Raw genomic sequence first — 72,089 nt, 5'->3', positions numbered from 1 at the left:
GTGTTTGTATACAGCGGAATATCTGCATGTCTTTGCCCTAGTCAATATGTATCCTGTTTCTATGCCTTCCTTCTATATGTAGTCAGCTTTTTTGGAAACCAGGTGTCACATTCACCTGTATTTAATAGAAGTGTGGGCCATTCGTGCTTCTATGACTTTGAAGTAGGTTGTCTGGGTCTTATAGTTGATGACGGGTATCTCCCTTTCCTGATCCGGACTACTAGTGGATCTGGTATTGAAATCCCTCTGTGTGTTATATTCGCAGGCTGTAATATTGTTTTTTCCCCGTGTGAATTGCTCGGACCGGGCCCTTTAAAATGCCGCCTAAGTACCGTAAATCAGGAGGGATGGCTTCGCCGAAAGGTGGTCAGGGGGGAAGCCCCCAGGCTCGCTTAGACAAATTTTTTAAGTTCCCTCCACCTAAAATTAGGGGAGGTACACAAAGATCTGTTCTACAGGTTGAGCAGGGAGTGGTGAATACGGACCGGCCAGAGCTAGGCACTATAAAGGCTAGCATGTCCCAGAGCAAAGGTTTTGAGAGTATTAATAAAAAACTTTCTGATATATTGGAAGTAGTAAATGTCACTAACACCTCCGTCACAGAGAGGGCCTTGTCCCTCTCAGCAGTACAAGGTGATATCGCGATAATTAGAGATGAGATGGCTAAACTAAGAGTGAAGGTGAAGGAACTGGAATCTACCGTGGATTTTGCCACTTCAGAGACCAGTCTATTGAAAAAGAGATTGAAGAGGTAAATACAGACCCCTCCTGGCTTAGAGGGAAACTGATAGATTTGGAGGATAGGTCCCGTAGATATAACTTGCGACTAGTAGGTTTTCCAGAAGGGACAGAACAGGATAACCCTGCAAATTTTATCCAAAAATGATTGGTTGATAATCTAGGGCCAGATCATGATGCATCTACTTTCTGTGTGGAAAGGGCCCACAGGATCCCTTCCAAAAAGCGTCCTCCAGGGGCTCCTTCTAGGGCAATCCTGACGAAACTAGTTTGCTCAAAAGACCTGGATTGGGTACGTAAAAGAGAAGTATTAGAGACATACTTTGATGGTAATTTGATATCAATATATCCAGATTTCTCACGAGAGACCCAAATTAAAAGATCCTTTTTGGATGTTAAAAAAAGATTAGCTGCAGCTAATATTAAGTATTCAATGATGTACCCAGCCAAATTGAGGGTGGTACATAATGATTTGGTCCGTTTTTTCTCCACACAGGCGGATGCTGTTCAATGGCTGGACACGGTGGGTTTATAAAGAAAATATGGTTGTGGGAAGGAGGGAGGTTAGGGGGAAAAGTGGTTTGGGGGGAGGTTTGGTGGATTGGAAGAGGTTGATGGGTAATGTGTCTTTCCTTATCAACCATGGAGGGGGTATTTTGGGGGTGGGCATAAGGGAGGGATTGGCTGTCGTCACTCGCTTTATAGCTTTATGTGTCTCTCTCCTAGATGGGGGATCAGGATTATCAGTTATTTACTGTTTATATCAGGTAATATTATATTCTGGAATCTGAGAGGGTTGGGAGACAGGGTGAAGAGGACAGTGGTGTTTGATCAGGTGGATCGTCATTTGCCGGCAATTGTATTGTTAGAAACCCATGCAACAGTGGACAGGCTCTATACATTGAAAAGAAAATGGGCTTCTTTTGAATATCATGCTTACTTCTCCTCTTATGCAAGAGGGGTTAGTGTCTATATTCACGGTGGGATGGAATTTCTACCGGTGGATAAAGAAGGGAGATTTGTCTTCTTGCATGGGTATTGGAAAGGGCAGGAGATTATAATGGCGTTCATCTATATTCCTCCACCATTTAAATCAACAGTTTTTTCTCTATTATCTAAATATCTTGCCACAAAAATTCCCTGTCCGTTACTAGTAGCCGGAGATTTTAATTCTGTACTTGATCCTGGGTTGGATCGTTTTTCTACCTCTTCTGGGCAAGGTCGGACTGGATGTACTTTGAGCTCTGTTTGCCAGGAGCTGGCGCTCGTCGATATCTGGCGTCACCTCTATGGCAACAAGATAATTTACTCTTGCTTTAGACAGTCCTATGGGTCAATGTCCCATATTGATCTGGCTTTTGCAAGTCGTGATTTGTGTCACCAAATTGTGAAAATGAAGTACGAACCTCATGGAATATCAGATCATTCTCCAGTCCTGATCTCGCTCAGAGGGGTGGATTCTCTAGCCCCAGGCAGAATCTTTAAATTGAATTCACAATGGATGTGATAGGAGAGCAGGGTCAGATAGACCATGAAATACAGGAATTCTGGGGCTTCGATGTAGGCTCGACACATATCCACTATGTGTGGGATGCACTGAAGGCCCATATAAGGGGCATATATTTTTCTAAAATTAACCGGTATAGATCTGAACTTTGTCAAAGGGAACAACAGTTGACAGAGACAATTAGGAGAGTACAGGGTGTATTGAATGTTCACCATAATGAGCAAAACATAACCCAGTTAAAAGACGCCAATGCACAGTTCAAGATACTTTTATATAGTAAAGCTCAACATAAGCTTCTCTTCCAGGTAAGTTCTTGGCACGGTTAGTTGCTAATCAGAGAGAGGCTACTAGTATTAGTAGTAGTAAGTGAGATCAGGAATTCAAAAGGTAATAGGGTGAGATCCTCAGAGTTGATCAGGGAGGAATTTGTGAAATACTACTCTTTGCTCTATCAGTCTGATATTATGCTTAGACGGGATGATATGGAGCAATATCTACAACAACTAGGACTTCCCCAGCTAGAACTACAGGATAGGTAAATGTTGAATCGCCCTATTGACTTGGAGGAGTTGCGATCGATTCTTCCACTACTGAAATATAATTAATCCCCTGGCCCTAAAGGATTGCCATTTGAACTCTATAGGTACCATGCTAAATCGCTCCTTCCAATTCTTTTGCGGGTCTTGAATGAATCCTGTGTATCCGGCGCTTTGCCCCATCATTTATAGAGGCAGTGATTACCTTGGTGCTAAAAAAGGATAAAGATATATGCGATATGGGATCATATAGACCCATATCGCTCTTAAATACAGATTACAAGATCTTTGCCAAAATATTGGCTAATCGCCTGAAAAGGGTCATAGCCTCTCTGGTACATATCAATCAGACGGGATTCATTCCGGGCCGACAAATACAGAGTCTCTATAGGGTGTATTTGAACCTTTCGGTTGGGGTTAGTATAGACCACTCTATCCTGTCTTTAGAAGGCGTTTGACAGGATGGAGTGGTCTTTTTTGTAGTCTACTATGTCTCATTTTGGATTGGGGACTGTATTTATAGAGATGGCTCAAATGCTATATGAACAGCCGTTAGCGTGTATAAATATCAATGGTATTTGTTCCTCCCTCATTATGATGCGGCGTGGGATGAGACAGGGATGCCCTCTCTCTCCCCTTCTTTTTGACCTATTTATTGAACCATTGGCTTGTAAGATCCGTTTAGATAACAGTATAGACGGCTTTGGGGTGGCAGGAGTGAGCGATAAAATAAGCCTCTATGCCGATGATGTTATTTTGTTTCTGGACCGGGGATGGTAAATCCTCCCTTATGTGATGCCAGTAATAGAGGACTATTTGATTAATTGGTCCAATACATCGCTCCTCCCGCTTAACCGCTAGGCCGTAGATGAGGGGAGTAGAGTAAGGGTCCTTGCTCCGAATGACACCCTGGACTATTTGGGGATTAAGATTGGTTTTCCTATAAAGAGGATTTATGAGCTTAATTTAGCTCCGGTCTTGAACAAAGTAAAGTCTAAAATATGCGCTTGGCAGAAACTGATGCTGGCACAGACGGATAGAATAGCGCTGGTCAAGATGATTATCCTTCCTATTATGATGTACCCGATGTGTGCTTCCCCAGTTTGGATCGATGATATATTTTTTTATAAACTGGAGACTCTTATTAATGATCTAATATGGGGAAGGAAGAGGGTGAGAATAAAACAAAAATATCTATGGTTGTCGGAATTAGATGCTGGGCTATCATTCCCATTCTTTCAGGGATATTATTTATGTGCACAGGTTCTGCGGTGCTGTAGATTTACTGATAGTTTTTTAGCACAATATTTGTTGCAGGTCTTGGGAAAACCAATAGAGAATATTTTTACATGTTTGGAGTCTGGTTTTTTGGGGGTGAGGAAGTCCCTATTGATTCCTTAATCCCTACAAATGGTTTGGAATAAGCTTAAGAGGATTTTGAAAGTCTCCTACTCTTTTGCTTTCACCCCTTTGTGGGATAACAGGAACTTGACGGAATTCTTTAAAATCACTGATTTTGATTATTGGTCACGCAGGGGGGTGGTTAATGTGTGTCATCTTTTCGTATGTGGACACTTTAAATCTTTCTCTGATTATAATTTTACTGATAATACATTATTAGATGTGTTTATGTATTCACGTTTAAAACACGCCTATGAGGCCTCTAGGAATAAAGGTTATATTTGTCCACGGGGGAATGTATTTTTTGGTAAGGCTACTTTCACACTTGCGCTTGATCGGATCCGTTCTGAACGGATCCGATCATATTAATGCAGACGGAGGCTCCGTTCAGTACGGATCCGTCTGCATTAATAACTTTAAAAAATTTCGCAAGTGCGCAAGTGCGCAAGTAGCCTGCGCGGATCCGTTCAGACTTTCAATGTAAAGTCAATGGGGGACGGATCCGCTTGAAGATTGAGCCATATGGTGACATCTTCAAGCGGATCCGTTCCCATTGACTTACATTGTAAGTCTGAACGGATCCGCACGCCTCCGCACGGCCAGGCGGAAACCCGAACGCTGCAAGCAGCGTTCAGCTGTCCGCCTGTCCGTGCGGAGGCGAGCGGAGCGGAGGCTGAACGCCGCCAGACTGATGCAGTCTGAGTGGATCCGCATCCATTCAGACTGCATCAGGGCTGGACGGAGGCGTTCGGGTCCGCTCGTGAGCTCCTTCAAACGGAGCTCACGAGCGGACCGACGAACGCTAGTGTGAAAGTAGCCTTATTGTTATGCTCAGATAGATGAGAAGGTTAAGATAGCTAGCTATATAGTAAATTTCGAACAGCATTAGTACTGTAACTCTATATAAAATATCAAATAAATAGAAGCAAGAGTTGCATTACTCACCATTACAATGGTCTAGTATTTATAGAAATCTAAGAAAGGCTACATTTTCTAATGCCCATAGATTAATCCAATTTAAGATCCTCCATCGGTTGTACTATACGCCAAAAACCCAAGCAAAATATTCCCAAAATAAAGGCCGAGACTGCTGCTGCCAGAAATGTGGGTATGTGAACGCGGATTTCAGGCATTTACTCTGGGAATGTAGGAAAATAAAAAGGTATTGGGAACAAGTTTTTAAAGCCCTACTAAAGGAGTCCTCCTCAAGGTATAGCCCTGGGATGGTGACAGTGCTGCTGGGAGATTATGCTTTAGATATGGAAGTCCCGGCCCGGGTCAGACAGACCTTGATGAGGGGTTTGATGGTGGCAAAAGTTATCTTAGTTAGACATTGGGGTTCTGTTTCCCCACCCTCATTAAATGAATGGATTCTCTACCTTCGAAAAATTAAAGTTTATGAGGAGCTACTAGTGAAACTGTGTCGGTTTTTATTAGAGTTGAAGTGACGACAGCCAATGGGGGGGGGGGGGGGGAGATATGGGTGCTTATAGTTGTATTATATGTAGTAAGTATGAATTTACAGTCCTATTTATAATCTTTGTAGGATTTTGCTATTCGTTATAGGATAGCTGACTATCATTGTATAGTGGCTACCCTGTATTGGCAGTTTTTTCTATTATAATATGTGTTGTTTTGTATCATGATGAAAACAAAATAAAATGAAAAAAAAAAAGAGATATTGAAAAAGCAAAGGACGACAAGGACATCAAAAATCTGTAAACAATTCCAAAACATTTCAAGCTATTCCACAAAACCAATCCCAATCTACTACGTTTAAAAACCGGCAAAACTAGAAAGTAGGTGGATTTTCAGGTTGGGTACTCTAGCACCAAAGGATAAATTACATCAACAAAGAATATCCATCGCTGGAAGACTAGAAAAGACGATAACAGGAGGAAAAAACTAAAAAAAAAATTCTGAGCCAAAATATTTACACCCCCCTTAATATTTATTTTCTTTCTTATATATAATTCACTATCACAGTATGAAGATTCACCTTTTTTTATTAATTAATATTATGATTAGAATGAATTGCAGTTTGTAGATTATTTATTGAGCACAATAGCACTTTATTACTGTATGAACTTTTTTTTTTCCCGATCACTTAGCACTTTATTAGCACTAAATTGATTATCAATGTTTGGGGCTTATATGCACATTATTTCATGCCCTAATTGTGGCGCTCAGTAATTAGTTTTAGTAAGTATATTATCAATAAGACATGTCCAGCTTCCATTAGCCTTTTAAAGGTGAGCACTTCCATTGTTCCTCATGGAGTTGCGGTGTCGGCGACATCAATCCGCGTATAGTTACGTTGGATTGCCCTCTTTGACACCGGTCTCAGGGGAAGAGCGGAAGTGACTTATATTGGGCGGGACAGGTTCTATCATGCGCCGAAATGTTGCCATTACAATTAGAGATCACAAGATACCCCATGTGGAATGGGAGTGGTCTGCCTCGCTTTAAAAACTAGATGCAGGTACTCTGTAAAAAACCCTCCTCCTGGTGAACCAAAAAGTGCAAAACGCACGTTGAGAAAGTACGCCATATGCACAACAGCACTTTGGTATGTAACCCAAATGAATACCTGATTGCCATTCATCTAAATAGCTCCTTTTGATAAATATGTTCTAACACTTTATGGAGTGTCTGAACACTCCATAGATTATTATAGACGCACCTTGCACTTTTATACGGGATGTAGATAAGCACTTTATTTGTGATCATCCCATTATGCTCTCGCCCTTTTAGGGTCTTTGATTTTTATTTAGTGTTTGGGCTCATGTTTATATTGCAGCAGCACAATACAGGGATTGTCCACATAGGACTCTATTTTATGTGATTATATGCATGCAGTATTTATTTTATAGTGTTATCTTACGTGAGACAGTCCGTTTCCAATTTTGGCATTAATCATGTATAAGGGACTCTTCATTATTTGGTATTGATATGTGACGTGGCTTTTTGATTCCCTATTAGCAGTATATTATTTATTATGTATTTTAATCAAGTTTAATAAAATTGGATGTATTATTAAAGGAACTTAATTTACTCTTGTTTTTTGATAGTATCAGTGCATAAACAGTGTTTTCTAAATATTTGGTCAGTTAGAGAACTATATCACTATTATTAGTCTAAATGAAGACAAGACTGTCAATACCAGCACCAACAGACGCGATTCTCCGCATACCTGCCAGCATCTGGTAGCCAGGGAAACAGTCTGATTTCCCATGTCAGATGTCGTCAGGCGTGCCATGTGACCAGGCAGTGTATCATGTGACCAGGAAGTGAGGGGTATTTATACAGGCAATTTGCTGGTCACAGATTGCATGTGAATGGTTCTATATACCTTTCCAGCACTTTGGATTGTAGATTGTTCTGACCTCCTGGCTTCTGACTTTGGCTACTCCTTTTGACCTTTATTCTTGGATTGTTATTTGGTATTTCTGCCTCTCCTAGTTTGACCCTGGCTTGGTTCTTGGACTCGGTTCTGCCTGACATATTTGGACTTTGACTTACCACCTGTTTATGACCTTGGCTTGGTATTGTTTAGTGATCTGTTTCATTGTTCTTGATTTTGATCTGTAAGTAGGCAGGGACAGAGGTGTGGGTAGAATTTAGAGTTCACTTGGTACCCTTTTGACAAAAACAACTGTGGCTGTTTTTGTGCTTGTAATTATAATTTTTTTTTTATCATGAGTGGTTAGTTTCTTTTATATAACATCCAATAGAGATGGTCTGGCATCGGTATAAGATCCAACTTGTACTTGAAAATGAGTAAAACCACAGCAATACAAAATGACGAAAACAAGACTCCTAGAAAAACTGCTGACGCATTTCGGACAATCACCCATCCTAAGGGGCCTTTTACATAGGACGAAAATCAGCAAAATAATCGCTAATGGATTAGGAGTGGTCGTTAGCGATTATATGCTGGTCTAAAGGTGCCACAGAAACACTTGTTTATTGGATAATAGATCACTTATGTGGACACAAAAACTTTTTTTGCCCACAGCAGATCGTGCTGTCTAAACAGCATCTGCTGCCGGCAAACAAGTCAGTATGGGGAAAAGCGATGGCATTAGTTATTGATATCAACAGAATATATAAGTGTTGTGTCCTTTTGAGTCTCTTGTAAATATAGAGGCATTGTATATCTGAAAGTATAGTGATATACAGCGGCTCACCCACCTATTTTCCAAGGACCCAGTGCTCACTCCACAGATTCACCCAAATCCGATTAAAAAGTGCAAAATGAAATCATTGTTGGAGGGCACTCAATTACCTGACAACATCAGACAGGGTGTCAATAAACCCATTTAATAATCATAAAATATTCGCTAAAAATATTCACATAAAAAAATCGCATGAAAATATTCACATGAAAATGTTCACATAAAATAATCATATGAAAAAAATTGCATGAAAATAAAATAAAATAATCACATGAAAAAGTTATTAACACTAAGAACTGTGTACACACTAATCGCATTGAAGTATATTGTGTTCGATCCTATTGAAAAGGCAGGTATTGACTGCAATATCAATGGTGATCACAGGCGGCAATATTATACAAAGAGACTGAACATTGATATTGCAGTCAATACCTGCCTTTTCAATAGGATCGAACACAATATACCCCAATGCGATTAGATGTGTACACAGTTCTTAGAGTGTTAATAACTTTTTCATGTGATTATTTTATGTGAACATTTTCATGTGAATATTTTCATGCGATTTTTTTATGTGAATATTTTTTGTGAATATTTTATGATTGCTATTTATGACACTATTAAAGTCCTGGTTGCCATAGTAGTAGTGGGGAGCGGGGGAGCGGTATACTTACAGTCCGTGCGGCTCCCGGGGCGCTCCAGAATGACGTCAGAGCGCCCCATGCGCATGGATGACGTGCCATCTGATCACGTCATCCATGCGCGTGGGGCGCCCAGACGTCACTCTGGAGCGCCCTGGGAGCCGCATGGACGGTAAGTATACTGCTCCCCCACTCCCCACTACACTTTACCATGGCTGCTAGGACTTTAGCGTCCCGGCAGCCATGGTAACCATTCACAAAAAGCTAAACGTCGGATCCGGCAATGCGCCGAAACGACGTTTAGGTTAAGGCCGGATCCGGATCAATGCCTTTCAATGGGCATTAATTCCGGATCCGGCCTTGCGGCAAGTCTTCAGGATTTTGGGCCGGAGCAAAAAGCGCAGCATGCTGCGGTATTTTCTCCGGCCAAAAAAACGTTCCGGTCCGGAACTGAAGACATCCTGATGCATCCTGAACGGATTTCTCTCCCTTCAGAATGCATTAGGATAAAACTGATCAGGATTCTTCCGGCATAGAGCCCCGACGACGGAACTCTATGCCGGAAGAAAAGAACGTAAGTGTGAAAGAGCCCTAAAATGGGTTTATTCACACCCTGTCGGATGTTGTCAGGTAATTGAGTGGCCTCCAACAATTATTTCATTTTGGTATTGTATATCTGTTGTAAAGTTATTGAGAATGTAACTTTGCCTAGAATTCAGATTGATCCAGGGTCTTCATTCTTTGAAAAGCCAGGTGTCAACACCTAGAAGCTACAATTGCTGATTTTGTAAGTTTGGAATTTTTTCTGATCATGAGAACATAAAAATGGCTTCATGCCATAGTAAAGGATTTCACATAATGAAAACTAACTGTGTTTCAAGGGTTGTGCAGGGGGTTTATATTGTCAATCTATCTTCAGGATGGGTCATCAATATCAGATCTGCAGAGTCCGGCTCTAGCACGCCTGGCCGATCAGCTGTTTGAAGAGGAGGTGGTATGAGCACTGCATTTATCTCGCTTGTAGAGATGGCTCAGAGTCATTACAGCTGCTTGTCCCATTCACTTGATATTTACACTGCATTGCCGCTGCTTGAGGTATTGCGCAGTGTAATCTTAAAGAGGAAGCAGAGCTTGCCACCTCTTTAAACAGCTGATCGGAGGGGGGGGGGGGTTGGGAGTCACACCCTTCCAATCTGATATTGATGACCCATGTTGGGGATAAGCTATCAATATAAACCCCCTGAACAACCCCTTTAACCAAGATTTTTAAGCAATAAGTGTCACCTCCCACAGTCATTTCCAGGTAAAAAGCTCTACTATGTAAGATATTGTAATAAGCTGATACAAATCATTCTTGAATTATTCAATAGGTTACTATAGCCACTAGACAATTATTTGGTGGCAGACAGACAAGTGATGAATCCCGGTAGCATGCGTCATTTCAACTTCAAGCAGGTACATTTCAGCCCCATCACCAACATTGCCTGCAGTAACATCTGCCATCTTGTTCATCTCCCATAAGCACAGTGGCTGCTGCAAGTCAGATTATTATGTTGCACAGGAGGTGTCTGACATGTTAATGAGACATATTAAGGAGACATTTTAATGCATTACAAGGAGATCTTCATGTCAGCGGCTACATTTCAAATCTATTTCAGCCTAAGGAAACAAACGTCAAATTGTCACTTTCAGGAAACGTCAAGAGAAGACGCACAGATTTCTGTTATCTTACTACTTACTTAAACCAATAATATCAAAAAGGGACTAAATTGAGGGATTGTTTGCAGATCATTCTATGATAAAAGCAGTAATTTGTAGATTAAAGCCACAAGAGTAGAGCATGACTGTCTTCTACGGAGTCCTAACAAATCTATATGGAAAACATTGGTTCCTTAAAACCAACAAGGTCACCACTGAGGAAGTGAATTCTACAGGTTTATATATTACCCTAGTATGATAGGAGCTTCTCATCTGAATCTGATGTAATTGGCAGAGATGTACAGATGTAGCGGTTCTAAACTTGAATGTGATATCATGTCTTACTGTGATATCACAGAACAAAAGCCATTGGGTTTATTCCATAACACAGATGTTAATGACAGTTTTCAGCTGTTCAATGATGAGCCTGATATATTATTTATTCCCTCCATACTGATTGTTAGGTTTCTTCTTAGGTACATTAATAGAGAGAAACCTGTCAATCAGTGGCTTGAGGTCAGGGAGAGCCACAACCTGCATATCAAGCAGATCAGTGGGCTCCTTACTAGCCACAAGCTGCCCCGTGTAACTATTCAAAAATGATTTGACATGCATTTATGAGTGACAACCAGCTGAAATCAGTGGATGTGTCACTATACTGTCATTCAGAGAGAGCAGCATAAGAGAACTTTTTAAAGTCTGATCCTAAATGTGTGAATCCATTCTTACTCAAATAATAATAATGATAATTTAACAAATGGAGATTTTTGGAGCCCATTTTGTTATAGGGGTTGGAGGCCTGATTAGAGAAGACATATCTGAATGATTGCCAGTAACATGAGTCTATAAACTGATCTGTAATCGGGGAAGCTTTACACAACGTGGAAGCTGGATTTTTCTAAATATACCCCATCCCTGAGCATTAATCATACATAATCATAAACCCTAGATCAGGTGATCCTATTGTCAAATAGCATTTTTATCCAATAAAAATCCCATCGGTATGTACTAGGTCCCATTCATATGTGTTTGCCAAAATAAACGAACAGGAAAAATCTTTTACTTCTGACATTTCTTTCCCCCGAAATGATGCATATTTATGGAGCTGGAAGTCAAAGAAAGTTCCCTGGAAAATACATAGGAAAGCATTCAGCTTCAATGATTGGAACTCAGAATGTTGTATCCTTTTGCATCCGCTAACATGACACCACCATCTATCAACAAGTGCATGAGACTGCAGCAGCATCTTGGCAAGGAGAACCTAAAATGAGAACATTGCTTTAAGGCTGGACAATTAGGTACACAATTGCCTGATTACTGGGTACATGATTGCACTCTGTGAAACTTTGTATTCTGCTAGAAGATAAATGATTTCCCTCTGCCTATTCTACAACATTGCATGTGATTAGACATATGCCCTGAATTAATGACAATCAAAAACAGCTGTTAGCATACGGTAATAAAGTAAAAGAAAAGGCATAGAATGATGGTGGTTGAAATTTTATATATTGCTAGGGATAACCAAATATGCACAAAATAACTCCATTTGGTTTGGGCCTAGATTGGGGTCAATAGATTTCCATTGCTGGCAGTGGTTTTAAAGCTACTCTATGAGTCTCCTCGAATGAAGTGATTAAATAAGACATCATCTATACAGGAGGAAGGAATCTGATAGATGCTTGGATGTTTGAAAATTTAGGAAGCACATGAAAAAAGGATGAAGATGAGATAATATGCAACATTTGATCATTTAAAGAGATAACTTGAAGGATTTCAAACCATGTGAACAATAGGATTAATATGCAGAATAAATACCATTCTGTGCTGCCACTTTTATCATTTTCCATGTCTATCTGTGGCGATTGGTCTATCTCCCACTATAAATCGTAGGTATATGAGGTGCTTGGACTTTCTCCTAAGTCAGTGGTGGCAAACTGTTTAGAGGCAAAGTGCCCAAACTGCAATCCAAAACCCACTTATTTTTCACAATTTAACCTGAATACTAAAATAGTACAGCCCTGATCAAAAGTTTAAGACCACTTGAAAAATGGCAAAAAATCATATTTAGCATGGCTGGATCATAACAAGGTTCCAAGTAGAGCTTCAACATGCAACAAGAAGAAATGGGAGTGAGACAAAACGTTTTTTGAGCATTCAATTTAATGAAAACAACAAATAAACTGAAACAGGCTGTTTCCACACCTCCCAAAAAAAACTAAACATACTACCCAAAACAGAAATCCAACTTCCAAACATGAACTCAGTAATGAGTAGCTCCGACGTTATTGTTTATCACTTCAAAAATTTGTTTTGGCATGCTTGGTGCAAGCGTTTCTGTGAGGTGAGTGGGAACATTTCTCCAAGTGGTGAAGACGGCTGCACGAAGGCCATCTACTGTCTGGAACTGTTGTCCATTTTTGTAAACTTCCCTTGCAATCCATCCCCAAAGGTTCTCAATTGGATTTAGATCAGGGGAACACGCAGGATGGGCCAAAAGAGTGATGTTATTCTCCTGGAAGAAGTCCCTTGTCCTGCGGGCATTGTGTACTGTAGCGTTGTCCTGTTGTAAAACTCGGTCGTTACCACACAGACGAGGGCCCTCAGTCATAAGGAATGCTCTCTGCAACATCTGGACATAGTCAGCGGCCGTTTGACGCCCCTGCACTTCCTGAAGCTCCATTGTTCCACTGAAGGAAAAAGCACCCCAGACCATTATGGCGCCCCCTCCACTGTGGCGCGTAGAAAACATCTCAGGTGGGATCTGCTTGTCATGCCAGTATCGCTGGAAACCATCAGGACCATCAAGGTAAATGTTTTTCTCATCAGAGAATAAAACTTTCTTCCACCTTTGAATGTCACATGTTTGGTGCTCCCTTGCAAAGTCCAAATGAGCAGTTCTGCGGCGTTCAAGGAGACAAGGTCTTTGAAGCTGTTTTTTGTTTTTGAAGCCTTTCAGTCTCAGATGCCGTCTGATGGTTATGGGGCTGCAGTCCGCACAAGTAAGAGCCTTCATTTTGGTCGAGGATCGCCCAGTGTCTTGACGGACAGCCAATTGGATCCTCCGGCTCAGTGCTGATTAATTTTTTGGGGGTCTTCCACTTTACTTTTTTGTTCCATAACCATCAGGATCATTTAAGAAATTCCATATGACTGTCTTACTGCGTCCCACCTCAGCAGCGATGGCGCACTGTGAGAGACCCTGCTTATGCAGTTCAACAACCCGACCATGTTCAAAAAGGGAGAGTTTTTTTGCCCTTGCCATCACAACGTGTGACTACCTGATGGAAAATGACAATGAATCCACATCTTTGCACAGATTTGGCCTTTTAAAGGCATGTGGTCCTAAAATTTGGATCAGCTGAAAAACAGCCTGTTTCAGTTTCATCGTTATTTTCAATTAATTGAATGCTCAAAAAATGTTTTTTCTCACTCTCATTTCTTCTTGTTAGATGTTGAAGCTCTACTTGGAACCTTGTTAAGATCCAACAATGTAAAATATGATTTTTTGCCATTTTTCAAGTGGTCTTAAACTTTTGATCAGGACTGTATATCTTCCATGTAGTATAATAACTTGCCTACATTCAATGTGCTCATATGCTGTTCATAGCGCGCCCTGCCCTGATGAATGGCAGGACAAGTCTAAGGCATATTGGTACACCATAGACTTTTTCCAGGGCGTGGGTGCCCACAGAGAGGGCTCTGAGTGCCAACTCTGGCCCCAGTGCCATAGTTTCGCCACCGTTTTCCTAAGTCATGTCTATGTTTGGAGCTAGGACGCTGCTTTATGTCAAGTCTGTTATAAAAATCAGTTTATTTTATTCATCAAATTATGAAGTGAATTTACCATAAATTTCTGGTCAATGTTGCGATCCTCTTGGAGCTTGTTTCCAGCCTCAGCAGAAGTGTTTGAGGGACATGCATAATTGAGCAGCTCTTCAGCCTTTTGCCGAGGATGTGAACAATGTACGGGGACCGGGAGGATTGAAACGTCCAGATATTTATGTGGAATTCTCCTACTTTAGGCTGGATAGAGAAATAAAAGAAATTGATTTTCATGTTCTAGAATTTGAGTGCTGTGGTTGTCCTTGAAGAAATTGTGGATATTTCCTACCACTGAAAACTTACCTAATATTACAAGAGTGTCAACCAGAAACCCTAGATTTTGTAGGGTTTTGCTCTGGTAGGCAGGGTAAGTGGACACAGTACAGAGGCAAGAACACAGTAGTAAAGCAAAAGTTCAGTGTTTATTCACACAAAAAGCAATAAAGCAAAAACAACACTGTGCAGAGTCCTGGTGTTAATTCAGACCACATAAAGTCCACAGCACAAACGTGTCACCTGACAAACTGTTTTGTCCATGGCAATCCACAGCAGGCTTTAGGGCGCCTGATTTTCAGTGTGTGGCTCTCCAGCACACTGCCAACTGGTAGGAACCCAAGACCACAGTGCTTCACAGCTCCACTATGAAAATGCAGGGTAATCCACACCCAGCTGTGACTGCCGGCTGGGTTTTTATTCCCAGCCCAAAACCTGGCCTGGAACGTGGGGAACAGCCACCCACCCTGCTCCCAATAAGAACCGGTCCAGATTGGCTTTACAGCCACAATAAGTAAAAACACTGTGTCAGCCAGCCTAGCTGCTACTGACACACTAAACTACCGATTCCTATCTCACCGAGGCCAGGAACCTCGGTGGCACATACCTTTTGTCAATGACGGACCCCTTCGCCTTCCTACATACCTCCCCCCTTTGTTCAACCCTGAGGGGGTGAACACACGCCAGACAGTGTACTCGGGACAGAGCATCTGTGTTTCCCTGTAATCGGCCTGCCCTGTGTTCTAATGTAAACTTAAAGTTTTGCAGAGACAAGAACCACCTGGTGACCCGAGCATTCCTCTCTTTGGCCTTTGGCTCATCCACTTGAGAGGGGAGTGGTTGGTCCCCAGACTGAACTTCATCCCCAACAGATAATTGCGGTAAGACTCGAGTGCCCACTTGATGGCCAGGCACTCTCTCTCCACTATACTGTACTGGGTCTCCGCTGGAGTGGGCTTATGGCTGAGGAATGCTCCTCCCCGTTGACTTCCTGAGACAGTACTGCACCGAGGCCTACTTCGAAGGCATCGGTCTGTACCACAAATTCCCTCTTGAAGTCGGGCGTCACAAAAACCGGGGACCCACACAGGGCTGACTTCAAAGCAGAAAAAGCCTCTTCCGCCTGGTCATTCCAGGGGACTATCACGGATTTCAGTCCCTTTAACAGCCCTGTCAATGGAGCCGCTAAAGTGGCAAAATGGGGGACAAACCTCATATAATAGTCCACCATTCCCAGGAACGACTTTACTTGTCTAGAGGTGGCAGGTCGGGGCCAATTCTGTATCGTCTCTATATTGTTTACTTGGGGTTTGATGACTCTGCGCCCAATGGCATACCCACGGTATTTAGTCTCCTCTAACCCTATTGCATATTTCTTTGGTTTAGCTGTTAGTCCCGCCTTTCAAAGGGAGTCCACTACAGTCTGTACTTTGGGCCAAAAGTCAGTGGGTTCGTCAGACACAACCCTTAGTTGGCATGGCCCAGAAGAAGGCCCTGTGCCCTCACCTGTCCTCAACCTGCCTCTGTCCTTTTCGGTTCCCTCAGCCAGAGAAGTATTATATGCTTTGGGCTCAGCTCCACTATACAGCGAGGACAAGCTACTAGAGGACAGTCAGCAGCTACTGGCCACTTAAGATGTGGAGGAGACACCCTCTGCTTTCGCCGGTAGGCGGGCAAGTAGTAATGAGGAAAGTAGCGTGGGAGGTGGTTTTGAAAGCGGTCAGGCTCCTGTCCCAGAGATCGTTGAGGAGGATATCAGTGAGGTGCAGACAGTACTCGATGATGATGATGTAGCTGATCGCACTTGGGAGCCGGGTGAATTAGGGGCTTCATCATCATTGGGAGAAGAGGGTGGCAGCTTGCTGGTGAAGCAACGAGCCAGCAAGTTGCTAGAGTGGCCAGGGGTCAGAAGGGTGGCAGCAGTGGGAGGTCGGGAGGCAAACGTGCCCGGGGTAGACCACCAGCTTCGCAGGAGCCTACCTGCCTGGAAAGTGTTCAGGGTTTCTTGAAAGCAGCAGCGGTAGCAGTCAGTCAGTGCGGAGTGTTGGGGGTAAAATCACCTACTCGGCGGTGTGGTGGTTTTTTGTTAAGCCGCCGGAGGAGGTGAACATGGTCATTTGGCGAATCTGTGGGTAGAAGTTGAAGCCATGGTGGCAATGTTGGCTCTGCACCACAGCTCTGTGTCAAGATATGCAGAGTCACCATAAAGTAGCCTGGAAGAACCATGGCTCCGATGTGGTGGTCTAGCCTGCCGCAGCAACCGCTGCATCACCCAGTGGCACACACCCGATTTCAGGCAGTCAAAGCTCCACCATCTCAACCGAAGGGAGCTCTCTGTCCTTCCCATCATCTGCTGGTCCTGATGCTCCTGCCTCTCCTTCTACTCCTCGTGAGTTATTCCATCAGCAATCTATCACTGAAGCGATTGCCAAGAGACAACAGTATGCGTGCACTCATCCAACGGCGCAGAAGCTGAATGTGCTCCTGGCCAAGTTGCTGGTGCTACAGTCCCTCCCTTTCCAAGTGGTGGACTCTGCTCCTTTCATAGAACTGATGGATTGTGCTGAGCCGAGGTGGAGAGTCCCAAGCTGTCATTTCTTTGACAAAAAGGCAGTACCAGGCCTGCACATGTATGTAGAACAGAAGTTGGGCTAGTCTTTGATCCGGTCAGTGTCTGCCAAAGTGCACGGCAGCGCCGACGTGTGGAGCTGCAACTACGGTCAGGGACAATACATGTCCTTTATGGCCCAATAGGTAAATGTGATTCCCGCACAGCCACACCAGCAACTTGGCCAGGTGACACCACTTCCGCCTCCAAGTTCTCACGCCGCTGGTCCTGCGACAATATCCGCCTCTGCCTCCTCATCCTCCAACGTGTCCTCAGCCTCCACTGCAGGGACAATTCACAGTGCCACTCCAGAATACCACATGTGCAGGGCACTGCATTGTCACTCTGTTCTGCAGCTCGTTTGCCTGGGCGAACTGAGTCACACAGGGAAGAAACTGCTCCGTGTCCTTCGTCAAGAAATTGAATCCTGGCTTTCTCCGCAACAACTGAAAAGCAAAACCATGGTGACAGGAAGAACATGGTGTCAGCGCTGCGTCAAAGAGGGCTGAGCCATGCGCCTTGCATGGCACACTTGTTCATTCTGGTTGTCAAGCAGTTACTGAAGTCTTCCACCCATTTGAAAGACATCCTAAAAATGGACAGAAAACTTTGCATGCACTTCAGCCACTCGTACACCGCAAAACACACTCTCCTTGATCTGCAGCGGCAGAATAGCGTACCCCAAAATCTGCTGATATGAGACATTTCCACCCTCCATATTTTGGACCAACTAAACGAACAGAGAAAGGCCATAAACAATTTCTTGATGATCCAAGCGGACAGGAGTACTCCCCTGTGTAACTTCAATGTCAGCCAGTGTCAGCTCATGCGTGACATCTGCCATCTGCTCAGGCACTTTGAATAGGCAAAGTTATTTGTCAGTCGCGAGGACTACGGGATAAATAATATTATTACACTGCTTCATGTCCTGGAACATATGCTGGTAAATCTGGATGGTCGGGGGACTGGAGACGTGGCACCTAGATCTCACAGCAACATCAGCTCTGTGGAGGCTGAACTGGAGGAGGAGGAGGACATTGAAGCACAAGCAATGTGTAGTGAAATAGGTGGTTTTTCTACACAGGTGACAGGAGAGGAGGAGCAGCAGCAGGCAAAATAGCTACAGGGCGATGAGGAAGACAAGGCAGAGGACCCAGACACACCGTGGCAATATGCAGTGGAGATGAAGGCAGGGATTCCCTCCGAGTCACATACACAAATGGCACAATGCATTCTCTCTTGCTTGCTCACAGTTCAGCAGAGGGATGACTTCTGGCTCTCCACCTTGTTGGACCCTCGCTACTGGTCCAAAATAGGCGCTTTTTTTACATCCACTGAGAGGGAGGACAAACTGAACTACTATAGAGACATCCTATGTAGTGAGTTGGCCGCTGCCTATTTGAGCCATCGTCCATCCTCTTGCATGGCCCTCTGCGCTGGCATTCCTCTGCTATGACTGCTGTGGCAAGGTGGGGGGTAGGAGCATTTACAGCTCCATCATCAGCAACTTGAGTCTAGAGTCGCTGATGAGCAGCTTTTTTCACCTGCCTAGTGAAGAAACTACTCAGCAGCAGCAGCTAGACCTGGGGCAGGACCTGAACCAGCAGGTGGTGGAATATTTGGACAGCACCTTGCCACCACTAATTCAAAATCTGCTGGACTACTGGGCAACCAACCTGGATTTGTGGCCGCAACTTGCAGAGTTTGCCCTGGAAAAGCTGCCCTGCCTGGCCAGTAGTGTGGCATCAGAGTGGGGGCTTAGTGCGTCGGGGGCGATAGTTACCCCAAGGAGAACTCTCCTGTCCACCCACCCATAAAGTTGAGAGACTGACCTTTGTCAAGATGAATCAGGCGTGGATGAGCCAGGATTTCCACACACCAATGCCTGATGCATCAGACTAGATCATCCATGGTGCCACACCAACACTTTGACAAAAGAGACCGGTTTCTTCTGGCTACCTGCTAATGCTGAGTACGAATATTCAAAAATCAAATTTTTATCGCGAATATCGGCAATATTTAGAATATAGTGCTATATATTCATAATGACGAATATTTGTGTGTTTTTTTTAACACAGTACACATCAGGTGATCATCCCTTTCTTTTTCTAGCTTGTGGGCCAATGAGAAGGCTTTGTCACAGCTAAGCAGCATGTCTAGCAACTAATATAAAAGTTGCCTGCCCCTTACTATACAAGTTGCACATATTGCGAAAAAATATGCGCATCATTAATTGCCCAAAATATGCAAGCGCAAATATATTGAAGCACTCTATCTGCATGTAAAGCTATTCTAATTTTCTGCCGTGTCAACCATTTTCTTCAGTCTCAGGAAACTTGAAAAATTTAGCATAAGTGACCCACGCCGGTATTTTGAGCGCATTATGCGAATAATACATTGCCAATTTTCGCAATCAAGAAAAAAATCGGGAATTCTCGAATTCATGAATATATGACAAATATTCTACAAGATATTTGCGAAATATAGCGAATTTGAATATTTCCCCTGCTGCTCATCACTACTACTTGTCTCAGCTACTATTCCGATGCTGCCACCCATCTGATGCCATACATCTGATGCCAAGTGCTCCTTCTTTCACCCACCATTTTCAGCTGGTACTGGTATTGCCACCCACCTCCCCACTCTGTCACCGGGTCACTCTGTGGTCTCCTGATGCTGCTGCCACATCCACACTATGTTACCTTGCCATTCTGTGGTCTCCTGATGCTGCTGACACCTCCACACTATGTCACCTTGCCACACTGTGATCTCCTGATGCTGCAGCCATCTCCACACTATGTCACCTTGCCACTCTGTGGTATCCTGCTGCCGTATCCACACTATGTCGCCTTGCCACTCTGTAGCCTCCTGATGCTGCTGCCATTTTAAACTATGTTACCTTTCCAGTCTGTGGCCTCCTCATGGTGCTGCCATCTCCGCACTATGTCACCTTGCTACTCTGTGGCCTCGTGATGCTGCCGCCACCTCCAAAAACGAACAAAAATTCAGCGAACCCGCTGAGTCCAATTTTTTAGAAATTCACTCATCTCTAATGGTGACGTCATCAAACTCGATGCAGGTCCTTTGGCAGGTTTTCCTTAATCAAGAGAGGAACGGACAGCCTTTCCTCAAGCAAGTGGATGAGGTGAGTATTATTATTTATTTTTTAACACCTGATTAACTCCTGAAAGGCTTAATGTGAATCACAGGCGATCAGTGTTGAATGCGGCTTCTCAAGGTTAAATGATGGGGAGGCGGTGTGTCATTGCACTTGCTCCAGACAATGGAAACTGATTCGTGATGAAGTCATTCAGAATTAATCAAATTTCTTGTCGATATTTGGCAAAGCAGCTAAATTGAATTTTTCAAAACTTCGATCATCTGTAGTTTTGAGGGTGAAACAAATCCTCTTTTCCTTGAAGCAAAATGGGGCTTCCTTTCTTTTGTGTGAAACAGAATTAACCCTTGTAGAGTACAGGATCTATGACAGGTCATACTGGGTCCTGAACTTGTTTTATATGCATATTTTATCTTTAGCGGCTCTACAAAAATCCAAATGATAAAAAATTGAATTCCAATAAAATTGCGATCTCAGAAATACAGAATAATGCACAGTAATCTGCCCAAGAATATTACAGGGCATGATCAAGCATTAAAAAGATGACGGTGGTATTGTGCACAAGTGGAAGCTAGATTAATTGAGTTGGGGGTCTCTATGGCATTATGTCCTTTACTTATGTGACATGGGAGCCTTCATAAAGCTCAAAGGTGTTATCTGGTATAATGGGAAATTTTTGACAACCCCTACAATGTCTTTAAAAAACTTCACAATATAATATGTTTCTGGAGCCATTCTCTACTTTGCTGTTTCAGTACTCTGGCTGCTGTTTCTAAACTGCTAAGAAAAACGATTGGCTGTAGAGGTCACTTGTCATATCCAGGCTTGTCACTGTCTGTATTCAAACCAGGGTGGCTTGGACTGGCCCAGAGGGAAACAGGGGAATTCCCCGGTGGGCACCAGAGAAAGGTGGGCCCCCAGTCCACCAGCACAGCATCTCAAATAATCTACATCAATATAAAAAACTGGTTAGACTATCCAGTTTATTATTATAGATGCATCGGAAGGTTAAGATGGCCTCTAGGGACAGAGGCGGGCCATTCAGTATCTTGTCTTCCCTGGGACCCACTTTTTGAAGTTGTTGCAGGGACCCCCATAATCAATCATTTTGTAGCGTCTTGTTGCTGTCTGCCTCTGTATGGGCAGGTAAAATTTTTATGTTGCTGTACAGAATGAGTTTTATTGGTGGGCCCTAGGCATCTCAGTCTGACACTGGGTGGGAGTACCAGACCAGCACCACAAAGAATGGTGCTGGAGGAATGGGTATAACATATTTTCTAATTTTAAGACATTGTATGAGTTGTCCGAGATTTTTCATTATTTCAGACCACCCCTTTAATCCCCCTACAAGTATGGCAATGTCAGCAATCAAGAGAGTGAGAAAACAACATATTTCTCCCCTAGAATTATAATCTTTTTTTATATAGCGCCAACATATTCCACAGACAAGTCAATAATTACAACAAGAGGCATGAGGACCCTGCTTGCAAGAGCTTACAATCTATGAGGAGATAAGGGTGACACAAAAGGTAGAAGTGCTTGTTTTGTACAATGGTCCAGCCATCTTGGGAGAATAAGGGAGCAGATATAAATCTGCATGAGCTGGTCAGCAGCCAATATATGAAGTGCTTCTGGGTGCAGTGGAGAGTTTGGTGGAGGATCTGGTTCAGGGAATGCTAAATGGGCTATATGGAGAGGCATTATACCAGGGGATGTGATAGGCCACCCTAAAAACATGTGCTTTTAGGGAGCACCTAAAACTGTGTATGTTGTGATTCAGCTTGATTACTTGGGGTAGGGCATTCCAGAGGTGCAGCTCGGGATTAAATGGATTAAAAGGCAAAGGAGTAGTGGTCCATCCACTAACAGGATCTGGGGAGTCTGTGGTTGAACCAACTATTGTGCCACATTGCTCTAAATTCCTAAATACATTGTAACATACATAGCACATAGTTTGTATGATTGAAATAGACATTAGTCTATCGGGTTCAGCCTGCTATCCTGCAAAGTTGATCCAGAGGAAGGCAAAAAGCCCTCATGAGGTAGGAGCCAATTTTCCTCATATTAGTGTAAAAAATGTCCTTCCCGACTCCAATCAGGATATCAGAATAACTTCCTGGATCAACGACCCCTCTCTAGTAACTATAACATGTAATATTATTAGAAAAATTTGTGGATAGCTCACCACCCTCCTCAGTCGGGTAAGGGTGCTCTAGTCGAAAAACTGCTCACTCAGTCAGTCTAGAAAATGAGAAATTGAATGGAAAAAACGGCTGGCACTCACTATGTGGTTCACATCAAACAACTAATTTATTTACCGCCAGTTCACAATGGAATAAAAGCAGCAATGAATACACTTTATAATATGCACAATACAGGTTAAAAAACGTTTGAAAAAACCCCTAAAAAAATATAAAATATAAAACAATAAAACTCTGTAAGACACTATTATATAGCTATAAAGATATTGCACAATAAGATGAATGTTGGATTCCGTGTGTCACAATACACCTTTGCCTAGTGGCAATTGATATCCAAGTCACTTATATTTGAGAACTTGTGTCTTTAAATATGAAACGCTGTCACGTCGATTCACTGTCCACTGTGGGTTAGTTCAATCAATCCAGAAGCTGCAATAGCTTAAAATATCAAATGCTGCTGGAGGGTGCCGTTCCCTCTTGTACAATTGAATATAGCAGTCCTTCTAATGTGGCTTTTAATACTTTTGCCTATAGAGGAATGTCGCTTACCCGTCTCAGGGGAATCTTCAGCAGTCGGATTCGGCCGCTTGTTACACCGCTCGCTTTCGGCGTCCTCGCTCTCTGGTATTAGTCACGTGGTATCCCAGAGGTATCGCGGGACTTGGAAACTGTGTTTCGATGTTCCTACGAGCGGTGTTACTTTGAATATGTAAAATGGAGCGCTCCACTTCTGAAAGGATAATTCAGATCTTATCGGTCAGATAAGATCTGAATTATCCTTTCAGAAGTGGAGCGCTCTATTTTACATATTCAAAGTAACACCGCTCGTAGGAACATCGAAACACAGTTTCCAAGTCCCGCGATACCTCTGGGATACCACGTGACTAATACCAGAGAGCGAGGACGCCGAAAGCGAGCGGTGTAACAAGCGGCCGAATCCGACTGCTGAAGATTCCCCTGAGACGGGTAAGCGACATTCCTCTATAGGCAAAAGTATTAAAAGCCACATTAGAAGGACTGCTATATTCAATTGTACAAGAGGGAACGGCACCCTCCAGCAGCATTTGATATTTTAAGCTATTGCAGCTTCTGGATTGATTGAACTAACCCACAGTGGACAGTGAATCGACGTGACAGCGTTTCATATTTAAAGACACAAGTTCTCAAATATAAGTGACTTGGATATCAATTGCCACTAGGCAAAGGAGTATTGTGACACACGGAATCCAACATTCATCTTATTGTGCAATATCTTTATAGCTATATAATAGTGTCTTACAGAGTTTTATTGTTTTATATTTTATATTTTTTTAGGGGTTTTTTCAAACGTTTTTTTAACCTGTATTGTGCATATTATAAAGTGTATTCATTGCTGCTTTTATTCCATTGTGAACTGGCGGTAAATAAATTAGTTGTTTGATGTGAACCACATAGTGAGTGCCAGCCGTTTTTTCCATTCAATGTAATATTATTACACTCTAGAAATACATCCAGACCCCACTTGAAGTCTTTTAGTGAATTCACCATCACCATCTCCTTTAGGCAGATAGTTCCATAGTCTCACTGCTCTTACTGTAAAGAATCCTCTTCTATGTCAATGGTGAAATCTTCTTTCCTCTTGACGTAGGAAGATTTTAAATAGACATTCTCTACAAACATTAGGGCACAATTACTATGGAAGTGCTCAGAATTCTGGCGCAAATTGCACCAAATTAGTTCCATTCATGCCATGCACCAGAAATCTAACTTGTTTTGGACAATCTGTGCACCTCACTGGACACTTTAACCAGCCTTTTTTTAACCCCAAAAAGGTAATGTATATTAGACGCTGTTTTGTTAACAGCATCTAATATACCTGCTACCTGGTCCTCTGGTGGTCCATTTTGCTTGGATCGACCACCAGAGGACACAGGCAGCTCTTTAAGTAGCACCAATCACCACACTACACTACACCCCCCCTGTCACTTATTAACCTATTAACTTATTAACCTCTTATCACCCCATATAGACTCCCTGATCACCCCCTGTCATTGATCACCCCCATGTAAGGCTCCATTCAGACGTCCGTATGTGTTTTGCGGATCCGCAGGTCCACGGACCCGCGTATCCGCAAAACACGGACACCGCAGATCCGCAAAACACAGACACCGGCAATGTGCTTTCCGTATTTTGTGGATGCGCACATTGCCAGAACTATATTGCCAGAATTGCAGACAAGAATTGGACATGTTCTATAGGCTCTACAAAAAACACAGTGGCACAAGTTAGCGGAAATTTTTATTTTTTATTTATTTTTTTTTTTATTTTTTTTCTTACAAAGTCTCATATTCCACTAACTTGTGACAAAAAATTTAATCTCACATGAACTCACTATACCCCTTACGGAATCCAAATGCGTAATTTTTTTTTTGACATTTATATTCTAGACTACTTCTCACGCTTTATGGCCCCTAAAATGCCAGGGCAGTATAAATACCCCACATGTGACCCCATTTTTGAAAGAAGACATCCCAAGGTATTTCGTGAGGTGCATGGCGAGTTCATGTAAAATTTTATTTTTTTGTCACAAGTTAGTGGAATATGAGACTTTGTAAGTGAAAAAAATATATATATCATTTTCCGCTAACTTGTGCCAAAAAAAATAAACTCGCCATGCCCCTCACGGAATACCTTGGGTGTCTTCTTTCCAAAATGGGGTCACTTGTGGGGTATTTATACTGCCCTGGTATTTTAGGGGCCCTAAACTGTGTATAAGAAATATCTCTGTAAATGACATCTTTTTAAATTTCTTTATACAAAGTTGTCAATTTACAGAGATATTTCTCTCACCCAGCATGGGTATATGTAAAAATATACCCCAAAACACATTGCCCTACTTCTCCTGAGTACAGCGATACCACATGTGTGACACTTTTTTGCAGCCTAGGTGCGTAAAGGGGCCCAAATTCCAATGAGTATTTTTAGGATTTCACAGGGCATTTTTACGCATTTGGATTCCAAACTACTTCTCACGCTTTAGGGCCCCTAAAATTCAAGGGCAGTGTAAATACCCCACATGTGACCCCATTTTGTAAAGAAGACACCCCAAGGTATTCCGTGAGGACTATGGTGAGTTCATGTAAAAAAAAAAAAAATCAAAGACATGTAGAACAATACATTTAGAGAAAAATTTATATAGAAATGTAGTTTTATTTGAAAAATTTTACAACAGAAAGTAAAAAATGTCTTTTTTTTGCAAAAATTTCAGTCAATTTCGATTAATATCAAAAAAAGTAAAAATGTCAGCAGCAAGGAAATACCACCAAATGAAAGCTCTATTAGTGAGAAGAAAAGGTGGTAAAATTCATTTGGGTGGTAAGTTGTATGACCGAGCAATAAACAGTGAAAGTAGTGTAGTGCAGAATTGTAAAAAGTGGTCTGGTCATTAAGGGGGTTTAAGCTAGGGGAGCTGAGGTGGTTAAAAAGGGGACATATAAAATGTATTATTGACGTTTGGAGAAAAATTCTGTTGTGAAGAATGTCTGCCCGGAGGTGGCATAAAGAAGAAAAAAATGTTTATCATGTCTATCAAACTGCACTAAATCTATCACACAGGGTATGAATTTGGCAAATCATCTGCCTGCCTGGTTTATGCTTATTTTAGACATTTTTGATGAATCTGCTCCACTTAGTAATTCTACGTCCTTGTTAAATAGGACACAACATCATAATTATAGAATTCCAAGACTTTGTTTAAATGTTTGATAGAGCTCATCAGCGGTGACAGGAAGCTTTATTGTCTGGAGGAAGAGAAAATGTGTGAGAGGGATGAAAAGCCGCCACAATCACATTAATTAATAGAACAACACGAGTTAGACAGGGGCTGTGGTTTTGAAGCAACTTGGATAAAGTCATATATATTGATCGGTGGGGCAATGTGGTTTTAATCACTTGTCTGATTCCTTTTCCATGAGGTCAGACGGTTTAAATCTGACAAGTTGCATGAGAGGGTGAAGTCATCAGTTACCTGGTTTCACTGAATGCAGAGATACAGGAAGATCAGCAGTTTTACAGGTCGGGGGGGGGGGTATTTTTTGTTACTGTACAAGAAGGGGAACAGGGTGGGAACGATGTTCATGCACTTTACAGAGAAGAGTTAATCAGTAAACCTCAGTTAAGCTGGTTTCACACATGGGATTGTTTTGGAATTTTTGAGGTGTTTTTACAATTTTTGGACTTCTTTTATTGCTAGTGTTTTTGGCAGTTTTTTTAAATAAAAAAAACAACAACTCCAAATGCTACATGGAAGTCTACGGGAAATATTTAAATTAGCACATACAATGTTTTCAATTTCTTTTTGTAGTGGCAGTTTTCCACCCTTTAGGTGTGTTTTTGGGGGGTAAAATAGCTTATTTTTTTATTGAATCATGCCCTGGGTCTTTTTTTTTTTTTTTCACCTTACGTGCCTTGTTTTTATTTCCCTCCTTGAGAAAATGCAACTGTGTGTTATGTCTTTTAATGACATGGTGTTTTTTTTTTCGTTTTTTTTTGTACCAATGCAAAACACTAGGTAGTAAAACACACTATATAGGCAAAAATACCTTAAAAAAAACTATAAAAATACCGACCAAGTTAGAGTAGGAAGGCCCTTCCCATCTGTAAAGCAGTAGCAGCAGTTCCCAGGCTTCACTACTTAGATCATAGTGGGGCATTACTGGGTCAACAGGGTAGAGTTTAATAGTATGATAGGGCAAAACTTAGCAGTGTCCCCAGAAATGTCAAATCTGTCCTGGCTACACTACCTAGCATCCAACAAAAAGAGAAAAGCATGGATCGCACATTCATATGCTATGCATTGATCTATCATTGCTTCTCAGTAATCAGCAGGAGACTACATAAGAGTTAATAAAATGTACTTCCCAAGAGCAGATAGAAAGGTGGACATTTGACATCTGTTCACATGGTGCTGTACTGCATGGTTGCTGTCGTTACTGTGATGCTGGGCCTGTGGGTTGGTGGGGCACAATGCCAAGGCGGCTTAGACTACTTTCACATCTTCTTTTTCCTTTCCAGTTTTGAGATCTATCATAGGATCTGAAAATCGGAGGAAAAAACTTCAGTTTTTTCCCCCATTCATTTTCAATGGGAACAAAACTGAACATGCTGGACACAAAACTGCTGCAAGAAGTGTTTCTGAGTGCGTCATGAGATACTGATCAAGAAGGATCCATCATGAAACACAATGTAAGGCCTCGACCGTTTGTATTTTGAGGTGCGCAAAAAACGGATCCGCAAAAAACACGGATGACGTCCGTGTGCATTCCATATTTTGCAGAACGGAACAGCTGGCCCCTAATAGAAGAGCACTATCCTTGTCCGTAATGTGGACAATAATAGGATGTGTTCTATTTTTTTGCAGAATGGAAATATGGACATACGGAAACGGAATGCACATGTAGTGACTTCCGTTTTTTTTTTGCGGACCCATTAAAATGAATGTATACGGGCCGCAAAAAAACACGAAAGAACACGGAAAGAAAATACGTGTGCATGAGGCTTAAGTTTGTGTGCATGAGGCCTAAGTCAATGCTGATAGATCCGTTTTTTTCAGAGACTAAAATAAATGGATCCGGCGCCCGATGACTTACAGTGGTTTTAGTGCCGGATCTGTCTTGTTCATTTTAGAGGTAATACAATCGGATCCATTCTGAATGGATGCAGATGGTTTTATTATGGACCAGATGCGTTTTTGCTGATCCCTGCCGGATCCAGCAAAGACACAGTAGCCTTAGTCTGACAGCAGGGGTTCTGTTGGACTGCTGGGTCATGCCACCTGCCGCTGCGCTGTTATGGCGATGGTGGTCATCATGTGGTGTCACACCAATTTAGAGTAGAGGCAACCTTGACGTGGTGAGTGAGCTTATGCATTTTGATCAAAATGTATACTAATGCCTCATGTACAGTATGTATATTACGGCTTTGTATACTACTAATTTAGCTAAGAAGCGATGTTAATTGTGCTGAGAAGCAATTATAGATCAATGTATCGCATGCGGGTGTGCGATCCATGCTGTTCTCTATTTTGGAATGTTAGTAATGCCTGTCTCTTTTCTATGGTATCAGCACTCCTCCTATTTGGCCCAGATGTTTTTAATTAGCAGGAGAAAGCACTAGGCTCCCTGCACACGAACGTTTGCACCCCGTGGTCATGATGCGGCCCGCAATGCACAAACACTGTCCGTGGGGCAGCCGCAGTGGATCGCGGACCCATTCACTTGAATAGGTCCACGATCCGGCCGTTCCGCAAAAAAATAGGACATGTTCTATCTTTTTGCAGAATGGAAGTACTGGAGGAAAACCCACGGAAGCACTCCATAGTGCTTCCGTAGGGTTCCGGTCCGTGCTTCCATTCCGTACCATTCCGCATCTCCGGATTTGCGGACCCATTCAAGTGAATGGGTCCGCATCCGTGATGTGGAATGCCCACGGAACGGCACCCGTGTATTGTGGATCTGCAAATGCGGTCCGCAATACGGCAACGGGAAGCACACGTTTGTGTGCAGGGGGCCTAAGGGTTATTAAACTACTACTTGGTGTCATTTTATCATTCTTGAGAGCACATGAAAAGGTGAACATTTGACATCTGTTCACATGGTCCAGTACTGCTCGGTTGCCGTTGTTGCTGTGATGCTGGGCCTGTGGGTTAGTAGGGCCCAGTGCCAAGGGGCCTTAGTCTGACAGCAGAGGGGCTGTTGGACCGCAGGATCGCACCACCTGCCAGCGCGGAGTTGCGGAGACGGCGGTCACCAAGTGGTTCAGCACCGTTAAGTAAGAGGAAGGGATCAGTATGATCACAAAACATGATTCCACCTATAACGTAATCTTTTAATTCACCATCAGATCGTTGCACCGACAGGAGTTCCCGATTTTTCTTCAATACGATAATCTAAGTATTTCCTATAGGTAGAGCCACTCTTTAATACGTTGACTGGAGGGTACTATGAGATGTGACGCTTGTTTCTTTTGGTAGAAGAAGGGTTAAGATTTGTGTGCCTTTTTAAAAAAAAATGATCACTTTTCCCTTGCCACCCTTCTCCAAGCCATTACTGCGATCATCCAAGCTTCTACAAGGTAAATACTTCTGGAAAATATGTGGAAATTTGCTTCAAATCAGTCCCTTTGTGCACGGCCACAAGAACATTCTAAAATGTTTGGACACTAATACCCGTTAATTTTCCTGGTTCTATAAATAAAAGCTGCCAGCCTATGTGGCCGCCTTGAAATGGTATTCTTCAGAGCCCAGCAGGGACTCTCATCCTTATTACCTCGGCAGGGGGCTAGACAGGCCCAAAACAGCAAGACAACGGAATCAAGACATTTTCTGTATCTAACAAAATGACTATGGTTTAAAAGGAAGTAGAAGGTTTGGAGAAATTGGATGGCTTTTGTGCTCAGCGTATTACCTTTGTTAAAAGAATTCAAATCATACCTAGAATTTATGTATATATGGAATATGTAATGTGTGTATACGGTATATATACTGTCAATATTCATATTTGTAAGTATGCAAATTCATTATGTCATGTCATGAAGAATTTCTGGAGAAAGTAGGAAGGGGGCAGTATCTTTATTTGATCTTTCTGATACAATTAGGCAGTCATTTGGACCATCATTTCCAAGATTAGATAACATCTTGCATTAGGCCACCGTTAAATAAACCACAGGCTTAGGCTACTTTCACACTAGCGTTCGGTATTCCGTTCGTGAGCTCCGTTTGAAGGAGCTCACGAGCGGACCCGAACGCAGCCGTCCAGCCCTGATGCAGTCTGAATGGAGGCGGATCCGCTCAGACTGCATCAGTCTGGCGGCGTTCAGCCTCCGCTCCGCTCGCCTCCGCACGGACAGGCGGACAGCTGAACGCTGCTTGCAGCGTTCGGGTGTCCGCCTGGCCGTGCGGAGGCGTGCGGATCCGTACGGATCCGTCCAGACTTTCAATGTAAGTCAATGGGGACGGATCCGTTTGAAGATGCCACAATGTGGCTCAATCTTCAAGCGGATCCGTCCCCCATTGACTTTACATTGAAAGTCTGGACGGATCCGTACTAGGCTATTTTCACACTTAGCTTTTTTTTGCTAAAATAATGCAGACGGATCCGTACTGAACGGAGCCTCCGTCTGCATTATTATGGGCGGATCCGTTCTGAACGGATCCGCCCGAACGCTAGTGTGAAAGTAGCCTTACTGTGTTCCCAGAATGAATAAACATTTGTCACAAGTCACCAGAAGAAAGCATGAATGAGATTTGTATTATTCGCCAGCATTGTCCAAACAGATGGGCTTATTATTTTTACACAAGCCATTAAATGATGCAAAAGCCAAAATACGAGTGATGAACATTTACAGTCAAATTGCTAACAGCTGGATTACTACACTCAGATGGTGCCACTACATATAGAGAGATGGAAGAGAAAATAACAATCACTTGTTGCCGTGGTTTAAATTAATGCATAATACTCATACTATCTATCTATCTATCTATCTATCTACTATCTATCTATTATCTATCTATTATCTATCTACTATCTATCTATCTACCTATCTATCTATTATCTATCTATCTATTATCTATCTATCTATCTATCTATCTACTATCTATCTATTATCTATCTATTATCTATCTACTATCTATCTATCTACCTATCTATCTATTATCTATCTATCTATTATCTATCTATCTATCTATCTATCTATCTACTATCTATCTATTATCTATCTACTATCTATCTATCTATCTATCTATCTATCTATCTACCTATCTATCTATTATCTATCTATCTATTATCTATCTATCTATCTATCTATCTATCTATCTATCTATTTATCTATCTATCTATTATCTATCTATCTACTATCTATATATCTATTATCTATCTATCTATCTATCTATCTATATATCTATTATCTATCTATCTGTCTACCTATCTATCTACTATCTATCTATCTATCTATATATCTATATATCTATCTATTTATCTATATATCTATCTACTATCTGTCTGTCTATCTATCTGTCTACTATCTATCTATCTATCTATCTATCTATCCATCTATCTATCCATCTATCTATACATCTATCTATCCATCCATCTATACATCTATCTATACATCCATCTATCCATCTATCTATACATCTATCTATACATCTATCTATCTATCTACTATCTGTCTATCTATCTGTCTGTCTGTCTGTATCTATCTATCTATTTATCTATCTATCTACTATCTGTCTGTCTGTCTATCTATCTATCTATCTATTTATCTATCTACTATCTGTCTGTCTGTCTATCTATCTGTCTGTCTGCCTGCCTGTCTGTCTGTCTATCTATCTACTACTATCTAGGATCCGCTTGTTTATCTGGCTCTGTTTGGATCATGTGACAAGGATCACATGACTCTAGAGTGGGTGGCCTCTATTGCGTAAGCATGCGCACATGTGGGAACCTTTGGATTAGGCCATCTTTGATGAGGTTTCCATTAAGTTCCCTTGCGCCTGAGATATCGCAAGATCTACTGTTCTCGCTCATGCGCAGTAACCGAATGTGGACGCCTCCGAGACCGCTATGCTCGGCGTGCGCAGTGTATCAGCTGATACAAAAACTGTGTGAGTTTTTAATACACGTCATGTATTGGGTACACCTGTATTTTTTAATCATCAATTATACCTTATTATGTATTGTCACTATATTTCATGTATTATTTACAAGGCACTGTCACTTTATTCCAATTATGTCATTTTCACATTGATGTGGATGAGTTTGTAATTTTTTTCTAATGTGATTTATCATGAATTTTGTTCACTTTTATAGTTATTTGGATTTTTTGTATCATGAATTGACACACCTATATATATTGTGGTTGTAACACATGTGCACATAGCTTGAGAAAGACCGCAACAAGTGGTTGAAACGTTGCTGCTACATGACACTGGGTGAATAAACCACACGTGTTTTTTTTATCTTAATGGTGTGCTGCTGGCTTCTTCCTTCTTATTGAATGGGACCGTGGTGCTGGTTCATATTGGCCTGATTTTGCACCCAACCAATAAGTGTGCTGCGTCTTCATCTTCCATTTTTTCATTTTTTTATCATCTATTTATCTATCTATCTATTAACTGTCTATCTATCTATCTATCTATCTATCTATCTATCTGTTATCTATCTATCTATTTACTGTCTATCTATCTATCTATCTATCTATCTATCTATCTATTTACTGTTTATCTATCTATCTATCTATTTACTATCTATCCATCTACTATCTACATATCTATCTACTATCTATCTTTCTATCTACTATCTATCTATCTATCTATCTATCTATCTATCTATCATCTATCTATCTATCTATCTATCTATCTATTTACTATCTATCTACTATATATCTATCCATCTACTATCTATATATCTATCTACTATCTATCTTTCTATCTATCTACTATCTATCTACTATATATCTATCCATCTATCTATATATCTACTATCTATCTATCATACATCATTTCTCTATTTATATCTCACTTCTATGTAACTATCTAATATCTATTTACCTTGCTAGCTATCTGTCTGTGTGTCTATTTCACATCTATCATATATATGTTTATCAATCTATCTGTCTATCCATCTACTACCTATCTATCTATCTATCTATCTATCTATCTATCTATCATAATGTATTTATTTCATCTATCTATATCTCTCTTCCATTTAGCTATCTAATATCGATCTATCCTAATCTATTTATCTACTGTACCTCTTTCATCTATCTATATCTCATATCTATCTATCTATCTATCTATCTATCTATCTCATATCTATCTATCTATCTATCTATCTATCTATCTATCTCATATCTATCTTTCTATCTATCTATCGATCTCATATCTATCTATCTATCTATCTATCTATCTCTATGCAGAATAAAGCTACCTTGCTATTGGGAGTATTTATTTTACAATCACATGGATTTAGATGAGAGATGAATGCATTCTGTGAGATACGCTGGAGTAATGAGGCTGCTGAGTGCACCATGTGGACAGTTCAATTGTAGTAATGGAAATCTATCCCATACCTATACACAGTAATGTGACATCCTTTCCATGTATCATGAGTAGTGATAGATCAGTCTAGTTCTCAGGGAAAGTTCTGTGTGTACCCTGGATGATGACTAGCAGCACACTACTGGATATCCTGGACACAACATACAAGACTGATAAGCTTCTGGCAAAACTCCACTCCACATTATATGTTGACAACCTAATAATCTAATTCACGTCAGCCTGTTATCGGTTTGTCAGGCTATTTGATATGCTTGCACTTACTCAGAGGAGCTGTAATTTTATCAGTAGACATGAGCAAAGAATAATACGCTCTATAATGTAAGAGGCTACTTATAGGGAGCTTCAGACCCCAAACCTGTTATCCTGCCAGTTCTGAGCATGTGTGCTTCATATTACAGTTTGAGATTTTCTCACTGCCCATTTAATGCAGGTCTTTTTTATGCATGATTTAAAGCCAATACCAGAAGTAGAGACAGGGACGGGGATGGGGTGGAGATATATTGGAAAGATTCTTCTTTGGATGCTGTCACACATAGTTTTTGGTATGCATTTTTCAGGAATTTTTGTGGTGTTCTTGGCCAAATAGTGTGTTTGAGCACAAGCATTTGTAATGGTGATTTATTTTTATAACTTGTATTTTTTTATATAGGAAAGAATGCACAATATGGAATTAATATGTTATTTAATAAATAGTAATTAAAATGCAACACACACTGATACTTATGGTTTTTAGGTTTTTTTTCAAGCGGGGAAAATACAGTGGATGTCTATGGAACTAAAATACCACAGGGAAAAAAACACCACAGTCAGACCATAAAAAAAATTCCATTGGCCAAAAAATGCACCTCAAATGTCCAAAAAAACACCACAAGAAAAAACATATGTTGTCTGCATTCCAACATCTGGAGGTGGTGCTTTGCCTAAAAATGGTACTCAAAACCCTAGTAAAAAAAAACACACCAAAAAAGCTAAAAGTTTAGAAACTTTAAAGAAAAGACTGCAAAAGATATTCATCAAAACTGGTGTAAAGGAAAACTGTCCTAGTTGCCCATAGCAACCAATCAGAATTCACTGTTCATTTTTCAGAGCTCCTTTGAAAAAATGAAAGACAGAATTGGATTGGTTGCTATGGGCAACTAAGCCATCTTTCCTTTGTCTCAGTGTGACACCAGACTAAAACAGTTCCCTAGCATTTTTTCTTAGGGCTCATTCATATGACCGTATTTTCTTTCCATGTCCGTTCCGTTTTTTTTGCGGACCATATGCAGAACCATTCATTTCAATGGGTCTGCAAAAAAAAACGGAAGTTATTCCGTGTGCTTTCCATTTCCGTACGTCCGTTCCGCAAAGAAATAGAACATTTTCTATTATAATCCACATTACAGACAAAAATAGCACTGCTCTATAAGGGTCCATTCACACGTCCGTAAGTGTTTTGCGGATCCGCGAATTGCGAATCCGCAAAACATGGATACTGGCAATGTGCATTCCGCAATTTGCGGACCGCACATCGCCGTCACTATAATAGAAAATGCCTAATCTTGTCCACAATTGCAGACAAGAATAGGACATGTTGTATTTTTTGGCAGAAGCGGAAGTGCGGATTCGCAATTGCGGATGCGGACAGCACATTCCAGCCCCATTGAAAATGAATAGGTCTGTAACTGTTCTGCAAAATTGCGGAATGGATGCGGACCCATTTTGCGGACGTGTGAATGGACCCTTAGGGGAAGGCTGTTCTGTTCCGCAAAATACTAAATGCACACGTACGTCATCCTTTTTTTTATGAATCTTTTTTTGTGGACTGCAAAATACATATGGTCGTGTGCATGAGCCCTTAAATTGCAGCATGCTCTGGATGTGGCACCTTTTCAGAAGTTGTTTCTATACGTTTTTTTATGTTGTTTAAAAAAAGAAAAACGCTAAGAAAAAAAACAGTAGCGCGGCAAGCAGCGGCAGCACCCTAAAATCAGTTTAATGTTGAGGCTTGCACTTTACTTTTTAATACAGATGCAGCAGAGCCTATATTGTCAATGTAGCAAAGCAGAGAAGCAAATTGAAGCAAATAATTATTATGGCATGAATGCATTATAATATATATATATATATATATATATATATATATATATATATAAACCTGAACTACAAATTCAGTTCTGTGTTATGACTAAATGGTAACATTGGAACAGACATGAATATTATTAAAATCTTACAGTAAATAATGTTCAGTTGTTTTAAGATAATTTCAGTGCATTTTTATTCTATATGATCATATAGTAGCTAAACATTTTAGAAGAATAATGTTTTAACAGTAATTTTGAAGATTACAGTGGGATAGGCTATCAAGGCTAGGCTTCACCCAAGTTTCTGATGAAATGCCCCAGTGATATCTTCAGATTATCCAATGTAAGTGAATAGGATTTCCTGATACTAACAAGGATCTTCATTAGGAAACGTGAAAAATAGACATTATGAGATGCAAGTTGTTAAATGACAATATCAGAGCTGGATTGTTAATGTTAGCAAGCAATAAATATAACCTTACCTACTAACACAGCAGAGGTTCTCGACTGGCAGGTAGCAAATTAACTGCATCTGGTGTCAAGAGCAGTTAATTAACATTTTCTTAGATGTATTCTGTCAGTTATGGATTAAAGAGAAGCATTTGTGTATCTTCCATGGGAGCACAGAGGAATGAGAAGGAGGTAGCTTGTTTTCTAGCTTCAACTAACCGCATGTAGACCAATTTTTACACAATATTGTTGTATGAGCTAAGTGTGCCTGTGTATCATGCAGAGAACCACTTTCCCCCATAGATCTGACATCTCACTTTTAGTGCCCGCTGCTTGCTCGCTGCTAGGTAGCAATGCAGACAGATGGATCAGCAGAGAGATAAACTGGAAAATACCATAGACATAGACTTAGACAAAGCAGACATTGACCTAGCCAAACCCAGCCACTGTACTCGGAGACCTCGAAAAACTGTTCTCTATCAGGCGGTTTCTTATGGCACCGATAAGATTTATCTTCCAGCACTGATTCTGAATTAGGAAGAAAGATGAAATAGCACAAGAGGGGCTAATGTGTTTTTTCAAGTGTACCAATCGGCCTAGTGCAATGTCAAAGCCTTGGGCTAAATTTGCAGGTGGTCGAGCATCTCCTTTTCAAAAGGTTAAACTACAAAGAGCACACAAGCTCTACTCCATGTGAATGAGAGAGCAGCACCCAGGGAGCCGGGCAACAATAAGAAAATAATGACATCAACCTGACCATGGTTAAGTACATAACATGCTGAAGGTTCACGGATGTGTGGCCCGGAACAATAAGGGGAGAGATAAAGAAGGCTGGTTGGCTAGATCCCAGCATTTATTATCCATGCTGTGAGACCAAGGGAAGGTATGATACAGGCTGCCATTTCAATTGATTACCGGTTAATCTCTCAATTTGTGGAAGAGAAAAACAAAATAATGTATACAAAGTTCTGTTAGCGGCCCTCCATCCCTCCTTTAATGCTTTCATGTTTTTTTCTTAATTAATACATTCTTTTGCTCTTGCGATCTCTTTGAGAAACCACCCACTGCTGATTGCCTACCACCAACATGAAAGAGAATGGGGCTAACTCTTTCCCCACCAGGGCAAAGCTAGCAACACATTGCAAAGCTCCAGTAATCTGAATACCAATTGACTATATAACACATATTAATGTGGTGTCAACAATGCCAATGAAGTTCCTCATATCTTAGTTGTGAAGACCTTTGTATCTTAGCTGAAGGGGGAGCCTAGCCTTGGGAAACCTCTTCCATTTTATACATGAGTATGCTCCTTGCTATTCTTAATAGTCAATAAGCAGTGAGCCTGTTCACCACGCAAGGAATTCCTTCAGTGTTTTCAGCCTCAAATCCACAATGAAATTCAGATGCATTGCAGCTAGATTTTTGTTGTGAATTTCAATTTTTGCCTTTACTTTTGTCAGTTTTGCCTTTACAACGCAAATCCACTGCCAATTTTTTACAAAGTGTACATTTTTGTGGAATTTTAGTACAAATTCAGACTGCTCAAAAAGTACATTATATGCAAAAATTACAAAATGAATTGTAAAATTTTTAAATTCAACTTTTTTTTTACAAAATTCTTATTCTTAGAAACCTGAATTTTGTGTGATTCGATTAGAGAGAGTTGACGTGAAGAGAGATAAATTTTCAAGCAATTAGAGCCCTTACAATTCTGGTCAAATCTATTCGAATCCGAATTGAAATGTGCTGACTGTATGTAAACCCAACTCTCATGATTAGAGATGAGCAAATTTTTTAAAAATTCGATTCGGTGGGTTCTCTGAATCTTTAGAAAAAAAATTGTTCAATTGCGTTAAAAAAATGGCAATTTCCTTGCTGCAGAGAGCCTTTATAGTGGTGTAGAACACTAAGCCTTGCGGTAACAAGCATAGAGAGCCTGCTGTAGTAGTGAAATAATACAGTAAGTCAGTACGAAATGCTGATGACAAATGTCGCTCTTAGAATCACTGCACACTTCACTTATTTGGGCAGTCATGGGGCCAAAACTGACAAAATAACTCAAGTATGAACTCAGCCTTACAGGTCGATGTTAGCACCAAGAAGAAGCACACTCCTTTTAATCCATCATTAGCTGATTCCACATAGATGTTTACAGAACCTGTTCTATTAAACGCTTATACAAGTAGAGCCCCCCAACAAAGTGGAAAGGGTGTCAGCAGTAAGTTTGTGTTGATGTCACTGATTATTTTGCCCTTCCTCTGATCCGTCAGAACAATAACCCCCCAAAAAAGGATCATGTATGTTAAGCATCCGCCGGCCCAAAAAAACAGGAGTGGATCAAAAACAGAGATGACACGTGAATAGAATATTTTCATGTCTTCTCTATTTTGTACCCACTCCTGCTTTTGGCTACCAAATCATAAGCCAATTCTGATGGGACCATACAGGCCTTACAGCTGCTACACAGACAGGATACGTTGTGCATCTAATTTTTCCTTCCTTCTGACAGGTCAGAAAAAGGGTCAAATGAATGATAATGTCAACCAGGCACAGAGTGGCAAAATGACATAGTGTGAAGGTGGCAGCAGCATCAAGAAACCACAGTGGCAAGGTGACATAGTGTGGAGGTGACAGCAGAATCAGGAGACCACAGATTGGCAAGGTGACATAGTGTGAAGGTGACAGCAATATCAGGAGATTATAGAGTGGCAAGGTGACATAGTATGGAGGTGGCGGCAGCATCAGGAGGCCACAGAGTGGCACAATGACAGTGTGGAGGTGGCAGCAGCATCAGGAGACCACAGAGTGGCAAGGTGACATATTGTGGAGGTGGCAGCAGCATCAGGAGACCACAGAGTGTCAAGGTGACATAGTGTGGAGGTGGCAGCAGCATCGGGAGTCCACAGAGTGACCCGGTGACAGAGTGGGGAGGTGGCAGCAGCTTGAGGAGACCACAGAGTGGCAAGGTGACATAGTAAGGAGGTTGCAGCAGCATCAGGAGACCATAGAGTGGCAAGGTGACATAGTATGGAGGTGGCGGCAGCATCAGGAGGCCACAGAGTGGCACAATGACAGTGTGGAGGTGGCAGCAGCATCAGGAGACCACAGAGTGGCAAGGTGACATAGTGTGAAGGTGGCAGCAGCATCAGGAAACCACAGAGTGGCAAGGTGACATAGTGTGGAGGTGACAGCAGTATCAGGAGACCATTGAGTGGCAAGGTGACATAGTGTGGAGGTGGCGGCAGCATCAGGAGTCCACAGAGTGATCCGGTGACAGAGTGGGGAGGTGGCAGCAGCTTGAAGAGACCACAGAGTGGCATTGTGACATAGTATGGAGGTGGCGGCAGCATCAGGAGGCCACAGAGTGGCACAATGACAGTGTGGAGGTGGCAGCAGTATCAGAAGACCACAGAGTGGCAAGGTGACATAGTGTGGAGGTGGCAGCAGCATCAGGAGACCACAGAGTGGCAATGGGACATAGTGTTGAGGTGACAGCAGTATCAGGAGACCATTGAGTGGCAAGGTGACATAGTGTGGAGGTGGCAGCACCATCAGGAGACCACAGAGTGACCTGGTGACAGAGTGGGGAGGTGGCAGCAGCTTGAGGAGACCACAGAGTGGCAAGGTGACATTGTGAGGAGATGGCAGCAGCATCAGGAGACCACAGAGTAACCCGGTTACAGAGTGGGAAGTTGAGTTGCAATATGAGTACCAGCTGTAAATGGTGGGTGAAAAAAGGAGCACTTGGCATCAGATATGTGGCATCAGGGGTGGCATCATCAGAATAGTAGCTGAGGCAGGTAGCCAGAAGAAACCAGTCTCTTTTGTCAAAGTATTGCTGTGGCACCATGGATGATCGAGTCTGATGCATCAGACATTGGTGGGTGGAAATCCTGGCTGATGCATACTTGATTCATCTTGACAAAGGTCAGTCTCTCCACATTTTTGGTGGACAAGCGACCCCTTCTTGGATTTACTATGAACCCTGCCGCACTAAACACCCACTCTGAATCCACTCTACTGGCCGGGCAGGACAGCTTTTCCAGGGCAAACTCTTCTAGTTGCCACAAATCCAGTTTGGCTTCCAAGTAGTCCAGAGGATCTTTAATGTGGGGTGGCAGGGTGCTGTCCAAGTATGCCACCACTTGCTGGTTCAGGTCCTGCTCCAGGTCTGACTGCTGCTGCTGGTGAGTAGTTTCTTCACTAGCTGGGTAAAGAAAGCTGCTCATCAGCGACTCGAGACTCAAGTTGCTGCTGATGGAGCTGAAACTGCTCCTACCCCCCAGCCTGCCACAGCAGCTATGGCAGAGGAACATGAGTGCAGAGGGCCCCCATTGTCAGACCTGTGAGAGGATGGATGATGGTGCAGCTGGGCAGCAGCCAGAAGTCATCCCTCTGCCGAATGGTGACAAATTGGCTGTCACTATGCAAGCAAGTGAGCATGCATCGGGCCATTTGTGCATACTGCCACGGTGTGTCTGGGTCCTCTGCCTTGTCTTCCTCATTTCCCTGTAGCTCTTCTGCCTGCTCCTCCTCTCCTGTCACCTGTGTAGAATAACCACCCATTTCTGTATACATTGCTTAGGCTCCAATGACCTCCTCATCCTCCATGTGAGCCCCCACAGGGCTCATGTGGTGTGAGATCTAGTCGCCACGTCTCCAGTCCCCTGACCAGCCACATTTACCAGCATCTGTTGCAGGACATGAAGCAGTTGAATGACGTTGTTCATCTCTTAGTCCTGGCGACTAACAAATAAAGTGGCATCCTCAAAGACCCTGAGCAAATGGCAGGTGTCACGCATGAGCTGCCACTAGGTGATATCGAAGTTACACAGGGGAGTACTCCCGTCGGCTTGGATCATCAAGAAATCATTTATGGCCTTTTTCTGTTCATATAGTCCAACATATGGAGGGTGGAATTCCAATGGGTGGAAACATTGCATATCAGCCTATGTTGGGGGATGACGTTCTGCTGCTGCAGCTCAAGGAAGGTGTGCTTTGTGGTGTAAGAGTGGCTGAAGTGCATGCAAAGTTTCCTGGCCATTTTTAGGATGTCTTGCAGATGGGTGAAAGACCACCTTGACAACTAGATTGAACTTGTGTGCCATGTAGGACGCAAGGCTCAGCCCTCCTTGGCGCAGTGCCAACACCATGTTCTTCCCATTGTCAGTCACCATGGTTCCGATTTTGAGTTGTCACGGAGAAAACCAGGATTTGATTCCTTGATAAAGGAAACAGAGCAATTCCACCCCTGTGTACCTCAGTTTGTCCAGGCAAACAAGGTGCAGAACAGTGTGCACCGCAGTACGCTGCACATGTGGTATCAGTTCTCTGAAAGGTGCAGAGTCCACCACTTGGAAAGGGAGGGACTGCAGCACCAGCAACTTGGCCAGTAGCACATTCAGTTTCTGCGCCGGTGGATGAGTGCACGCATACTGTTGTCTCTTTGCAATCGCTTCGGTGATCAATTGCTGACGGAATGACTGACGAGGAGTAGGAGCAGGAGCATCAGGATCAGCAGATGATGGGAAGGACAGACAGCTCCCTTTGGCTGAGGTGGTGGTGCCTTGACTACCTTAAATAGGGTGCGTGCCACTGGGTGATGCAGTGGTTGCTGCGTCAGGCTGTACCACCACATCGGAGCCACGGTATTCCCCAGCCACTTTGTGGTGACGCTGTATATGTTGACGCAGGGCTGTGGTGCCAACATTGGCACCCTTTCCACGCTTCACCTTCTGCTCAAAGATTCTACAAATGGCCATGTTCACCTCCTCTGGCGGCTTAGCAAAAAACTCCCACACTGCAGAGTAAGTGATTTAACCCTCAACACTCTGCACTCACTGACTGCTACCGCTGCTGCTTCCGTGAATTCCTGCACCACTAATTTCTGGGCAGGTGGGCTCCTGTGAACAGATGCAATTGTAATAGAAAACTGCAGCACTCTCCAGCCTTGATCTTTCCAAACTTTATTTCACCAATACAAATGCGACGTTTCGATCTGTGTGATCTTTCTCAAGCAACAGGTGGTCTACCCCAGGCACATTTGGCTTCCGACCTCCCACTGCTGCCACCCTGCTGACTCCCGGCCACGCTAGCGACTTGCTGGCTAGCGACGGGCAAGCTGTCACCCTCTTCTCCTGATGATCATGAAGCCCCTAGTTCACCCCGGCTCCCAAGTGTGATTAGCTACATCTTCATGATCGAGTACTGTCTGCATGTCACTGATGTCCTCCTCAACTGTCTCCAAAATCGTCAATCAGAAAATTTGAAATAAAAATTACGATAAAAAATTTGCGATACGAAAATTTGCGATCAACACTACTTATAAAGTCAAAGATATTGCAGCCTTCTCATTGGCCCACAAGCAAGATGCAGTGAGGGATCATGGGTACTGATGAAAAAAAAATGTAATATTCGCAATTGCGAAAATATAGCACTATATTCTAGATATTCACGATAAAATTTTGCAATATGAATATTCACGCTCAACACTACATATAACTGCACCTCTGAATGGCAAATATTTATTTTATTGCCACTAATACTCGCCAAAAAGGACTGTAATTTTCTCACTTTACCACAAATCGGGGAATACTTTTTTTTGTGCCACTAATACATGCTAAAAAGGGCTTTAGAACATATAACTGCACCGCTGAATGGCAAATTGGCCCTTATTTTTTTCCACTTATACATGCCACAAAAGGCTTTAGAACATATAACTGCACCACTGAACAGCAAATAATATACCGTATATAAGACGAGTTTTTTGGCACATATTTTTTGTGCTCAAAAAGCCCCCTCGTCTTATACTCGAGTCTAGGTCTTGATTGCGAAAATTCGCAAAAAAAAAAAAAAAAAAAAATCGCATTCAAATTTTCGCATAAAAATTCACATGAACTGGTATTTTCCCAAAAATCGAATATTCGCTTTAGTTGGTTTTTGTACTGTTAAAGTTATTGTTGATACCATATTGTTTTTCTTTGAAATAAATATTCAAAAACCTTTAACCTACTGATGCCTCAATTAATGTAATTTTATTGGTACGGTATCTATTTTTATTTTTGAAATTTACCAGTAGCTGCTGCATTTCCCACCCTAGTCTTATACTCGAGTCAATAATTTTTCCCATTTTTTGGGGGTAAAATTAGGGGCCTCGGCTTATATTCGGGTCGGCTTATACTCGAGTATATACGGTATATATTTTTTGCCACTAATACACGTAAAAATGGGCTTTAGAACATATAACTGCACCACTGAACGGGAAATAATGTATATTTTTATGCCACTAATACACCCCAAAAAGGGCTGTAATTTTCTCACTTCACCACACAACGGCTAATAAGCCATTTTTTCCCACTAATACAAGCCCAAAAATGCTTTAGAACATATATCTGCACCGCACAAGGGAAAATAAGACTTAGAAATATTTTTTTGTAATAAAGCATGTTAATGGCTGTATCAAACAGCACTTGCACCCCAATAACAAAAACGATGTGCTGGATTTACAGAGCTGTATAATGGCAATTTGGATCCGCAGTCAGTGCAGCAAAGTGTAATAGGATTGTTCCTATTACTCAGGCTGTAAACTCCTCTTTTGAAACCTGTTCTGCTTCAATACTGTGGAGTGATTCCTCCCTATCCTTTCCCTGAACTTTTATACCGCAAAATAAACGTTTTAAAGTCTTTTCTACCACTGTCCCTAGCGCCTGCTAATGTCTCTTTCTGCACTAAGTACACTGCAAAATGGCTGAACCCAAGATGGCTGAGGCTATTTATAGGGATGTGACATCACAGGGCTGGCTGGCTGCTGATTGGCCTCATGCATGGCATTGTGGGTGATCCCTTGTTCCCAGAGTTACTTGATCCATGTCCTAACAGGTTGTAAGACACTCTTCTGTTTCGTGGTCCACTGGGGCCCCCAGGAATTCTCATGGGGCTCGCCTGCAGGGGATCCCATTGGATTAGTGGGACAGGTCACGCATGTGCCTGCAGAGTCTTCATTCCGAATCTTTTGCAGGCGGATGCGGTTCCTTTGTCTGTGCCGACCTGAACTCGTATCCATCCTGGGCCGTTTGAGCGTCCGCAAGCACGCCTGAAAGGAGGTTCGCAAAGGTTTACGCCGAATGTACGCGCATCTTATTTGCTTTGCCGGCCGCTGACGGGGAATATACTTGTACATAAACTCTAGTAGATTAGAGGGCAGGCATGGGTTAAGTGATCAATGACCAGCCAAGGCCGCACAAGTGTCAGGGATTAGGATAGTAATATGGCCTATAAGGAATAGACATATGGCACTCTGTGATTGGCTAGCAGGTGTTTAAGAGGTGATCTCCCTGGCTGGTCAGTGCCCACTGTTTTGACAACACGGATGTATGTTGCTGTTCACATTCTTCCAGACAACCTGTGCATGACCTCTGACTTCCACAATCCATACAGACTGCCTGTGGGAAACTTCTATGCGGAACAGTTTGTCTTGTGTTGGACCTCAAATTGGACCCTGGAAATGTCTCGTCCCTAGGTACAACGTTACACGGACTATTTCTGTGCATATGAACTTTGGCCTGGTCTGGCTGTCCCTTGTGAGTTTTCCTGCACAAGTTATTATTTGGATTGATTACCTGCATATGATTTCTGGTCTGGACTGTACTGCCGTCATTTAATAAATCCACCATTGTTTAAACTCTGTCTGGTTGTTTGGAGTTCTGCACCATTACACAGGTGCGATTCTTCACCACGAAGCGTGAGGAAATTCATATTCGGTGCAAATGTAATTTTTCCTGAATTCTGGGCCCAATTCCACTCTGTCAACTTCGATTCGCTCATCTGTAGTTCTCACTGCTGGAACCCTGGTACCCCAACATACCAGATGTTCAGGAAGTAAAACATCATCACTGGTAGTTTGCCCTTTCAGTGTTTAGTAGGGTTTCTTGAACTTATAGAAAAGCCATTTAGATAAAGAAGAACAATATGCTGACCAAAGCAAAACTTAATAAAATAAACTTTCTGTGTACTGTAAATGATTACCACATCATCTGCCTCAATGACCAAACAGACTGATGTATAGAATTAGTCCTCTATTGTTTCTTTCTATTAAAGGAAGTGAACTTATGAGATAAGAGTTCACCACCTGACTGTCACCATAGTTGGATTAAACATAAAGGAACACATTTAAGTTGTTAGCTACATGACAGAATGACATGATGAACTTGAAACATTCTGAACAATTTTCTGGAAGCAATCATATAGATTGTGTACGCTAATGCATCACACGAAGAGATAGAATAGATCTGATAACCATATTCAGGATATGAAGAAACCTGTGAACTGTCGTTTTGTATCTTTCACATTGAGATCTTATGAGGGAATAGGTTGTTTCTGGCAATTACTTTATAAATATGTCCCCTAGCTTGACAGTTCAGAATATTACATATGAAGCGCACAGGTGAGGTTATTATATACACACTTGTGCAGGGTGCACATTCCAAAGCTCTGTCATGAATAGTTAAAACATTTGTAGGAAGTTTAGGTCTACAGACCAATAGACTGACCCAAACATGAAGTGATGGTATGACATAACAGGGACACCTCAAGTCTACTGCGAGGTCTTACTACTGGTTTACACAAATATAGTAAATTAAATGAAATAAAAGTCGAGTTTGGCTAATGCCTTTGTAACATTGGGCTTAGTAATTAGTGTTGACAATTCTTACTGACTTAGCAGCCTGATATATTTTTTTGAGGGGTCTTCAAAAAGTGTCCAGCCTTTTATATTTTCATTGGAAACGGTGAGGATGGGAGGAGTCAGGTCCAAATTGATGGAAGGCTGAGCCAACACAGGTAAGCAGGGCCAGCAATACCATATTGTGGCACGTTATACCATCCCAACAGAGCAAAATACCACAGTTCATCACAGCAGCAGCACAAAATATATCTCCCAAAAAGTCCACTGGCTGGCCATGAGAAGGGCTCAGGTGGCCCCCTGGGCATTGGCCCATCGATTTCCCTGTAGGGTCTATGGCCAATCCGCCTGTCTGAATGTGATATGTAACTAGTCTGTCTTGCAAGCCAGCTGACTTTGCAAATAAGTGTAAGACTTGTCTTACTGTGGTGAAGATGGCTGCAAAACTTATAAATTGCACAATAGGAGAACAGTGTTCTATCATACGGACTGGAGGATATCTGTCAAAGAGAATTGTGCTGTTTCATGACAGGTCCAAACCCACACTGCAGGCCACACATGGAAAACCTTCAGACGACTGAAGAAGGAGGTTATGAAACATCCAGATTATAGTCCAGATTTAGCTCCATTTGATTTCCACCTTTTTAGACAAGTCAAAGAAGCTTTAAGGGGAAGAAGATTTTCATGTCATGATGTCAAAGGAGCGGTGCATCAGTGGCTACACACTCAACCAAAAACATTTTTGCTGGTGGCATTAAAAAGTTGGTATGACACTGGAAAAATGCAATGCAAAGGGAGTTGATTATGCAAAAGAATAATGTAATTTATTTTTGAAATTCTTAATAAATTAAGTTAAATAAATGTGGAAACTTTTTTTAAAAATCCCAATTTTTTCATAACATTTCTATAAAGGGCTGGGAGGGTACTTTTTTATCACTGAAGAGACACGACAGTGTATGGAGACTTAGTTTTCAGCAATGCTCTATAGGAAAAAAAGGCATGCAGACTAACTCAAACCAGATACACCCACCTCTAGCACTGTTTTTGGATTCTTACCCTCTATTAACAGGATACTAGATGAGATGCCTTAGATACAAGTCAGGGGGTACCATTTCTCATTGAAGAGACCCAGCGGTGTATAAAGATTCAAGGGGGAATTTATCGTAGGCTAGTGTTTTACAGCGGTCTATGATGTTTTCTGGGTCACTGGAAGATTTGCCTAATTTATGACGAGGTGCACACTTCAACGTAAATTAGGTACATCCTCCGCCAGTCTATGTGCCTAACCTGAAATCTACAGCAGCTTGGAGCCGCTATAGATTTCATTCTTTTTTACACCAGACAAATTGTGAGGGTAGTGTAGAAATGCCACTTGTGCCCAGATTTTGGTGCAATGGCATTTAAAATATTGCAAACGCGAGGTTTGTGTCTTTTTTACACCAGAAAACAATGTGTTTGTGTCTCTCCCATATTCTTCTGGAAAAATAACATAGAAAAAAAAGTTTGCGTACTAGCCAAACCAAAGGCACCCATTTGTTTCAGGGTTCTTTTCCCTCAGTACATATTAGGGTACTTGTAGGCTGTATGGGATGCTTTAAACACAGGTCAGGAGGTTCTGTTTCATGACAAATGAGAAGAAGAAGGGACAGCATTAGACAGTTCAGGTTCAGAGCCTTAGCGTGTAAGGCTCTGTTCACATCTCATTTATAGCATATAGTCAGCATAGAAATTTGAAAGTGTGACTGAACATACTGTACGTCCTAAGTGTAAGCAGATTTGTCTTCACAGTGGCATACTGTATGTCTGCTCCACATTTTTACAATATTCTGTTGTATTGAAAAATTATGCTTTTCAAAGTTGGGGAAACAATTTACATATATCAACTTCTAGTGCTGAAAGTTTTGAAAATAAGCAATGGTCATAATTAGAGGTGGGACGACGAATCCATCGAATCCACGAATCCCTTGAATTTTGCTGTATTCATGGGATTCGTGGACTCAAATCCCGATGTAATTTACGAAATTTGAATCCAACTAATACGCCGTTACGTCATGTCCCCGCGCCTCCTGAGATGCCTGCTATTTCCCCAGTGGCATCGCCAAGGGGGGCCATGTGCCCCCCCCCCAACTGAAATGTGCCCCCATTCATTTTGACCACTTGCAGGAGTGTACATTTCTTCTAAACTGTAATAGGTATCCTCTGACCTGGTCCTGCAGTAACTTTAACTTTAAATCAGCGCTCGCTCGGTAGCAACTAACAGGCAGTGCGGGCGGTGCGCCTGCTCCTCCCACTATCCGGTGCAGGAGCGTGACGTCACTGCCTGTAGGCTGTAGCCTGGCACTGTTACCGAAGATAGCTGAGGAGTGGTGTAAGGTACTAGTATAGATGAGCGGCCGCTTATTAAAAGTTAAAGTTACTGCAGGATATGGATTACAGTTTAGAAATGTGACTGTCAAATGTACACTCATGTGAGGGGAGGGGGAATCTGTGGATGACACTGTTATAAGGAGGCGGATCTGTGGATGACACTGTTATGGTGGGGGGGGAATCTGTGCATAACACTGCTATAGGGAGGGGGATCTGTGGATGACACTGTTATAAGGAGGGGAATCTGTGAATGACACTGTTATGGGGTGATCTGTGGATGACATTGTCATGGGGTGGATCTGTAGATGCCCCAGATCCCCCTCCATAACAGTGCCATCCACAGATGCCTCCAAACCAGTGTCGTCCACAGATGCCCCTTCATAACAGTGTCACCCACAGATCCCCTTCCATAACAGTGTCATCCGCAGATGCCTCCAAACCAGTGTCGTCCACAGATCCCCCCCATAAGTGTCATCCACAGATCCCCCTCCATAACAGTGTTAGCTACAGATCCCCATAATTGTTATGTACAGGATTCGTAGGATTCGAGATTCGAAAGATTCAGTATATTTGAGAACCTTTTCGGATTCGGATTTGAAAAAAATTGGGTTCGTCCTACCTCTAGTCATAATGTAAATGCTACAGGTATAAAATAAATCTGAGTTACTTGAGATTCTGCAATACATTGAGAAAGCATCACTTACTGCCCATGTAGCATAGTGCAAAAAAATCTCAAGAGTACAAATACAGAAGAAAAGTATCTCCAGCAAATTAATAACCATAACATACTATAACATTATTACAGGTAAAAAAAGTAATCCAGGTACATCTTCAACTATAAAAAAAAAATTAATTCACCATGACCACATCCTAGCAGTCTCACTACTCTACATGTTTCCTCATATATAGGTGTTCGGACCTCAAAATGTGTATTTGCTTGATGTTAACACAGAGGATTTTACACAACAGACATAGTTTAATTTGCCTATAGAACATTCATAGGTTCAGCTAAGCTAAGATTGGGTATATGCTTATCTATTTTACCTAAAAGCTATACCTAGGGTAAGCCCTGATAGGCATTCCCACAGGACAGCTCTAGTATCTTTACTTACATCCCAGGCTGTCCAAGTGGCAACAATGCCGAGGATGACTGGGCTTAGCCGAGGATGAGGGGAACCCACCAAAAATTGAAATATATGATTGCTTATAACTTTGTGCTTGTTTTTTGGTACAAAGAATAGTAAATCTTTTGTACCCTCCCATAAAAACCCTGCCCTTCTTTGAAAATTAGCGATAAGTAGTAGTTGAATATCATAGCACAATTATTTTACCCCATTACAGTAGCTTAAGCCTTTAACCGGTAGAGGACCTGCGCAGTACATGTACGGCGCTGGTGGACGTGACTTAAGGACCAGCGTCATACATATACGGGGGGATGATGGGGCAGGTGCAGGAGCTGTGCCTGCCCAATCAGGGGCACCAACCCGGCAGTCATTGACAGCTGGACCCCTGCTGCATACGCCGGCATCAGTGAGTCTGCCAAATTGTCCTGTTGGTATATTCAGCAGCCATCTAGGGAGATGGCAGCTGCTGAATAAAATGTAACTGTTTCTCGATGTTGGTTTCTGAAAAGTACTGCATATATATCTTCCCTCTTCATTCCTAATTAGTAAATCCAAATATTCAGTCTCTATATTATTCACGTTACTAGAAAACTTTAAATTGAACGTATTTACATTTATATCTTCTAAAAAGATTAAAAGTTCCTCTCTCCCGCTTTTCCAAATAAAAATAACGTAACCAGGTCTGTCCCCAGTCTTGGACCAATATGGATGTCCTCCCAATTTGTCATAAATAGATTCGCGTAGCTAGGGGCAAACCTGGTGCCCATGGCAGTCCCCCTTTTTTGAAGGTAAAAATCAGATCCGAAATAAAAATAATTATGTGACAAGATAAAATTTACCCCCTCCTCTAAAAAGCATATCTGTTCAGTATGGAATGCATAAATTCTCCAGAGGTCTCTATTTATTTTACAATAGGATATTTTATAATAGGATAACTGTATTTATAATTATACGTATTTTTGAAACATGGATATTATATATACCTCTCCAATATTTTTTTGAGTTTTTATATATATTTCTTCTATATATTTTATATAAATATTTTAATATTTACAAACAACTGTATTTGAAAGCAACTTAAAAACACTAAAAATATTTATAAATAACAGTGTTTGAAAGCAGCATGAAACAAGAAATTATTCAAATACCTCTATAATAGAGAACTGGAAGTTTATACAATGGAACAAACAAAGAGACAATTCTAGATTAGACTCCGGCTTTTCCAACAGATCGGCACAGAATAAAAAGAGGACTTTATGTGAAGTATGCTTGACCACTGAGGAAGGAGCGAGTTTGAGCTCCGAAACATGTTAGGGTGAACAAGCATACAAAAATCGGAATTACACTGCTGGAGTGCTCCAAGAGGAATCAAACCTAAAATACTCACGAAAATTGACCTATTATCTATGAAGCGGAACCCCGGCAGCTGAAATAAAGAAGTGAATAGTCGATCCGAACATTGAAGGGGCGGAACTAAAAACAAACAGAGACGCCGACATAGCATGTGGCACGCCGACTTTTAAACAAGCTGCGATCGGAGGATCCGAACTATAAAGGTCAGTCTATTTTTCAGAATAGGAGCGGGACGCCGCACCAAAGAACAGCCGAACCGTGAGTAAAGGAAATATCCAAAATATTCAAAATAATCAATTTGCATAATAGAGGATTTTCCAGTAAAAACTAGACTATATTTGATTATCTGCATGATATATGAAAGAAACATAAGAAGATATCTAGCGATCAACTGCAGTCAGTTTTATAACTAAATTCTCATAACTGCTACAACTAAGAACATTGTTGCGACACTGTTACATGGTACAGAGACTTTGTTTCCATCGAGAATAGTGGTCTACAACATATGAGGATTGATATATGGAATTATTGCCATTAAACCAACTATAGAAGAGACTTTCTGCCTTTCATTATCATCAACTATTGCGAATATTGCTGCTATCTATTAACTGCTATTTATTAAGTGATATTGCTGCTAATTGTCAACTGCTATTTAATTGCTGTTATATTGAGATTGCTGCTAAATTATTTATCCTATAGGTATTAATTGTTGTTACATTGTCATCATCTATTGTTTTGTGTATATATCATTTTATGGTATTTAAATTAACTAATACAATTGCCTTTCCATGAACCCATAAATAGAGTGCCTGCCCGCCATTACCTCATTTTAAATCAAGACTATTATTTGTTATTTTTTTCTATTCTATTTTAAGTAATTTCCCTATTCACATTTGTTTGCAGGGCAACTGTCATGCTCTTGCCCCACTTTTGCAGCCCTCTAGCCCTTACTATGACTATTTTACAGCCATTTTAGTGCACCAAAGTTCAGGTCCCCATTGACTTCAATGGGGTTCAGGTTCAAGTTCGGGTCCCGAACTCCAACTTTGACCCGAAGTTCGACAGAACCCGGCGAACCCGAACATTCATTGGTCCGCTCATCCCCAGTTATAGGTGATGGCACCTGGACAGAATCCATGGTCACAGATTGCAGTCAGGAGATATCTCTGTGCTAGTGTTCAAGTCCCCCTTTTTCTGCCCCTTCACCTCTGATTGACAGCTGATAGTTTTCGGCTGTTCAGCAAAGCTTACTGAAGACTCATGCATGCATCTGACCTCTCTATTCCCGCACCTCTTTTCTTATGAATGTCTTGATGCGTGCTTGCACCCAAGAACCTACGCATTGAGCCGCAATAATAGAAATGCACGAGATTCGCCGGCTTTGATGATCAGCTGTCAATCAGAGGTGAAGGGGCAGGGAAAGGGTGCATGGTTATCCTGACTTGAAGCAAGGAGAGCACTGCCCCCATGACTTCAAACTCTGCTGATACATAGTGCATGCAGAGGATTAGGGCTGTTTCACATGAGCGGATGCGACATCCGCTGCGTGAATGACAGCCAAGACCCGATGTGGACTGCAGAAGCACGGAGCATTAACATGATTGATAATGCTCCGTGCCTCTCTGTGATCTCTTTACTACGAAATCACGGTGACAACTTTATCTGTGATTTCGTAGTAAAGAGATCACAGAGCATTATCAATCATGTTAATGCTCCGTGCTTCTGCTCTCCGCATCGGGTCTTGGCTGTCATTCACTCAGCGGATGTCACGCACAGGCATCCGCTTGTGTGAAACAGCCCTTAAAGTTTGTTTTTCAAGATTTTGGAGCATCTGACTGGAGGAAGAAAAGGATCTTTAGAAACATACTGCTGGCCACTTTAAGGTAATGCTGGCGGCTTGGGAGGTGTTTTTAAGCGCCAAGTTCCCTTTAAAGATATGTCACAATTTAACTTTCTGATGTGTTTCTATACATTCAGCCGAGATATTTAGATAAAGAAAACACAAAAATACTAAAGCTCCATAGTAGTAAATATTGATATCAAAATATTACATTGTATCAATACAAAAAACATAGAAATGACTAAATCTTGTGATCAGCATTCCTTTTATGGGAGAAATATAGAAGCGTTAAAAAGAAGAAAAAAAAAAACACTGATTGCTTTGCCTGTGATCAAGCTTTGTACACTCCACAGAGATGTTCCTGGCATGCAGGTCCTTTTATTTATTGCATTTCTTTGTTCTTTAGCACTCTCCTGTAGCACAAGACAAATGCAGAAACAATTTTGAAAAAGGAATATGGAAATGTCGCCTACTTAGGAAATATAACATATGATAATAGGAATTAAATTGCTCCATTTTCTCTTTACTGTCCTGCAGTAAATGTTCCAAGATTGTTATGAGGCATTACTCTAACAACCAGAAAAGTGACTCCTACTGATTATTTAAACCTGGAACAGTGACTGATCGTTAGTGCAGCAAAAGACGGGCGCTCACCGAAGACAATTATATGACCGCCTGAACTTGCCTGCAGACAATACTTCCATGAACAGCCAATGGTACAGAAATAATTGGAATCTTGTTTCTAAAAAAGATCTAGATGTACACTCCAGAAAAAAACATTTCTAAATGCGTATTCCTTCATCTTTTTAAATTGTGTGCTTTCTTATTAAAACCAAAAACTTCAAATACAAATTTAGCAAAGCTGATTTTGTCATTTAACGTTTTTTTTCCGTGCACCCATGATTACCCCTAGATTCACGACAATCACAATGAATTTTGCTGAATGATATCAGTTCTGCTTCATATGACTATTCCTGCTTCAAAACATTTATATTTAAAGGAGTTGGTGACCTTCTGGCTACTGTTGACCAATGAGTAAGATGACTATATGGTACTTACTAATATAGCCTTTGTTGATATTCTGCATAATTTGCTGTATTACATAAGCCAGGTCCCCTTCTTGGGCAAATCTCCTGTGCTGTCCATGTAAAGGTCATGAGATGGGTGCTGAGGGTCATGTGAACAGACACATCACTCAACCTCCTACATTCAAACACGTTGAGGGACATTTATCAAAACAAATGAAAAGGTAAACTGTCTTGGTTGTCCATGGCAACCAATCAGATCAATTCTTTTGTTTTTCAAAGGAGCTGAAAAATAAAAAGTATAATGTGATTGGTTGCTATGGGCAACTAAGTCAGTTTTCCTTTGCACCAATTTTGATAAAATTCCCCAATGTACTTGAATGGATGAGGCTGAGTAATGTGTCTGATCACATGACCCTCTTTCAGCAGCTATTTTATCGCGGGATCTCACACTGAGCGCAGTCGCACCGCACCTACATAGAGGTAACAGTTGGTGTCCTTAAACCCAGCATAGCACACATGCCATGCGCTCTCTCCCCGGCAGTGCCTCCATGCTGATCTACAGGGCTTCCTCCATTCTCCTCACCTCCTCCTTCTGGTAAATCCTGTACGCCGGCACTGGGGTTGCTCCCATCCTATTGACCCTCTGTAGCTTTGTCCCTGCCATCTTGCCACGCATTATCATACACACTTTTTAGCCATGACAAAGGCTTTGACCTGAATTTCCCCATTCCACCTTCTATGATCCATATCATGATCTTTTGTGCAGCAATATTCAGCAATTTTGTGTACTTATTTTTTTCTTACTAGTGACTAAGACCAAGGTCTTGGAATTGACCAAAACGTCAAATGCAATTGTCACATATACATCAAGGCATCTTTAATTTGCCAATTTATTTGGAGGATATTTAAAAATAAAATATATTTTACTTGCATCCAATTTGGAGTGTGCAGTGGTATTTCATTAACAATTAGACTTTGGATCATATCCATCCCACCTTGCCCTCACCAATATTGGACACTGAGTGCAGCCCAACAATACAATTCTAGAATCTCCCATAAAACTGCCAGGGCAACATTTTCTTATATTTTAGTCAGCCAGGAACTGGTGATGCCACTGTTACTGCACTGATGGATTATAGGTATACCACGGCACTCTCAAAACTTCAGCGTTTCAATATTTATTTACCAATTCTCACCAACGTTTTGACCAGTGTGGTCTTTCTCAACACTGTTTTGAGAGGGCCGTGGTATACCTTTCATCCATCAGTAGCTGTGACGGGGTGCTTTCAGACTGGCACCTGACACTGCGGGCACCACCACTACAAAATCCAACCGCTGTGCTGCTGCACCCTTCTATTTTTTCTTGCCACTGTTACTGTAGGCGCAGGCTCAAAATGTGCCTGACTTAAGCCAAGCTAGACTCTAGGTAGCTCTCAGCATGGGAGTATCTCCCATCTGGTAAATTTTCTCCACAGTGCCGGAAGACAAAAGCATTGGTGTCTAAAAGATCTGCAGGATGAAAATGAGCTGTGGGCATTCAAACAGAAATATAGACTCCAAAGCTCTACTGAACCACATGGAGTAGTATCACCTGTTACTGTGGGAAAGTAGAAGTGGCCACCAACTAGTGCAACAAGAGTCTCTTACTTCTCCCAGCCTTCTCTGCAGCAGCCAGGCCACACCCATGTATAGTGTCCTTGTCATCGTCATCACCAACTACTGCTTCTCCTGCTCAGATTACAGCTCCTCCTATTCCGCTCCATAATCAGCCATCCAGGGCCGTCTTTGCCGCAGGGCAAAAGGGGCAGCTGCCCTGGGCCCAGTTGCTCCTGGGGGCCCATGGGAGCTCCGTTTCCCGACTCCCATTCACTAGTGACTAGGTTGGGGCATCGCTAGGTTAAAACATTCGGGGCCTGGGCCCCGGATGTTTCGTCCCAGGCCCCGAATGTCCTGCCTGGCTGCTAGATACAACTGTATTGCCGTACACAGAACGGCAATACAATTGAATCTAATACACTGGGAAGAGGTGAAGGACCTGTGGTGACATCACAGGTCATGTGATCAGCAAAACAGGCTGTGATAGGATGACCTGGATGATGTCACCATCATGTGACCAGTGCAGGATTGGACCGGAGTGAAGAGGAGAAGGAGCCTAATGCAGGACTGGAGAGGTAAGTGAAGGGAGAAGCAGAGCAATGCTGGGAGTTGTAGTTATTTAACTGGGATGTATGTTAGGGCTGAAGGGAGGGATGTTATTGACATGGGACTGTATGTTGAAAGTGGATGGTGGGGGGGAATAATGTTTATGTACATGGGTTTAGGCTACGTTCACACTTGCGTTTGGGGATCCGCTTGTGAGATCCGTTTCAAGGCTCTCACAAGCAGCCCCAAATGCATCAGTTTAACCCCAATGCATTCTGAATGGATGCGGATCCATTCAGAATGCATTCGTTCGGCTCCGTACAGCCCCCCGTTCCGTTTTGGAGACGGACCCCAAAATGCTGCAAGCAGCGTTTTTGTGTCCGGATGTCCTTGCGGAGCCAAACGGATCCGTCCTGACTTACAATGTAAGTAAATGGGGACGGATCCCTTTGCATTGACACAAAACGGTGCAATTGTAAACGGATCCGTCCCCCATTGACTTTCAATGTAAGTCAGGATGGTTCCGTATTGAGACTTTGAAATTCAAATCTAATACAAACGAATCGGTCCTGAACAGATGCATTCGTTTGTATTAACGGTGAGGATCCGTCCTGTACAAGTACAGGACAGATCCGCACGAACGCAAGTGTGAAAGTAGCCTTAGGGGGTGATGTTTGCATTGGATTATGCGTTGGAGGCGGCTGGGGAGGAGATGATGTTATTTACATGGGACTGTATGGTGGAGGGAGGAGTATGACTGCAGGGGGCACTGCAGATCCAGGGGACATTATAGGCGGTCTTATTACTACTGGGGGCTCTAAAGGAGGGTCTTATAGATCCACCTTATTTCTACTAAGCGCACTATGGGGGCCTTATTACTACTGAGGGGTCTGTAGGGGGCCTTATTCCCACTGGGGGAACAATAGGGGGCCTTATTTCTACTAGGGACTCTGTGAGGGTATTATTAATATGGGAGGGCTCTTCTAATAATGGGGGCATTGTTGAGGAGCAATATCACGTTTGGGGCAGTGTTACTAATGAGGTCATTCTAGAAGGGAATTACTATTGGTAGGACTATGAGGAGCACTATTACTATGGCGGGTAGTAATGTTTCTTCAGGATAGTATTTGGGGGTATTGGGGGGGGGCGTAACTAAAGGCTCATGGGCTCCGGTGCAAGAGTTCAGCTTGGGCCCCCCTTCCCTCAGTGCTTTGTGTGTCTTCTTATGCGGCACAAGTGTCTTTGGGCCCCATCTGCACCCCCTATAGCTACACCCCTGGGGGGGGAGGGGGGCACAGCAAGCAGCAGGATAAGACTGTGAGGACTCCAGTTGGGGGATAATGATAGAATGTGAGGAAGCTAAGATGTCTGTGTGTCACACTCTGCAGAGACAAGGCGGCTGAGAGAAGTTGTCCAGACCGAGTGGAGAAGATCTACAGAGAAGATGATGACAGAGAGAAGGCGTCACCTGGAGGCCCTGGATGTGACAGGTAAGTGCTGCTGTACTTGCTATACAGCAAAGTGCGGGGTGGGGGGGGGGGGGGCGTTATCCAGGGGGCCCAAGTAAATTCTTGCCCAGGGTCCAATCAATATTAAAGACGGCCCTGCAGCCAACGATAATGCAATATCTGGCTGGAAAACAAATCTACATGCCCAGCAGTCCACTAGTGTATACACTGCTGTACCACTTTTAGGGAGCTGATGGCACGCACCCAGCCTTGCTGGAACATACCGTACCTAGCTGGCATTATTTCTCCAAGAAACACATTCCTGGCTTGCACTCTCCCACAATGGAGAACATGGGCCGCTCCTTGTAATTCTTGCTGTGTGGCAAGGTGCACTACACTGTGAACACTTGGAACAGCTGTTATGGGGACAGTACCTTAATGTTTTTCATGGCAGTGGCAAGGCACCCCCACAGCAACTAGGCCAGGTCGTATCAACACCTCCATGTTGATGTTCTGCCTCCTCCACACTGCAATTGAGATCTAAAATCTATGGACAGGTGTGGTTCTATTTTTAAACCTGATGAAACAGGTTATATGCAGGTAACATTTGATGGGACATCACAGGAATATACAATGTATAATTGATATAGGATTGATGAAGGTGAATCTAGAAATCACCATAACATACAAGTTTAATTACACAGTGGAACTGTGTTATGATCCTTTTGAAATCCTGGTGACCAACCCTACACTGATCACATACCTTACCTACATACAATAAACTATTGTTTGAACTACCTTTAATGATCCATATTGCTACAGTATAACTTTTTAATTTGTTTTATAGTACATGATTGGTTGAGGTTGCAATCAGTCAAGTAATATGTAGATCAATTAAATCAGTATTTATTTGTCATTTCAAGCCACTGACTATAAAAAAGTCTGAAAACTCACTTTAAAATATTAATGTATCCTAAAATAAATAAAAAAATGGGATTTCTAGAAGAAAAGAATACAATATTAATGTACAAATGATTGAAAACCAGTAGATTAATTGTTTTAACGTAATTAATTATCTAGAAACCACAGGAGGATGTTTTGTCATTTTCTTCCACTGTTTCCCATTTACTATAAAGGTTGTTTCCTGTATGAAGTACATTGAATGTCACATATCTCAATGCTGAAATAATGCCAAGAAGATGACATTCTTAAGAAAACTCACTCAAGACAAGAGCACATGAGAAAGACAATGTTTTATTTAGGCTCCGGAATATAAAATTCTGCAAAACCCTCTTTGGTTATTGATATAATTATGGCAGATTTTATTAAAAAAGTTAAAACAAACAATGTCATATTTTTTTTTTTTGCATGCGCCACATATTTGTTAAAGGATGTCATATATATATAACCATAACACTCTTCAATTTGGGATTTGTATCACATGGATAATAAACTTTTGCCAAAATAACCAGAAAATAGATTTTTCTAAATTTGCATTTTTTTTATACTTTCGGATAGGGATAGCAAAACCATTGCCCACAGGAATAGATTTTTTTTAGAAATTTTTAAAAGTAGTTCATTTTTTTCCTCTATAAAGTTTAAAAAAAGTCACAGGTAGAAGGGGCTTTCAAGCAACTTATACACTGCTGTACAGCTGCTTACATATGGAATCTGATATTTTTTCACTATTATATATATATATTTGTAATCTGATTGGATATATATGGAATCTGACAGAAAAAAAAAATAAAAATCTCTCTAAACCGTTGATTGAAATTGTAATCATATGGAAGTACAGTAAAAGCAACCTGTAGCTCCATGGAAGTCCTACTCCTCCTCCACACAAAACCAAGCCATAATACAGCACACTCTTAACTGTGAGCCCTAAAATCAATAAGTAAAGTGACTAGACAACACATGTGTATGTATTTAAGTTATTTAACAATATTTAACCACTTTCAGAACGGGCCATTTACCCCCTTCCTGACCAGACCTAATTTTGCAAATCTGACATGTGTCACTTTATGAGGTAATAACTTTGAAACGCTTTTACTTATCCAAGCCACTCAGAGATTGTTTTCTCGTGACGCATTGTACTTCATGCTAATGGTAAATTTGAGTCAATATGTTTTACCTTTAATGGGTCCTCATCCATGATGTTTGCGGGCCACAATATGGCCGAGCAACGGCCATGTGTATGAGGCCTAAGACAGAAAGTGATGCCTCATAAAAGATTCATTAATTAACATTCCCCATATGTCTACTTTATGTTGGCATCATTTTGGTAATGTAATTTTATATTTTTAGGACCTTAGAAGGTTTAGAAACTTAGAAGCAATTTTTTAAGAAGTCAACTTTGTTAAAGGGACACTGACAGGCACAATAAGCATATTTAGATATATATATATATATATATATATATATATATATATATATATATCACAGTACAGGGCTTCTAAAGTGTATTAAAATCACTTTTACTTATCTAAGCCACTCAGAGATTGTTTTCTCGTGACACATTGTACTTCATGTTAATGGTAAATTTGAGTCAATATGTTTTACCTTTAATGGGTCCTCATCCATGATGCTGAAGATGAGACGTAGGCCGATGCCCATAGAATTGTATTGGGCATGCGCCGGATCTTGTGAAGTCGGGGGCAGTAGTAGCCTCCCAGCGAAGTGAATATTGATGAGCTGGGCGGCGCTTCAAAACGGCAGTTGGGGGCGGCTGGCTGGGCGCAAGTGGAGATGAAACGCCGCCCCTTGGGCAGATTGAAGATGCTTCAAGCAGGTTATAAAACTTCAGTTTACTGTATTTATAAGGTGGACAGGGGGGATACTTAGATGATTTTAATACACTTTAGAAGACCTGTACTGTGATATATATACCTAAATATGCTTATTGGGCCTGTCAGTGTCCCTTTAAGGACCAGGTCAATTCTGAAGTCACTTTATAGAACCAATCCATTAATGACCCCATTTTAGAAACAACACCCCTCACACTATTCAAAACTGGTTTTAGAAATGTTGTTAAGTCTTTAGGTATTCCACAGGAATTAAAACAAAATAGAGGTAACATTTCAAAATATCACATTTTTTGCAGATTTTCCATTTTAATAAAAAAAAATTGTGGAACACATCAAGGTTTAACAACAAAACAAACCTCAATATTTATTACCTTGATTTTTGTTTGCAGAAACACCCCATATGTGGTTGTATACCACTGTTTGGGCACATGGCAGGGCTCAGAAGGCAAGGAGTTCCATATGATTTTTGGAGGACAGATTTTGCTGGAATTGTCTTTGGGCACCATGTTGCATTTGAAGAGACCCTGAGGCATCCCCACAGTGAAAACACCCAAAAAGTGACCACATTTTGTAAACTACACCACCCAAGGGTGAGCACTTCACTCAACAGGTGTTTAATAAAAATTTTAATGCAGTTTTATTTTTTTTACAAGAAAATGGTGCTTTAGACCCAAACTTTCTTTTTCACAAAAAATAACAGGAGAATATCCCCCACAATTTGCTACCCATTTCCCCCTGAATACAGTAAAGCCACAATTGTGATTGTAAACTGTTATTTGGAATACGCCATGGCTCAGAAAGGTCATCTGGATTTTCTAACATGGAATCTTCTGTCATGGTATTTAATAGCAATAAGTTTTTTTTAATTTTTTGTTGATTGAGCTGCATGAGGGCTTATTTTGTGTGGGACAAGCTGTAGTTTTTATTGGCACCTTTTTGGGGACCATTTGAATTTCTGGTTTCTTTTTATCTCATTTTTTTGGAGGTGAAGTCACATAAAAAGATGTTTGGTGTCATTTTTCTTTTTTTTTTTTACACCATTCAATTGATGGGGTAGATAATGTAATATTTTTATTGATCCGGTCATTACAGACGGACCAATACTAAATATGTCAAAAAGAAATATTTACGTTTTACACAATAAAATAATTTTTTAGATAAAAAATCATGTTTTTGTATTGCCATTTTCTAAGAGACATATTTTTTCATATTTATGGCTATAGTCTTGTGTGAGGGCTTGTCTTTTGCAGAACGAGGTGACATTTTTATTGCTACCATATTGGGGTACATACAACTTTTTGATTGATTGATATTATGTTTTTGTGAAATGAGATAATTTTTATTTGTTTTTTTACACCGTTCTCTTGATGGGTTAGATCATGTGATATTTTTGCAGAGGCAATTATTACGGACGCAGCAATACCAAATATGTCAATTTTTTTAAACGTTTTACATAATAAGAGCATTTTTAGAAATAAAAATCATGTTTTTGTGTTGCAATTTTATTAGAGTCATTTTTTTTCTGGCTATGGTCTTGTGTAGGGACTCTTTTTTGTTGGATGAGGTGACATTTTTATTGTTACCACTTTGGGGTACATAGGACTTTTTGATTTAACATAATGTTTTTTGGAAGGTGAGCTAAATAAAAAATTTGGCGCAATGTTTATTTATTTATTTTTTAACGGTGTTCACCCGAAGTGGTAGATTATATGATATTATTGTAGAGACGGTTGTTGCAGACCCGGTGATACCAAATATGTGTATTTTATTTTTTAAATAACGGATTTGGGGCGGATTTTTTTAATCAATTCTTTATTTTCAGAATTTTTCAATATGGATACATACCAACATTAGCCTGGTGGCCATAAAGGATTCTTTTTTTTTTCTAATGTCAAATTTATTTATTTTTTATTTATTTTTTCAAAACATGTATTTGACAAATCGAAGATGACAAAGTGGAATTCAATCCGAAATTCAGGAAAAATTTGATTTGCACTGAATTTGAATTTCCTCATGCTTTGTGGTAATGAATCACATTATTTCCTAAAATAGCTGCTGCACGTGTTAGGACATGGAGCAAGAAACTCTGAGAAAAAGGGATCACCCAAAATTCCATGCATGCAGCCAATTAGAAGCCAGCAAGCCCTATGATGTCACAGCCCTATAAATAGCCTCAGCCATCTTGGATTCAGCCATTTTCTAGTGCACTTAGTGCAGAGAGAGACATCAGAAGGCGCTGTGGACAGTGGTAGAAAAGACTTAACTTTTTTTTTGCTGTATAGAAGTTCAGGGAAATAAAAGGGAGGAGTCATTCCACAGTATTGAAGGAGAACCGAGTTCTGTAGGGGAGTTTACAGCCTGGGTAATACGAACAATCCCATTTCTCCTTGCTGCACTGACTGGGAATCCAAATTGCCATTATACAACTCTGTAATTCCACCACACCGTTCTTGTTATTGGGGTGCAAGTGCTGTTTGTTTCAGCCATTAACAGTGTTTATTACAAGGAAATATTTATACGTCTTATTTGCCCTTGTGCGGTGCAGTCATATGTTCTAAAAATTTTTTGTATTAGTAGGGAAAAAAGGGCTTAATAGCCATTGTGTGGTGAAGTGAGAAAATTACAGCCCTTTTTGGCGTGTATTAGTGGCGCAAAAATATATATTATTTGCCGTTCAGCGGTGTAGTTATATGTTCTAAAGCCTTTTGTGGTGTGTATAAGTGGAAACAAATAAGGGCCTATTTTCTGTTCATCGGTGCAGTTATATGTTCTAAACCCTTCTGTGGAGTGGATAAGTGGAAAAAAGTAAGGGCCTTTTTGCCTTTCTGCTTTGCAGTTATATGTTCTAGAGCTCTTTTTTGGGCGTGTATTAGTGGCACAAAAAAAAGTATTTGCCGTTGTGTAGTGAAGTGAGAAATCTACAGACTTTTTTGGGGTGTTTTAATTTACTTTTTATTTATTTATTTGATCTAACAGTATGCCAGACAGAAAAGTGCCAGGCCCTGCACAGGGGAGTGGCAGAGGCCTAAATGTTTCTGGCGCAGGCACAGGTCGCAGCAGTGCAAGCTGTGTGGCAGCAATAGTTGCAGCGAGAGGCCTGAGCTCCCGGTGTCATCTAGCGGTTGGGTCTTGACCAACAACCCAGCGGTTCTTAAATGGTTGTCTCGGTCATCCACTTCATCCCAAGTGACATCAGACACCCCCAGCCAAGAGTTGGTGAGTTCGTCAGGCACAACTCTTAGTTGGCAAGGCCCGGGAGCAGGCCCTGTGCCCTAACCTGTCCTCAACCTGCCTCTGTCCTTCTCTGTTCCCTCAGCAAGAGAAGTACTATATGCTGTGGGCTCAGCTCTATACAGTGAAAACAAGCTACTAGAGGACAGTTAGCAACTACTGCCCAGCCAAGATGTGAAGGAGACATCTGCCGCTTCCTCCAGTAGGCGCGCAAGTAGTGATGAGGAGAGTGGCGTGGGAGATGGTGTTGCGAGCGGTCAGGCCCCTGGCTCTGAGACCACTGAGGAGGACATCAGTGACATGCAGACAGTACTCGATGATGATGTAGCAGATCGCAATAGTGAGCAAGGTGAAGAAATGGCTTCATCATCACCGGGAGAAGAGGGTGGCAGCTTGCCCGTGAGGTAGAAAGCCAGCAAGTTGCTAGCATGGCCAAGAGTCAGCAGGGTGGCAGCAGCAGGAGCCTACCTGCCCGGAAAGTAGTGGTGCAGGGGTTCACAAAAGGAGTAGCGGTAGCAGTTAGTCAGTGAGGAGGGTTGGAGGTAAAATCACCTACTCAGCAGTGTGGCAGTTTTTTGCTAAGCCGCCGAAGGAGGTGAACATGGCCATTTGTAGAATCTGTGGGCAGAAGGTGAAGTGTGGAAAGAGTGTCAATGTTGGCACCACGGCGCTGCGTCAACATATGCAGCGTCACCACAAAGTGGCCTGGAAGAACTGTGGCTCTGATGTGGTGGTCCAGCCTGCTGCAGCAACCACTGTATTACCCAGTGGCATGCACCCGATTTTAGGCAGTCAAGGCTCCATCCACCTCAGTCGAAGGGAGCTATGTGTCCTTCCCATCATCTACTGCTCCTGATGGTCCTCCTCCTCTTCCTACTCTTTGTGAGTAGAGTTGAGCGGACACCTGGATGTTTAGGTTCTACTGGTTTGGCCGAACTTCACAAAAAAGTTAGATTTTGGGACCCGAACTTGACCCCGAACCCGAACCCCATGGGGACCCAAACTTTTGAGCATTTAAAATGGGTGTAAAAATGTCATTGAAAGGGCTAGAGGGCTGCAAATGGCATACAAATGTGGTTAAGAGCATGGCAAGTGCTCTGCAAACAAATGTGGATAGGGAAATGACTTCAAATAATACAAAATACGTAATAATAAAAATAAAAATAAAATAATCTTGATCTAGGAGGACGAGGTCTATATGTAGTAGGTGAGGAGGCAGTGGATGTGCAAGTGTCGGTGGAAGCGGCGGTGGAGTAGGAGGTAGCCTACATTTTATCTTTTTTAATTAGGGTACACCCCAAAACATTGGGAAATATAACCTGTGATAACCCCCTACAGTCGTGCTAAACACACGTTCAGACAATACACTGGTTGCAAGGCAGGCCAGCACCTCCAAGGCGTAAAGGGCAAGCTCAGGTCATGTGCCCAATTTGGAGACCCAGAAGTTGAAGGGGGCAAACCCATCATTCAGTACGTGTAGGCGTGTGCACACATACTGCTCCACCATGTAGCACGTCTCCGTGATGTCCACAATCTAATTGGATATCTTCTCTATCAACTTTTGATGCTCTTTTATGCGTTTACCATGGTGATCACGTGTGGCGGAGAATCAGGGTTCCTGGCCAGAGAGGGAGCCTGAGAAAGGGATACTACATCCAAGGGAGGTCAAGGATTAAATTAAATGTAATCGAGCAGAAATGTGGGACAAAGTAGTGAAGCATAAGCTTCCAAGTTAAGGAGGGGGCGAGCAGCAATTACCCACTCCCGACTTGGGGAGTTAGTGATGATAAATAACAATACAGGACTCATAAGATGCCCTGTTATTTGAATGATTAATAAAAATTTATAGGGAAAATTACTGGGGTATTTTGGATTTGCAAACATTAGCCAGGTGAGTCCCTGCTGCCGCTTTGTTGACTCTAGATAACTGCTGCCTGATCGCACGTCCCTGTGACTTCCACCATCCATTTGGATATCATCTCTATCAACTTTCAATGTTCTTTTCTGAGCCTACCATGTTGATCACGGTTATCGGCGAATCAGGGTTCCATGCCGGAGAGGGAGCGTGAGAAAGGGAGACTTCATCCAAGGGAGGTCAATGGCTGCAATGGGATGAAATGTGGGACAAGTTATTAAAGCAGACGGATTGAGTGAAAGGTACAATTAAAGAGAAATTTTTTAAATTAAAATCCCTGTCACCAATGGAACAGATTATTTAAAAAAAATTCGGTCCCTGTCTACTAGGTATAGCAGTGGTATATCACACCCAAAAATTGGTAAATTTCACCTGAAAATGTAACAGACAAAATAGTGAATTTTGTTTAACCTATCTACTAGGTAGAGCATGGGTATATCACTTCCAAAAATTGCTGAATTGCAAACGAAAATTTACAGACAAATTAGTGAAATGAAATAAAATATGAAATAAACAATAAAAAAAATAAAAAAAATTATGAGGTGGAGGTCCATATGGAGTAGGAGTTTGAAGAGGCGGTGGACGTAGCGATGTAGGTGGAAGCAGCGGTGGAGAAGGATGAGGTAGCCAACATTGGTTTTTGGTTTTAATAAAAAAAAAATAATAATTAGGGTACACTAAAAAAGAGTGTGAAATATCCAAAATACAAGAATAAGCAATTGCGCTGTAGTATAACAATGGCTGGTTAAGGCTGGTATATATGTCTATTCTGCACAAGGTCCGAACAAGTGCTTTGGGATCCTTGCCTGGTTCATTTTAATGAATTTGAGCTTCTCCACATTGACTGTGGACAGGCAGCTGCGCTTGTCTGTGATAATGCACACGTTCAGATAATACACTGGCTGCAGGGCAGGCCAGCACCTCCAAGGCGTAAAGGGAAAGCTCAGGCCATGTGCCCAATTTGGAGACCCAGAAGTTGAAGGGGGCAGACTGGTCATTCAGTACGTGTAGGCATGTGCACACCTACTGCTCCAGCATGTTGGTGAAATGCTGCCTCCTGCTAAGACGTTCCATATCAACTGGTGGTGCTGGTTGTTGTGACGTGCTGACAAAGCTTTTCCACATTTCGGCCATGCTAACCCTGCCTTCTGAGGTGCTGGCGGTGCCCCAGCTGCATTGGCGACCTATTCCTCCTCCTCTGCCTTCACCTTGTGCTTCGACTGTGCCCCCGCTGTCAGGATGGAATGCCACCAGCAGCGCGTCTACCAGCGTGCGCTGGTACTCGCGCATCTTAAGATCACGCGCCAGTGAGGGAATTAAGGACGGTACTTTTTCCTTGTAACGGGGATCCAGCAGCGTGGCCACCCAGTAATCAGAACAAAATAGAATGTGGGCAACTCGACGGTCGTTGCGGAGACACTGCAGCATGTCATCGCTCATGTATGCCAGGCTGCCCAGAGGCAACGAAAAGCTGTCCTCTGTGGGAGGTGTATCGTCTGTGTCCTCTGTATCCCCCACAGCCACACACCAGTGATGGTCATTAGCTGATCTGGGTGCCACCTGTGAACATGGTTCCTCCTCCTCCATCCATCTCCTCCTCCTCATCCTCCACCTTGTCATCCTCCAGAACTGTGCCCTGGCTGGACAATTGTGTACCTGGCGTTTGTGGTCTCAGGAACCCACCCTCGGAGCCACTTGTGAATGACTGGCCCGAAACCCTGTGAAATAATCCCTCTTCCTCCTTCTCCTCCTGTGCCACATCCTTTTCCATCATCCCCAGCAGCGTTTTTTCAAGGAGGCATAAAAGTGGGATATTAACGCTGAGAACGGCATTATCGGCACTGGCCATGTTGGTGGAGTACTTGAAACAGCGCAACAAGGAACACAGGTCTCACATGGAGGCCCAGTAATTGGTGGTGAAGTGGGGCTGTTCTGCAGAGCGACTCACCCGTGTTTGCTGAAACTCCACTATCGCAACTCCACTATCGCCTGCTGCTGCTCACACAGTCTGACCACATGTGCAAGGTTTCACCTTGTGGGCACGTCGCATATGAGGAGGTGAGTGGGAAGGCCAAAGTTATGCTGCAGCGCTGACAGACGAGCAGCAGCAGGGTGAGAATGCCGAAAGTGCGCACAGACGGCCGCGCTTTAAGCAGCAGCTCTGACATATCGGGGTAATTTTAAAGGAATCTCTGCACCACCAAATTCAGCACATGTGCCAGGCAAGAGATGTAAATCAAACCGGCTAGTCCCAGAGCTGCTACGAGATTTCGCCCATTATCGCACACCACCAGGCCGGGCTTGAGGCTCACTGGCACCAACCACTCATAGGTCTGTTATTCAAGGCTCGTCCACAGCTCCTGCGCGGTGTGTTTTTCCCCCCCCCCCCCAAACAGATAAAAAAAAATGTAACTGCCTGCTGTCGTTTACCCCTGGCTGTGCTGAAGTTGGTGGTGAAGGTGTTACGCTGACCAGATGAGGAGCCGGTAGAGGATGAGGAAGCGGAGTAGGAGGAGGAAGCAACAGGAGGCAAACTGAAGCACCCTGCAATCCTCGGTGGTGGAAGAAAATGCGCCAAACTGCTATCCGCCTCAGGGCCAGCCACCACTGCATTTACCCAGTGTGCTGTTATAAAGATATAACGTCCCTGACCGTGCTTACTGGTCCGCGTATCCGTAGTGAGGTGTACCTTGCCACAGATGGCGTTGCGCAGTGCGCACCTGATTTTGTCCCCCACTTGGTTGTGCAGGGAAGGGATGGCACGCCTGTAAAAATAGTGGCGGCTGGGCACGACGTACTGTGGGACAGCCAACACCATAAGGATTTCAAAACTCTCCGTCTCCACCAGACGGAATGACAGCATTTCATAGGACAGTAATTTTGAAATGCTGGCATTCAGGGCTAGGGATCGCGGGTAGGTAAGGGGGTACTTCCTCTTCCGCTCCAGTGTTTGGGAGATGGAGAGCTGAACGCTTTCGTGGGACATTGTGGAGATGCTTGGTGACTCAGATGATGGTGTTGCTGGCAGATCCTCTGTTTGCGGGGTGGCAGGTGGCAGGAGGCTGAAAAATGTATTTTTTTGCCCAAAATGGGTGTTTCTTTAATAGCAGAATAGAACAACAGTATCTAAAGGGTGTATCTCACACGTACAGATGTAGACTAGGCCACAATTTGAGATTATTGCCCAAAATAGGTGTTTTTCTATTAGCAGATTAGAACAACAGGATCTAAATGGTGTATCTCACACGTACAGATGTAGACTAGGCCTCAATTTAAGAGTTTTGCCCAGTTTTGCCCAGTATTTTGCCCAAAAAGGGTGTTTTGACAGCAGTATATAAAGCTTGAATTTCACACGTGCAGATGCAACAAGGTCTGTAAAATTGCATATTGTTCCCAAAAATTGTCTTTTTTTAAATTATAGCTGTATTTCTAGTTTAAATTGCGGCCTAGTCTGCATCTGTACGTGAGAGATACACCCTTTAGATACTGTTGTTTTATTCTGCTAATAAAAAAACACCCATTTTGGGCAAAATACCTAATATTGCATCTGTGATTTTTTTAAAACAAGCTTGAAATACTTCAATAATTTTCTGGCTTTGAAAAAACACAAATTTTTGGCAATAACCTTCATCTTGGCCTTCGGCCGTATTAGTCAGTTTGCAATTTAAGCTACAAATACAGCTATAATTTTCTGGGCTTTAAAAAACACCCTTTTAGTGCAAAATATACAATTTTACAGCCCTTGCTGCCTCTGCACATGTGAAATTCAAGCGTTATATATACAGCTGTCATATTTTGTTAGTAAAAAAACACCCTTTTTGGGCAAAATACTTAATATTGCAGCCTTTGTTGCATCTGTGATTGTTAAAAACAAGCTTGAAATACTTTTCTGGCTTTGAAAAAGCACCCATTTTTGGCAATATCCTACATCTGGGGCCTCTGCCGCATTAGTCAGTGTGCAATCACAGATGCAGCAAAGGCTGCAATATTAAGTTTTTTGCCCAAAAAGGGCGTTTTTTTACTAACAGAATATGACATCTGTATATAACGCTTGAATTTCACATGTGCAGATGAAGCAAGGGCTGTAAAATTGTGTATTTTGCCCAAAAAGGATGTTTTTTTAAAACCCAGCGCTGGTGCACTGAGCTTGCATGAAATGGCTGCCGCAGCCCACCTAACTGACGGATAAAAGTTATTTTTCTTTGTCACTGGGCTCAGGGCAGGGTAAAAAGATTGTGCACTGCACCCATACAACCAAATCTATGTAGATCGCTGAGTTCAATTGGAGTTCTGACTAAACATTCTGTCCTATTCTCTCCCTCACAGCAGCATCCTATCCCTACACTAAGCACAGCAGAGTGACGTGCATCACTACGTGACTGCAGCTTTTATAGAGGCTGGGTCACATGCTGCACTGGCCAGTCACAGCCATGCCATTAGTAGACATGGCTGTGATAGCTTCTAAGGGCACACAGTTAAACGCTTGTTGATTACAGTTCGGGTTTGCTCAACCCTACTTGTGAGTCATTCCATCTACAATAGATCACCGAAGCGATTGCCAAGAGACAACAGTATGCGTGCACTGATCCAACGGCACAATAGTTGAATTTTCTCATCTCCAAGTTGATATGCTGAAGTCCCTCCCTTTCCTAGTGGTGGACTCTGCACCTTTCAGAGAAATGATGACTTGTGCCAAGCCGAGGTGGAAGGCCCTTAGCCATCATTTCTTTGCAAATAGGCAGTACCAGCCCTGCACACATATGTAGAACAGAAGGCGGGCTAGTCCTTTACAGCCCAATGGGTAAAGGTAGTTCCTGCACAGCCACACCAAGAACTTGGCCAGGTGACGCCGCTTCCGCTTCCACAGTCTCACGCCGTTGGTCTTGCGACAATGTCCGCCTCTACCTCCACATCTTCCATCTTCTCCTCAGCCTCCACTGCAGGGACAATTCACAGCTCCCCTCCATCATACCACATCTGTAGGGCATGACTGTTTCACGCTGTTCTGCACCTCGTTTGCCCGGGTGAACGGTGTCACACAGGGGAAGAACTGCTCCGTGTCCTTCATTAAGAAATCGAATCCTGGCTTTCTCTGCGACAACTGAAAATCGGAACCATGGTGACTGACAACGGGAAGAACATGGTGTCATTGCTAAGTCAAGGAGGGCTTAGCCATGCGCCCTGCATGGCACACATTTAATTTGGTTGTCAAGCGGTTCCTGAAGACTTTCACTGACACACTCCTTGAGCTGCAGCAACAGAATGACATCCCCCAACATAGGCTGATATGCGATGTTTCCACCCTTTGGAATTCCACCCTCCATATGTTGTACTGACTATACGAACAGACAAAGGCCATAAATGATTTCTTGAAGATCCAAGCAGACAGGAGTACTCCTCTGCGTAACTTCAATGTCAGCCAGTGGCAGCTCATGCGTGACACTTGCTATTTGCTCAAGCCCTTTGAGGAGGCCACATTATTTGTCAGTCATTAGGACTATGGGATGAACAGTCATTCCACTGCTTCATGTCCTGGAACAGATGCTGGTAAATCTGGCTGGTCAGGGGACTGGAGACGTGGCGCCTAGATCTCATGGCCACATGAGCCCTGTGGGGGCTAAACTGCAGGAGGAGGAGGACATTAGAGCACGAACAATTTGTAGAGAAATGGGTGGTTTTTCTACACAGGTGACAGGAGAGGAGGAGCAGGAGCAGCCAGAGGAGCTAAAGGGCGATGAGGAAGAGGACCCAGACACACAGTGGCAGTATGCAGTGGAAATGGAGGCAGGGATTCCCTCTGAGTCACTTGCCAAAATGGCCCAATGCATGCTCACTTGCTTGCGTAGTGACAGCCAAATTGTCACCATTCAGCAGAGGGATGACTTCTGGCTCTCCACCTTGTTGAACCCTCTCTACCGGTCCAAAATGGGGGACTTTTTTTCACCCACTGAGAGGGAGTACAAACTGAACTACAATAGAGACATCCGATGTAGTCAGTTGGCCACTGCCTATCTGCATCTTTGTCTATCCTCTCGCAGGTCTGACCGGGGGGCCCTCTGCGCTCACGTTCCTCTGCCATGGCTGCTGTGACAATGTGGGGGGTAGGAATAGTTCCAGCTCCATCAGCAGCAAGTAGTGTGGCAACAGAGCAGGTGTTTAGTGCAGTGGGGTTCATAAGTTACCCCAAGAAGAACTCGTCTGTCCACCTAAAATGTGGAAGGACTGACCTTTGTCAAGATGAATCAAGCGTGGATTAGCCAGGATTTCCACCCATCAATGCCTGATGCGTCAGACTAGATTATCCATTGTGCCACACCAACACTTTGACAAAAGAGACCGGTTTCATCTGGCTTCCTGCCTCAGCTACTATTCTGATTCTGCCACCCACCTGATGCCACACATCTGATGCCAAGTGCTCCTACTTTCACCCATCGTCTCCATCTGGTACTTGTATTGCCATCCACCTCCTCACTTTGTCACCAGGTCACTCTGTGGTCTCCTGAAGCTGCTGCCACCTCCACACTATGCCACCTTGCCACTCAGTGGTCCCCTGATGCTTCTGCCACCTCCACACTATGTCACCTTGCCACTCTGTGATCTCCTGATGCTGCTGCCACCTCCACACTATGTACATTGTACATCTGTGGTCATCTGATGCTGTTACTACCTCAACACTATGTCGCCTTGCCACTCTGTGGCCTCCTGATGCTGCTGCTACCTCCACACTGACATTGTGCCACCTCCTGGCCTCCTCTTGATGCTACTACTGCCATCCTTTACGGTAAAGGCAGTGAGACTATGGAACTCTCTGCCTGAGGAGGTGGTGATG

This window comes from Bufo gargarizans, chromosome 2 (assembly GCF_014858855.1).
Source record: "Bufo gargarizans isolate SCDJY-AF-19 chromosome 2, ASM1485885v1, whole genome shotgun sequence".
NCBI classification, from domain to species: domain Eukaryota; kingdom Metazoa; phylum Chordata; class Amphibia; order Anura; family Bufonidae; genus Bufo; species Bufo gargarizans.
The sequence above is the reverse complement of the archived record's forward strand: the minus strand, read 5'-3'. Positions refer to the sequence as shown.